The sequence below is a fragment of the Phoca vitulina genome, unplaced genomic scaffold (genome assembly GCF_004348235.1).
Source record: "Phoca vitulina isolate PV1807 unplaced genomic scaffold, GSC_HSeal_1.0 scaffold71, whole genome shotgun sequence".
Taxonomy (NCBI): Eukaryota; Metazoa; Chordata; class Mammalia; order Carnivora; family Phocidae; genus Phoca; species Phoca vitulina.
In genome coordinates this window covers 13,573,569-13,645,657 of record NW_022589774.1, presented here as the reverse complement: position 1 = coordinate 13,645,657, position 72,089 = coordinate 13,573,569, and the positions used below count along the sequence as shown (strand labels likewise).

General features: G+C 37.8%; 1 protein-coding gene and 3 pseudogenes across 2 annotated transcripts; 1 reads left to right on the top strand and 3 right to left on the bottom strand.

Annotated features, from left to right (window-relative positions):
- LOC116624863 overlaps positions 1–4,625 on the bottom strand; it is an 8,256-nt pseudogene extending 3,631 nt beyond the window's left edge.
- Positions 4,626–20,040: 15,415 nt separating this feature from the next.
- Positions 20,041–40,617, top strand: LOC116624900 (complement factor H-related protein 2-like). The gene is made up of 5 exons (XM_032393154.1): positions 20,041–20,241; positions 23,333–23,527; positions 24,570–24,746; positions 39,132–39,314; positions 39,770–40,617. Exons 1-5 carry the CDS (start codon positions 20,184–20,186, stop codon positions 39,964–39,966), a joined length of 810 nt encoding a protein of 269 aa, XP_032249045.1. The 5' UTR covers positions 20,041–20,183; the 3' UTR covers positions 39,967–40,617.
- Positions 34,720–35,370, bottom strand: LOC116624901 (annotated as a pseudogene). The gene has a single exon (XR_004297970.1). The product of XR_004297970.1 is annotated as a protein BUD31 homolog (transcript).
- A 28,813-nt stretch (positions 40,618–69,430) lies between the features above and the next one.
- Positions 69,431–70,694, bottom strand: LOC116624927 (annotated as a pseudogene).
- Between the last annotated feature and the right edge of the window lie 1,395 nt (positions 70,695–72,089).

Sequence of the window (72,089 nt, the reverse complement as noted above, 5' to 3'; positions counted from 1 at the left end):
GGTGGGGCTATGCAGATAGCCTCGGGGAAGCATTTGAAAGGTTTATTATTGTCCCTCCCATATGAAGGCAAATTGATCTTAGTTATCAGAAACTTGTCAGTCTTTTCCATGAATTTCCTTGAAGATGAAGCACTTTTGCAGAAACACTTTGCCAAAGCAAGAACAGTAAAACAGTAATTGTCTTCAAATGACAAAAGACTTAAAATGGCCATGATTAAAGATGTGACAAGAGTTCATTATAATGCAATTGACAGGAGAATTTGGTTATTTTTGTGACAGATTTTAAAATTATGACTGATACCATTATACCAGGACATAGGAGATTTTAAACATTTCATCAAAATATATCCTAAAAAATGTTTAGCATCACTTTTTATTTGATAATACTTCCCATGAAATTTAACATGTACGAAAAGTTACATATTTGTAAAAATCTTAGCTCTTTTAATAGGGAAGACCTGGTTTTCTTAAGTAATCAAAACCTGATAAAGACAAAACACAGTTTTCTAGGCCGATTACATTAAAGGTAAAGAAGAGACCTTTGCTTACAATTTTTTATGAAGAACAGGTCAATAATCTAAGAAAACTTTGTTCTTTTAAGAGAAAAGAAAACCAAATTTTAATTTTACACCAGTGTACTTTTGATATTAAAACTCTCCCCTTTTTTTCTGTTTAAATTACATAAATTCATTCCAATTATAGCTTGACTACACATAAAATTCCTTTCTCAATGTTCTTTTTCCACAAACCTTCTGCAACTTTCTATATCCATTCAGCTTTTATTCCCAGACTCTAGATGTGAGTCTGGCATCCACTCACATGGCTTGTGACTGATACTCATGATCTTGTGGAGGCTGGAGACTGGATTTGGGGCAAGGGGAATCCTACGGCAGTCTGTATTTTATAAGGCCCTCCCACACCCCACGCTTTTGTCAGTCTCTGTGGTCAATATTTTGGTTATCTCCTGGGTAACCAGGATACACTTCAAAGACATGATAAGATTTGCAACTTCAGGGGACAGAGAAAGAATGCAAGTTTTCTCCTAGGAGTTATGGGGCAATAACTATTTAAAATTTTCCTTTGTATTAGGGGTCAGAAGTCATGGAGCATTTCAATCAGCACAACATCCTCTTCTTCATTCTCATCACTTTCCCAGGGATTGCTAGCTCTTGGCGTCCTAATCAGGCTCTGTCACAAGTGCCTGGATCTTAATCTGAGGCATTTTGGACCCTCCTACCTTTGCAGAACTGCGTGCTGAAGCCTCTAACTTATGATCCTGGTCTGCCATCTGCTCTGCCAGCCCTGAAGCTCGCAGAGTAGTGGACACAACCACTTCCTTCTCTAATCTCAGCTCTTCCTCTAACTTTCAAACTTGAGCTTCAGCCTCCAGCCAAAGTGGCCACAGTAGAGGCCAGCTCACTGCAGCTACCGTTCACTTCCCTTGTCTGCGACAGTGAGCTCTGTGTGGTTCCTCCAACAAATGCATGAGACCGGCTGGCATTTTTGGGGCATCTTCATACTCATGCGGTGATCCACAGGCATCTGACATATGGGTCACCCCTCCCCACATAGAGGTTGATGGCCAACTTGAGTTTTCCTCCCATGGGTGTCTCATTCCCAAGGCCCATTTCTTCAGTCTCCTGGCTGACTCACTGATTGCTGGTTGACAAGCTCCTCATCAGCTTCCCTGGGCTCATCTGAAACTGGCCCCTGTACTTGGAGGGCGGGGACAGACTGAAGAGTCAGGCCACTCCAGGTTGGTAGGTGGCAGTTTTAATAAGCAAAGGAACTTACATATGAGACTTGTCTTGCGGGGCAACAAGATGAATAGATCCCCGCACCTGCCTGCCAAATCTTAAAAGTTTATAAAGAGGCCCAAACTGGGTTCAATCATGTATACTGTGTAGGTGTTCTCATCATTATCTCAAGGCTATGCTGCCTTTGGAGAAGCCTCTGGTGATGAAAAAGGCAAGTAGAAACCTACATTCCAAGGACAGGAGAGGGGATGTGGAGCCTCCAAGTGCTGGGGTCCAGCTCACTGGTCAACCAATGGTCACATCTTCTGATGCCCTTCCCCAACAGTAATGGAATTCATATTGTTAGGGTAAAGTGAGGGCTAGGATTGGTGCAATAATAAATCTGGGTATTGATGACATACTAGTCATAGTGGTTTTTAATGAATAGTTTGACAACATCAATGACAGGTTGTCACAGGCCCTGAGGGTTGATGACGTTTGGTTTTATGGAGTTGTAGATAACCTAAAACTTTTCATTCAATTAGTGTAAGAAATGCTATGGCAAGTAGGATAGGGATAATTAATAAAAGAAGGTTAATAATAAACATGCTGTTAGGGAGGAGAATTGAACTCTGGCCATAGAGGTTTGAGTTTTATATGTCTGTTATAATGTCAATTATCATATGTAACAGACATATGATAATTGACATTATGAATCTTTGATTATAACATTTAATCATCATACATTAAACATATTATCTCATTTTATATCATTAATTGTTTGTTGATTGCTGGTTGACAAGAAAATTAATGGATTTGCATAGATTTCTAGGAAATTCCTCAGTATCTAAACTCTAGTGACATGCTATCCAGGAGTTAAACATGTACCTATCACATGGGCCACGGCCATGATCACTCTTACCATCCAAACTTAGGAAGCAAATAAATGTGTATAATAAGCCATGCAAGTTTTAATATCGGTTCAGAATACGGGAACAGTTGGCTTTTTCAACCCTATGTGTCTACTACATATTGTTAGGCCTTCAGTCAATTTAGACTGAAGACCAGAGACAGTGTTCAATTCACTTTTCAAAGCTATATTCCTCCCCAAACTCCATATAAACTGGCCATCTCTAGCCTGAGTTTCTTTCTCTTCTCCCTTTGATGTCTTTCATAAATGAAGCAAGAAGCATCCAACTCACAACCTCATTCTGCCTTTTTCCTCAATAATTTCCCTAAAAGGATTTACAGACTTTTTAGTTTCCAAAGAATGACAGATGAAGGTTTTATCAAATATGATACTATGGAAGACACAGGCTGATGAAGTTCTAGTCCTCTTTCAAATATGACTTTCTTTCAGACAAGTATATGGATAGGAGCTAGCAATATTTCCAGATATGAACATGTGTTCAACAAAATTCAAATGACCTGATGAGCATTGTGCGTTTTGTTTAATTTGGGGGCAGGAAGCAATAGTAGTTTATTTTTAGTCATCTGTGGAATACTTCAAATGATCCTTCCCTGTTTATTCCCCAACATTTTACTGTTTGTTAAAGATTAGATTTTTGTTTCTATCAGCCGACTTCTGTTAGTCATATGTTTTATTACTATATGTAAAATCCTAGTGGCCCAAGCCTCTCTGTCCACAGCTCTACCCTTGGAGACATCCTTTCTTCATTTTGTATGGTCCCTGTCCCTTTCAGTCCAGGCTGGAAGCATTTCTGCTAGTATAACATTATCAAAAGTCTTGTCAGTCTCTAGTGCCTTAATAGGGTACAAGCTTTCAGACAAGATGGGACATTACAGATATTTCCTAGATAACAGCATCTCTATTTCTGGCTTAGGCTGAGATGATTTCATTTGGATCCATGAGTCACTTGCTTAACGTTTTTAGCAAATGGTTGTCTAGCCTCACCCTTGGCTCTGCTTGTGAGTACACTATCTGGACAGGCTGAGAGTTTTCAAATCACAGATCATCACTGTGATTGGTTCCTTCTTGCCCAACAGTTCATTCTTCAATTTATCTCTTCTCTGTTGCATTTTACTATAAGCAGCAAGAAGAAATCAGGCGAATTTTCCATCTTCTTTTTTTTCCTCCACCATTTGGTTGGGAATGTCCTCAGTGAAATATCCAAGTTCATCACCATGGTGATTCATTTTGTGTCAACTTGGCTAGATTATTGTACCTAGGTGTTTTGTCAAATTACCAGTCTAGGTGTTTCTGTGAAAATGTTTTTAAGATATGATTAATATTTAAGTCCAGACTTTAAATAAAGCAAATTACCTTCCAGCATGTAGATGTACTTCATACAATATGGTGAAGGCCTTAAGAGAAAAGATAAAATCCTTCATGGGAGAAGGAACTCTGTCTCCAGACTGCTTTCAACCTCAAGACTCCACCATATGCCCTTCTTGGATTTCCAGTCTGCCACCTGCCCTGCAGATTTCAGACTTGCCAGCCTCACAGTCATGTGAGCTAATTCATGAAAATAATCTCTCTATGTCTGTCTGTCTGTCTCTCTGTATCTCTGTCACTGTGTGTGTGTAGGGACTTAGAAGGAACATGATTGGAAAATTGGTGACAGTGAGGTCAAGGGAAGAGATATGTGGCTGGATCTCTGAGTGAGCTAAAAAAGTGAGGATATTTATGTCCTATGTGAATGCTCAGGACACATCTGAATCACCAGATTCAGATTTAAAAAATCAGGTAGACAGGGTGATCTGTTTTGTGGATACCAGTCAGACTCTTTCCCCAGTCCCTCCTGTCATTTCCCAATGGGTTCATGAACAAAAGGGCCATGGGGACAGGAATGGAGTTATGCAGGGGTCAGAAACATGGACTTCCACTCACCAAGGCCTATCTGACTGCAGGTACTGCTGAGTACCCATTCAGCTAGCAGCAGAGACCGACTTGATTTCCTGGCATGACAGTCTCTGGGGGTGATCAGCCAGCTATCTGCTGGTGGGGTGATTACATTGGACACTTCCATTTGTTCTTACTGGGATAGACCACCTGGGTGTGGATAGGCCTTCACTACACACAATGCTTCTGCCAAAACAACCATCTGTGAACTTATCCACTATCATGGTAATCCACACAGCATTGTTTCTGATTAAGGAACTCAGTTCACAGTAAATGAAATGCAACAGTAGGCCTACACGTTTGGAATTCACTAGTCTATTCATGTTCCTCAGCACCCTGAAGCAGTTGAATTGATAGAACAGTGGCATGGCTTTTTGAAAACTCAGTTTCAGTGAGCTGTGGCAAGATTCTCCAGGCTGTAGATGCTCCAAGTCAGCATCTAATATATGGTGGTGTCTTTGTCTTGACCAGGATTGGCAGGTCCAAGAGTCAAGGGGTGGAAATGGGAATGACACTGTTCATATTACACCTACTGATCCTTTAGCAATTTTTCTTTTTTTCCTGAACCTGTGGCCTTATGGTTTGCTGGTCTGAAGGTCTTAGTTCCAAAGGAAGAAATACTTCCATCAGAACAATAATATCTGAATTAATTAATTAAGAATGATATTTGGTTCTCTGTCTAGTATAAAATCTATTCTGTTGTTTATTTCTGATCAACTTTATTACCACAGCCATAGCTGAATTACCTCCTGAACACTATTTTCAAGAAAAAATGCAGTTAGAAATGCTTTAATGAGGAATTTACCTTCTCTCAGAAACAGAGGTTATGAGTCCTCAATGAATTTTGATTATACTAATTAAATTTTATTTGATCTTTTGTTCAATCAACTAATCCTACCAAAATTAAGTAATATAATCTACTTTGAAATGTATAATTGTTCATTGTAATATTTTATTTAATATTTTATGTTTGAATGAATCACTGGGTGATTTTTTTCATTTTTCTACTTAAAAATCCTATCTATGTAAATGACAGCCATCTATTTTCTATTTAATATACTTAGGTCTCATCTGTCTAATACAGAGAAACTAAAAATTTGTTGTAAACATACTTATTTTACAAAAATTATATTTATTCAATGTTTATGTAATTATCCTAATCATAATTCCTTCATTTATTTTTACATTAATTTTTCAAAGACTTCATCTAAATGATCATTGCAGTTTTTCTTTAAATCTAAAATTATCCCATAAAAAAGCTTTATTTAAAAAAAGCATAAAAATAAGAAAAAATTTCCACTTTGAATATTTTACTGTTTTCATTAAATTAAAAAAAACTATAAAAATACCAAATAATGTGTACAGGTTTCTAAAACAATATCCTTTGAAGAATCTTTTTACCTTCATGCATAATTCAATATCCTTTCCTTTGTCATACCTTAAAAATTAATCAATTAATAAGGATGGCTTACTGTTAATTTTAATAGCACAATTAACAATATTGATATATTTCTGATGTCCTTCACCAAGATTCTGGGTAACTGCTCTTTACATTTTATGCAATTAACTCTGAAAACACCTGTGCTACTTTTAAAAGTTAACTATAGTCCATATTTATGACCGACCCAAGCTGGTTACATAAGCAATGATACCAGAAAAGGAAATATTTTTTTCGAGTTTTTTTTTTTGGATTTCAAAAAGTGACAACTCCATTTTAAATACTATCAGTTATTTGGAAAATGATTAATATTTAAATTCTTTACAAAATTACTTATAGAAAGAGTAAAATTTCATTGTAACTTTTTTTTAAAAGACTTTAAGTTACCTCTACACCCAACATGGGGCTCAAACTCACAACCCTAAGATCAAGAGTTGCATGCTCTACTGACTGAGTCAGCCAGGAGCCTGGAGGACATTTTTATTCACTTGTCATTCTTGGCTAAAGTTCATTGCCCAGCTGATTTCTGCCATTCAGACACTTTGAACTGATCAATTGATCAAGTGTTATCTCCTTTTAATTTCTTCTTATCGTTATACTAAAAACAGTGCTATAGCTTAAAAATATGGTGTTGCTTCTCAATTTTGTGTTGTTATGTAGGAAACAACATAGTGAGATGATTTTTATTAGAGTTTGTAAACACTATGTGACAGAATACAGTTTTCAAATAGTTTCTTCAAGTATCAAATGCATATCAACAAAGCTGCCAGTGTTTTACTTTAATTTCATTTACTATTAATTATTTCATTGCTTCATTAGCAAAAGAGTTGGGAACTTAGGTTTATTGACACAAAGCATTTTCAACAAAATCAATGAAGCACAATTTCACAACTTAGATGATTACAGTTGATTTTTTTCTGACACTTAACATACATATAATCATGTAAAAAGATGGATTAATTTTAGAGTAACCTTAGCTAATTTTTTACATGTTTATATATGTAACTCATATAATCATATATATAACCCATATAAGCCACCACCCGGATCAAGACAGAAAATTTCCAGCACCCCATAAGCAACCCTGTTGTGATACCTTCGAGTTAATATACTACTCATCTCCAAAGGTATAACTAGTGTTCTGAACTTATAGAGCATGATTAATTTTCACTGTTTTCTAACTTCATATGAGTGGAATTATACTCTATTAACATCTTTGCTTCAGACATTTTTCTCTCAAGAAAATATCTGTGATTTCCATCCAAGCTGTTGCATGTGGCAATAGGTCCTCCTTTTTATTGCCAAGTAGTTTCCATTGGATAAATATAGCAAAAAAATATTCATCTATTCTCCTAGTTTCAACATTTTCTGCTATGGGCAATCTAGTCTATAACTCTTGATATATAGACATACTTATTTTTCTTAAAAATCTACCTATGTGTGGAATCAGTTGCCAGAGAATTTCCCAAAGTACCATTTTAATATTCTTGCAGTAATGTATAGATCTTGTTGATCCTAATCCTTAAAAAACATGGAAATGGCAGGGTTTTTTAATTTATTTTTTATCATAGAAGCTACTTTTTATTTGATACAAGATTTCATTTGATATATAATTTATATAGATATTGCATTATTTATGTATTTTTTCTTACTTTAGAAATATTTTACACCCTCAGCATATGTAATAGAAACCTAATATATTCTTTTTTTAAAAAAATTCAAGTTAGTTAACATATAGTGTATTATTAGTTTCAGGGTAGAGTTCAGTGACTCATTAGTTGTACATAACACCTAGTGCTCATCACATCCAATGCCCTCCTTAATGCCCTTCACCCAGTTACCCTATCCCCTCATCCTCCTCCCATCTAGCAACCCTCAGCTTTTTCCCTACATTTAAGAGCCTTTTATGGTTTGCCTCTCTCTCTGTTTATATTTTATTTTCCTTTCCTTCCCCTATTTTCATCTTTTTGTTTCTTAAATTCCCCATATAAGTAAAATCATATAGTATTTGTCTTTCTCTGACTTATTTCGCTTAGCATAATACCTCTAGTTCCATCCATATCACTGCAAATGGCAAGATTTTATTCTTTTTGATGGTACAGTAATATGATACTTAATGTATTTCTCTTTTGAGTTTCACTGGTGAGTAGTGGTACAGAACACATGGTGTATAGGTTTGTGAGGTGATTTTTGTAATTTTTAAATTGGGTTGCTTATTTTTTCTCTTGGTTTATGAAACTGCTTTATGTAGAATACATATGAGCCTTTTATCCAATATATGTATTGCAAATGTCTTCTCCCAATCTATGGCTTTTTTTTTTCCTTTTTGTGATGATTTTTTTTTTTTGAATTGGAAATTGAAATTATTCCTGAAGACTAATTTGAATTCTAGTAAATAAATATTGGTCTATCATGAATGACTGAAAGTATAATACAATTCTTTCTTTTAGAGGCTTTATATTTAGGTCTATGATCCAACTTTAACTGATTTAGTTGGTATAAGGAACAGGCCAATTTTCCATTTTTTTACCATACTAAAATCCAGTTGTTATCCCATCATTTCTAGGGAAAATTTTTTTCTCCATTGAATTGTGTTGGTGCATAAAACAAGTGATCTGTGTGTGGGTATATTTGTGGGCTCCCTTTTTTCCACTGGTCAATTTGTCTCATTATGATACTACTGCACAGTGAAAACAATATCTTTATTATATATCTAGGATTCTGGTATTACAAATATTCCAATTCTTCTTTTTCAATATTTGTCTATTTCCACATTATTTTTGAATTACATGGTTAATTGTTTTTTGGTCGAGTAAGAGGGTTTTACTTGGGTCATGTTCAAAGCACAAATTAGCTGGGTAGAATAGACATCTTAATGGGGTAAAGTCTTCTAATCCATAAACATTTTTCCTTTCTCGGTCTATTAAATTTTTCTCGGTAATGTTTTGCAATTTTCAATGCAGAGAGCTTACAAATATTTTCTTGAATTTATCCCTTAATATTTTAAGTTTTTTAATATTTATAAATGATGGTGTCTTCAAAAAATTCATTTTCCATTTTTTGTTCCTAATATAAAGAAATTTTTTTTTAAAGATTTTACTTATTTGAGAGAGAGAGAGAAGGAGCAGGGGGAGGGGCAGAGGGAGAGGGAGAAGCAGACTCCCCACTGAGCTGGGAGCCTGACGTGGGACTTGATCCCAGGACTCTGGGATCATGACCTGAGCCAAAGGCAGACACTTAACCAACTGAGCCACCCAGGTGCCCCAAGAAACTATTTTTTTGTGTGTATTAGTTCTAATAGCTCTTTTTTGTGGAATCTTTAAAAAATTTTTAAATTACATAATTATGTTTTATTCTTTTCTTACAATTTTCATGCCTTTTTTCTCTTGCCTTAATGAATTCAACATCATCTGAACTGATCAATCTTTTAAATTATGAAATACTCTTAATTATTTTCTGGTAATTCTCTTTTGAATTTTACTTTATGTGAAATTAACATAAGTACTCCATCTTTCACATGCTTCTTTTATGCAAGATACACGTTTTTCAAACTTTTGCTTTCAACTTGTGTCTTTATATTTAAATTGCTATCTTTGGAAACAGCAAATACTTGGGTTTACCATTTTTATCCAATCCTACTTTATCTTCTTTTTCATTGGCCTAGTTAATTTTTACTTAGTAGCAATAACTAATATTGATAGATATATTTATACCATTCACCAGTTTCTTCTATTTGTCCCATCTATTATGTAGTATTCTTTAGAACCCTTTCCTGCATTCTTTTAGATTAATCTCATGCTTTTAGCATTTTATTTTATATCATTGGTTGGTTATTATTATCCATTGTTCCAATAGTTGATCTAGGGCTTATAATATATGTCTTTGGCCAATCACAAACCAACTGTAATTAATTTTTCACCACTTCATCTAAAATGTAAGAACCTTGCAATCATATATTTTCTCTCATATTTTTTCCTATATTGTTTTTCTTACAGCTTGGTTTTAAACTTTCATGTTTTAACAAATTTAAGAATAGGAACATATGTGTTAGCCATTCACATTTTTATCATTTTCAGCGATCTTCACTCTTTTTTAGGATCCACATATCTAGCTAGTATCAATCTTATTTCTCTGGAATAATTTCTTTTCATATTGTCAAATGAATTGACAAACTGTGGTATACCCCTACAATGGAATACTAATTATCCCAGTGAAAAATACCATGCTACAAGTGCATGGATCATTTGCAACAAATTCTCTGAGCTTGGGTTAATCTGAAAATGTATTTATTTCCCTTTTGTCTTTGAAGAATCTTTTTCATGAGTATTGTATTCTCATTTGACAGGGTATGTGCGTGTGTGTGCGTGTATGTATATGTGTGTTTAACACTTTATTTTTATTTTTTGTTTAATACTTTAAAGATATTATTCTACAGTTTTCTGGCCCCATTGTTTTTTTAAATGTTTTAAATTTTTAACAGCTTTATGATGGTTAAATTAACATAGAATAATTACCCACATATATAGTATTAATGTGATATGTTTTGGTATCTGTTTATACTTCTGAAACCTTCACTGCAATTAAGAAAATGAACACCAGTCACCCCAAAATTTTTCCCATGCTTCATTGTAATCTCTTCTTTCACACCTTTCTCATCACCCTTTCTTCTGGGCTACCACTGATCTGGTTTCTATCACTATGGATTATTTTACATTTTCTAGAATTGTGTATAAATGGAATCATATGGTATATACTATTTTTTGGTATGGTATTTTTCACTGGGCATAATTATTCATGCTGTTGTGTGCAATTGTTTATTCCTTTTTAGCACTATGTAGTATTCCATTGTATGGGGATACTACATTTTGTGAATTCATTTGACAATGAATATTTGGGTTTCCAATCTTGTTCTATTTCCTTTTTTAAATTAATTTTTTAATTTAAATTCAATTAATTAACATATAATGTATTATTAGTTTCAGAGGTAGAGTAAGTGATTCATCAGTCTTATATAATACCCAGTTGTCATTACATCACATGCCCTCCTTAATGTCCATCACTCAGTTACCTCATCCCCCCACCACTCTCCCCTCAAGCAACCCTCAGTTTGTTTCCTATGATTAAGAGTCTCTTATGGTTTGTCTCCCTCTCTGATTTCTTGTTTTATTTTTTCCTCTCTTCCCCTATGATCCTCTGTTTTGTTTCTTAAATTCCACATATGAGTGAAATCATATGATAATTATCTTTCTCTGATTGACTTATTTTGCTTAGCATAATACCCTCTAGTTCCATCCACATTGTGGCAAATGGCAAGATTTCCTTTTTTTTTTTTTTTTTTTGATGGCTGAGTAGTATTCCATTGTGTGTATATTCATTCATCTGTCAGTGGACATCTGGGCTCTTTCCATAGTTTGGCTATTGTGGACATCGCTGCTATAAACTTTGGGGTGCATGTGCCCCTTCAGATCACTACATTTGTATCTTTGGGGTAAATACCCAGTAGTGGGCAGTTGCTGGGTTATAGGGTAGCTCTATTTTCAGCTTTTTGAGGAACCTCCATACTATTTTCCAGAGTGGCTGTACCAGCTTGCATTCTCACCAACGGTGTAGGAGGGTTCCCCTTTCTCTGCATCCTTGCCAACATCTGTTATTTCCTGACTTGTTAATTTTGGCCATTCTGACTGGTGTGAGGTGGTATCTCATTGTGGTTTTGATTTGTATTTCCCTGATGCCAAGTGATGTGGAACATTTTTTCATATGTCTGTTGGCCATCTGGATGTCTCCTTTGGAGAAATGTTTGTTCGTGTCTTCTGCCCATTTATTGATTGGATTATTTGCTTTTTGGGTGTTGAGTTTGATAAGTTCTTTCTAGATTTTGAATACTACCCCTTTATCTGATAAGACATTTGCAAATATCTTCTCCCATTCTGTAGCCTGTCTTTTGGTTTTGTTGACTGTTTCCTTTGCTGTGCAAAAGCTTTTTATCTTGATGAAGTCCCAATAGTTCATTTTTGCCTTTGTTTCTCTTGCCTTTGGAGATGTGTCTAGCAAGAAGTTGTTGTGGCTGAGGTCAAAGAGGTTGCTATCTATGTTCTCCTCTAGGATTTTGATGGATTCCTGTCTCACATTTAGGTCTTTCATCAATTTTGAGTCTATTTTTGTGTATGGTGTAAGGAAATGGTCCAGTTTCGTTCTTCTGCATATGGCTGTCTAATTTTCCCAAAACCATTTGTTGAAGAGACTGTCTTTGTTCCATTGGATATTCTTTCCTGCTTCATTGAAGATGAGTTGACCATAGAGTTGAGGGTCCATTTCTGGGTTCTCTATTCTGTTCCATTGATCTGTGTGTCTGTTTTTGTGCTAGCACCATACTGTCTTGATGATTGCAGCTTTGTAATAGAGCATGAAGTCCAGGATTGTGATGCTGCCAGCTTTGGTTTTCTTTTTCAACATTCCTTTGGCTATTTGGGGACTTTTCTGGTTCCATACAAATTCTAGGATTATTTGTTCCAGCCCTGTGAAAAAAGTTGATGGTATTTTGAGAGGGATTGCCTTGAATGTATAGATTCCTCTAGGTAGCATAGACATTTTTTTTTAAAGATTTTATTTATTTATTTGACAGAGAGAGACACAGTGAGAGAGGGAATACAAGCAGGGGGAAACAGGCTTCCCACTGAGCAAGGGCCCTGGGAGTGGGAGAGGGAGATGCAGGCTTCCCACTGAGCAGGGAGCCCGATGCAGGGCTCAATCCCAGGACCCTGGGATCATGATCTGAGCCGAAGGCAGACGCTTAACGACTGAGCCACCCAGGCGCCCCTAGCATAGACATTTTAACAATATTTGTTCTTCCAATCCAAGAGCATGCTTTTCCATTTCTTTGTGTCTTTCTAAGTTTCTTTCATGAGTGTTCTATAGTTTTCTGAGTACATATCCTTTGCCTCTTTGGTTAGGTTTATTCCTAGGTATTTTATGGTTTTTAGTGCAATTGTAAATGGGATTGACTCCTTAATTTCTTCTTCTTCTATCTTATTGTTAGCATATAGAAATGCTACTGATTTCTGTGCATTGATTTTATACCCTGCCATTTTGCTGAATTCCTGTATGAGTTCTAGCAATTTGGGGGTGGAGTCTTTTGGGTTTTCCACATAGAGTATCATGTCATCTGTGAAGGGTCAGAGTTTGACTTCTTCTTTGACAGTTCAGATGCATTTTATTTCTTTTTGTTGTCTGATTGCTGAGGCTAGGACTTCTAGTACTATGTTGAACAACAGTGGTGAGAGTGGACATCCCTACCATGTTCCTGATCTTAGGGGAAAAGCTCTTATTTTTTCCCCATTGAGGATGATTTATTCACTGTGGGATTTTCGTATATGGCTTTTATGGTATTGAGGTGTATTCCTTCTTGGAGAGAATTTTTGCATTCATGTTCATCAGGATGTTCATCAGAAATACTGGCCTGTAATTATTCTTTTTGGTGGGGGTCTTTGGTTTTGGGATCAAGGTAATACTGCCTCATAGAAAGAGTTTGGAAGTTTTCCTTCCATTTGGATTTTTGAAACAGCTTTGGAAGAATAGGTATTAATTCTTCTTGAAATGTTTGGTAGAATTCCCCTGGGAAGCCATCTGGCCCTGAGCTCTTGTTTGTTGGGAGATTTTTTTTTTTTTTTTTAAAGATTTTATTTATTTATCTGACAGAGAGAGACACAGCGAGAGAGAGAACACAAGCAGGGGGAGTGGGAGAGGGAGAAGCAGGCTTTCCACTGAGCAGGGAGCCCGATGCGGGGCTCGATCCCAGGACCCTGGGATCATGACCTGAGCCGAAGGCAGACGCTTAACGACTGAGCCACCCAGGCGCCCCTGTTGGGAGATTTTTGATTACTGCTTCAATTTCCTTGCTGGTTATGGGTCTGTTCAGGTTTTCTATTTCTTCCTGGTTCAGTTTTGCTGGTTTATACATTTCTAGGAATCATCCATTTCTTCCAGATTGCCTAATGTGTTGGCATATAGTTGCTCATAATATGTTCTTATAATTGTTTGTATTTCTTTCATCATTCATGATTTTACTTATTTGGGTCCTTTCTCTTTTCTTTTTGATAAGTCTGGCCAGGGGTTTATCAATCTTATTAATTCTTTCAAAGAACTAGCTCCTAGTTTCGTTGATCTATTCTATTGCTCTTTTAGTTTCTATTTCATTGATTTTTGCTCTAACCTTAATAATTCTCTTCTCCTGCTGGGTTTAGGCTTTATTTGCTGTTCTTTCTCTAGCTCCTTTAGGTGTAAGGTTAGGTTGTGTATTTGAGAACTTTCTTGTTTCATGAGAAAGACTTATATTACTATATACTTGTCTCTTAGTACTGCCTTTGCTGCATCCCAAAGATTTTGAACAGTTGTGTTTTCATTTTCATTTGTTTCCACGAATTTTTAAAATTCTTCTTTAATTTCCTGGTTGACCCATTCATTTTTTTAAAAGATTTTATTTATTCATTTGAGACACAGTGATACAAAGAGAGAGAGAGAGCGTGGGCAGGGGGAGAGGCAGAGGGAGAGAGAGAAGCAGGCTCCCCGCTGAGCCAGGAGCCTGATATGGGGCTCAATCCCAGGACCCTGGGATCACAACCTGAGCTGAAGGCAGATGCTTAACCATTTGAGCCACCCCGGCACCCCGACCCATTCATTCTTTAGTAGGATGCTCTTTGGCCTCCATGTACTTGAGTTCTTTCCAAATTTCCTCTTGTGATTGAGTTCCAGTTTCTTTTTTTTTTTTTTTTGGAAATTTTTTTTTTTTATTTGACAGAGAGAGACACAGCGAGAGAGGGAACACAAGCAGGGGGAGTGGGAGAGGGAGAAGCAGGCTTCCCGCGGAGCAGGGAGCCCGATGCGGGCCTCGATCCCAGGACCCCGGGATCATGACCTGAGCTGAAGGCAGACGCTTAACGACTGAGCCACCCAGGCGCCCTGAGTTCCAGTTTCAAAACATTGTGGTCTGAAAATATGCAGGGAATTATCCTAATCTTTTGGTACTGGTTGAGATGTGATTTGTGACCCAGGATGTGATCTGTTCTGGAGAATGTTCCATGTGCACTCCAGAAGAATGTGTATTCTGTTGCTCTAGGGTGGAACACTCTGAATATACCTGTGAAGTCCATCTGGCCCAGTGTGTCATTCAAAGGCCTTGTTTCCTTGTTGATCTTCTGCTTAGATGATCTGTCCATTACTGTGAGTGGGGTGTTAAGGTTCCCTACTATTATTGTATTATTATTGATGTGTTTCTTTAATTTTGTTATTAATTGGCTTATATAATTGGCTGGTCCCATCTTAGGGGCATAAATATTTACAATTGTTAGATCTTCTTGTTAGATAGACCCTTTGATTATGATATAGTGTCCTTCCTCATCTCTTATTAAGTCTTCGGTTTTAATCTAATTTGTCTGATACAAGTGTTGCCAACCCAGCTTTCTTTTGATATCCATTAGCATGATAAATGGTTTTCCACCCCCTCACTTTCAATCTGGAGGTGTCTTTGGGTCTAAAATGAATCTCTTGCAGATAGCATATGGATGGGTCTTACTTTTTTATCCAATATGATACCCTATGTCTTTTTTTTTTTAAGATTTTATTTATTTATTTGAGAGAGAGAGAGAGCATGGGGGGGGAGGGTCAGAGGGAGAAGCAGACTCCCCTCCGAGCAGGGAGCCTGATGTGGGACTCGATCCTGGGACTCCAGGATCATGACCTGAGCCGAAGGCAGTCGCTTAACCAACTGAGCCACCCAGGTGCCCCTACCCTGTGTCTTTTGATTGGGGCATTTAATCCATTTACATTCAGAGTAACTATTGGAAGATATGAATTTAACAGACCTGTACCCCTGAAACAAATAATACATTATATGTTAATTAAATAAAAAAATAAAAACAAAAACAAAAAACAAGCAAAAAATAAAGTGGGTTTCCTGTAGGTGGGGGGAAAAAAAAAGAATGGTATGAATTTAGTGCCACTGTATTACTTGTAAAGTCACTGTTTCTGTATATTGTCTCTGTTCCTTTATGGTCTATGTTACTTTAGGGCTCTCTCTTCACTTAAAGGATTCCCTTTAATATTTCTTGTAGGGCTAGTTTGGTGACACAAATTCTTTTAGTTTCTGTTTGTCTTGGAAGCTTTTTATCTGTCCTTCTATTTTGAATGACATTCTTGCTGGATCAAGTATTCTTTGCTGCATATTTTTCTCATTTAGTGCTCTGAATATATCATGCCAGTCCTTTCTGGCCTGCCAGGTCCCTGTGGATAGGTCTGCTGCTAGTCTAATATTTCTACCCTTGTAGGTTATGGACCTCCTGTCCGGAGCTGCTTTCAGGATTTTCTCTTTGTCTGAGAGCTGCCAGTTTCACTATTGTATGTTGAGGTGTCAAGCTATTTTTATTGATTTTGAGGGGGTTCTCTGTGCCTCCTGGACTTGAATACCTGTTTCCTTCCCCAGATTAGGGAAGTTCTCTGCTATAATTTGCTCCAATATACCTTCTGCTCCCCCCCTTTCCTCTTCTTCTGGGTTCCCGCTTATTCTATTGTTGTTTCACTTTATCACATTCTCTGAAATTCTCTCCCTGTGAGCCAGTAGCTGTTTATCCCTTTTTTTTCTCAGCTTCTTTATTTTCCATTATTCTGTCTTCTACATCACTAGTTCTCTCTCTTTGCCTCATTTATCCTAGCAGTTAGAGCCTCCATTTTTGATTGCATCTCATTAATAGGCTTTTTTATTTTGACTTGATTAGATTTTGGTTCTTTTGTTTCTCCAAAAAGGGATTCTCTAGTATCTTCTATGCTTTTTTCAAGCCCAGTTAGTATCTTTATAATCGTTATTCTGAACTCTAGTTCTGACATCTTACTTATATCCATACTGGTTAAGTCCCTGGCAGTCAGTAATGCCTCTTGTTTTCTTTTTTGAGGTGAGTTTTTCCATCTTGTCATTCTTGCAGAAAGTGGTTGCTTTTCTATTTGTAGAATTGAAGCTATTTTCTTAGATTTCTGTTTGAGTTCACAGGTGTTCAGAATGATTTGATAGCTTCTAGTTGAATTCCTGGGACCAGATAAAACTAAAGTCTCCTACTCCTCCACCATCTTGGACTATTTCTTGGCCCCATTGTTTTTGATGAGAAGTCTGCTGACAGTATTAGTTCTGTCTCTGTGTTGGCATTATCTATGTATTATATATGTTCTTCTCCATCCTTTTTCCAGTTGCTTTCAAATTTTTCTTTTTAATGTTGGTTTTAGCAGGTTTTTTTTTTAAATTACAGTTTTCTGTGTATTTGTCATTCTTGATGTTAGCTGAGCTTCTTGGTTCTGTGGCTTCATGTCTTTAATAACATTTGGAAGATTGCTATCTATAATTTTTCAAATTGGTCTTCTGCCTTAAACTTTCTCTTTCTTCTTGTTTGATCACATGATACTACCCCACAGGTCATTGAGTCTTTAATTTTCTATTCTTATTTTTAAGATATTTATTTCTGATAATTTTTATTAACCTATCTTTAAGTCCATTTATTTCTTCTTATTCATTTCTCATTCTGTTATTATTTTTCTCCAGTTTTCATGAATATTATAATTTTAATTCTTGGATTCACATTTGGTACTTTCTTAGAAACTTAGAAATACCTCTATTCTGAAACTTGACAACTCTTAAGCAATTATATATATATAACTTTTCTTTAGATTCTTTAACTTGTATTTCATAATCATTGAAAAGTTATGTTTATCTTATTTATTTAGTTATGTTTATCTTATTTATTTTAGTACTATTTGTCTTTAGGTCTGTTTCTTTTGATAGCTCTTTTCCTCTGACTGTGGCTCATATTTTCTTCTTCTTTGCATGTCCAGTAAGTTTTATTCTACACTAAACATCACCAACAGCACATTGTAGAGATTTATAGATTCTGGCATTTGCCTCTGAATAATATAGATTCTTCTTCTAATAAAAGTTCTGTTGTAAATATTTTTCATTTTCCGTATATTATGATGGTTTGATATCCTACAAAACCTTCTGGCTGAGGAGAGACTACTAAATCTTAGAGATAGCAAAGAGCCCAGCCAGAAGCCTGTCTTTGATATGCAAACTAACCAACCAGAGCCATACCTCTTCTATCTGGCCCCTCAATCTTCCCCTCATTCCTATTTCTGCCTCTGTCTCTAGGACTTGTGAGTATAATAAACTTTGTTTTTTCCTAAACCTATCCTCTGTCTCCTCTTATGGCCATATTTAGCTGACTATCTCATAAAAGAATATAAAACAGAAGTTATGTTCCTGGTGGAATACTATAATTCTGTGAGGTCTTCATTTTAAGTTTTTTTTTTTAAGGTTGGTCTATTTCAGTGTTGCCTCAATACAAGGATATAGCCCTTAGTCAGCTCCTGGGACATAGTATTTACTCCTAAGACATATCTGTCTGGGTGGTAAAATGTGAGGAATTTAATAAACTGTGCTGGTCTTGAACTCCAAACTTGTTTTCTTCCACTCTAGGTACTACTTGAATTTTTCAAAGTTTTCAGCCTTGCAGCAATTTCTCCCCACTGGGCTGCTTTGAGTTTGCAGGCTCATATAGATTAGGAAATAATTTAAGAGGACATATGGAGATTATTGGGGATTTCCCTGATGGGGCTCCATACATTTCTCTTCTCACCTGGCAGAGGTTCTCCCAGCTGCATACTCAGATCTCTAAATCGTCCCACAAGTGAGACTCCTGCTTTCTGCCTGAGCTTATCATCCATGCACCAAATGGATGTGGGTGTGTTCTAAATTCATAAAATGGATAAATATGGACCTCACAGTTTAATTCCATTCTTTCAAAGATTGGACACTATCCATTTTCTGCTTGCATTTACTCACTCAAGCAGTTCATTTTTATAATTTATGTTAAGTTTATATCTGTTACTTTAATACAAGCTCTTTTGGTATTCTGGAAGTATTAATTATTATAGTACTAAATTATTTAATATTTTAGAACTATGTAGTTATAGTAAGGAAATAAATAAATTTAAATGCATTAACTCTATGACATTAGTGACTGATTTATTTTCTCCACCTTTATAATAATATTTTCCATATTCATTATCTGCTTGAAAACAATTCTCTTATATTAAGTAATTGTATTTTAGAAGATGACAAATATAGTTGGCTACATATATGTAAATATACATGTATAGCTAAAAAATAAAGAATAAAATTAATAAATCAGTGAAAGGACAGCTGTGAGGACATTTGAGCTATATTCCTACATGAAAAGGGAAATCATTGCATGCATCTGAATATATTGTACCCTAAAAGAAAAGGTGCCTCAAAGCACATTAGTTGAAAAATATTTCAGTGCAAGAATATGCTGAAGCTCTTGTACTTAGTACTGTAACCTAATGTGAATTTAAAAGTAAAGCAATCGGAGGGGGAGATGAACCATGAAAGACTATGGACTCTGGAAAACAAACTGAGGGTTCTAGAGGGGAGGGGGGGGTGAGAGGGTGGGTTAGCCTGGTGATGGGTATTAAAGAGGGCACGTTCTGCATGGAGCACTGAGTGTTATATGCAAACAATGAATCATGGAACACTACATCAAAAACTAATGATCTAATGTATGGTGATTAACATAACATAATAATAAAAAAGAGTAAAGCAGTGTTTCCCTAGGCATAAGAAAATACAGATAATGGAATGGGGTCCAAATATACACATTGGTTTTCATAAACCCTTAAGTAATGAAGTAATGAAGGTAAGTAAAGGACAAGAGAAAAATATAATGACAGGGATTCAGTTATTTGCATATGATTCACCTGGTTGAGAAAGAGCTGTATTGATTTTCAATGGGTGTTTAACTTAGTGTTTTACATCACTTTTGGAGCCAGCCTGTTATTGTCCATAAAGAAAGCTGTACAGTACGTATCAGGGAATGAATTCAAGAAATCATTGTGAAACAATTAACCAATAGGAATTGAGGGATTTTGCAAAGTTCTTTGAACTTTGATATTTACTGAGCAACCACAATTAACGAGCTTCATGGTAGTGCACTTAAATTCAGGGTCACACTTGATAACTGCTAATTAACCAGATTTACAACCCCAAACAGCACAACTGGAATATTTGTATTAATATAGCATTGGAATAACTAACATGCTGTTACTAATCAGTATTATTTTCATCTTGTGGGTTTCCTGTGCTCATGGACAAGGTAAGTTGAAACAGATCTGAACACTTACTTTCTCTCTTAAATGTAACTTCATATCATATCTACTTTCATGTATCTATATTTTTTAATGAATTTACTAGTAAAAATAGTCTGTATTGTGATACCATAATGGAGCATAACTTTATAAAGGAAAATTATCTTGTGTTTATCTAACGGGAAAATAAAATAAATTCTGTTTTCTATTTCCTAAATTTGACAGGACACACAATGCTGATTATGGAGATGTGTGAGTATGCTCACACAACTTTAGGAAATACGTCACAAGAAAAGTGAGATTCTGACCTCAAAATATATGGAGGTTTCTTATTTTTAATGCAAGAAATGGATATCTACATAATCTTGTATATGGTGATGGTTTTATGACTTTGTATGTCAAAACTTCTTAAGTTTAGCAGAAGTAGAATATTTGTCATATTTTTTAATTATTGAGAGTCACTTAAAAATCTGAATTAATCAGTAATGATCAACACTTAATAGTAATTTCTATTAATGCAAGAGGATGCTTTTTGGTTGAGATAAAGTCATTCTAAAATATTTTGGATTTGTAGGGGCACCTAGGAGGCTCAGTTGGTTAAGCGACTGCCTTCGGCTCTGGCCATGATCCCAAGGTCCTGAGATCAAGCCCCTCATTGGGCTCCCTGCTCAGCAGGGGAGTCTGCTTCTCCCCCTTCCTCTGCTCATCCTCTCTCTCTCACTCTCTCTCTTTCAAATAAATAAATAAAATCTTTAAAAAATGTTTTGGATTTGAAATAGTGTAAAGTCTGTGTTGTTATTTATAATATGTGGGTATATAATTTTTTAAGTATACATTTATATACATATCACTTAACTAAAACTACTTAAAACATAAAAATATCTATCTTTATAGTACATAATATGTATTTGTCCTAAGCTAGTAGTTTATTTTTTTTAATTTTTTTTTATTTTTTTAAAGATTTTATTTATTTACTTGACAGAGAGACAGCAAGAGAGGGAACACAAGCAGGGAGAATGGGAGAGGGAGAAGCAGGCCTCCCTGCGAGCAGGGAGCCCAACGCGGGGCTCGATCCCAGCACCGGGGGATCATGACCTTAAGCCGAAGGCAGACACTTAATGACTGAGCCACTCAGGCACCCCGCTAAGCTAGTAGTTTAGTTAAATAAAGTAATTGATGTTTTATTTGGTGAAAACTGCTTTCCCAATTCACTCACACAAAGAAACTTATTAAATCAGACATTTCAAATATATGCAGTTTACCGTATTTCAATTATACCTTAATAAAGCTGTTACGAGGGGCACCTGGGTGGCTTAGTTGGTTGAGCCTCCAACTCTTTGTTTCAGCTGAGGTCATGATCTCAGGGTCCTGGGATCAAGCCCCATGTTTGGCTCTGGGCTCAACAAGGAGTCTGCTTCTCTTCCTCTCCCCCGCCCCCTCCCTCTGCTTTCACTCTCGCTCTTAAATAAATAATAACTAACTAACTAAATAAATAAATAAATAAATCTTTAACAAAGCTAAAGCTGTTACAAGCAATTATGATCAATTTAATATTTCAACAAAATTCGCATCAAAACAATAAATTTTAATTTACATTTCTGAGTCCACTGGTAAATATTGAGTAAATAAATAATTTTCAGAGCATTAGCTGTAGCACATTGCTCACTGATTTGTTTTCACCTTTCGAGTAACATATTTTTTAGATTATGTCTCTGAATTCAGTCCTTGTATATTAAAAATTATATCTCATGACATAAATATAATTGGTAGATTTTTAAACTTTAGAGAGCAGTTTATTTTTGTGTACTAGTTCTAATAGCTTTTTGCTGCATGTGTAAAATCTTTAAGATTTTTATTTATACAATTACATTTTTCTCCTTTCTTAAAGTCTTTATAAATTCTTCATTATGATATCTTTTTAAAGGCTCTTTCTTTTAAAATCAAAAACTCTCATTTCCAAATTATTATAAATGAAATCTCTAAAGTGCTTTAAGATACTTCATTGCACCATTTTTGAAGAGAATATAAATCACAGTGCTTTACTCCTGAATTTACTAAAATTCATTTTGGTAATTTGCTGTACACAGAGTTTTATATGCTCTTTAAGACTATATCCAGGTAATTCCCTTTACTAGCAACAATAATAACAAGACAACAAAACATCCCATCTAGTTTGAAACTATCCTTCCTCAGTGAATTCTTTCTGAAAGCAGCCTTTGAGATGAATGCCCTGTAAGTTTGGGTTGCACCAATGTTTCTCAAAGGAGAAATGAACTCACTTGGTGGAAGCACACTGTTTTGTATACAGAAGACGTCTTTGTGTGTTTATTGGCATGGGTTGAATTGCGTTCCTGCAAAATTCAAATGCTGAAATCCTGACTCCCAGGACCAAAGAGTGTGACTGTATACAGAAATAGGGTCTTTAGAAAGGAAATTAAGTTAAAACAAGGTCATTAGGGTGGATCCTAACCCAATAAACCTGGTGTCCCTGTATGAGGAAGAAATTAGGACAGAGACACATAAAGGGAAGACTCAGGGAGAAGAGGCCATCTACAAGCCAAGGACAGATGCCACAGAAGAAACCATTCCTGCTGACACCTGATCTCTGACTTCTACCTTCTAGAATTACAAGAAAATAAATTTCAGATATTTAAGCCACCCATTCTACAATTATAGTTTCATATGTGTATATGTTCATATATCCTATGTAATGTGTTGTCTAGAGTAGGAGAAGAGGGATGGAAAGGGCCAAGATTTCTGAGGGGAGATCTGTAGAAGACACAGAAAGAAGAGACACAGAAAGTGAATAGAGAACTATAAATAATCTGACCATCCCAAGTGAATTTCTTAGATCTGAGAAGCCTACTGGATAGAACCACTTTTATTCTTTCCTCAGTGTTTACATTTTAATCTTGGAAATACTTCTGAAGAACTTAAACATCACAAATGTCTCAAATACCTTTATACTCTTAGTTATAGATTGTCCCAGTTCTTGAATCACAAACCTAAGTGGAACAATTAAATAGAATAATAAATTCATCAATATGATTATTAAAATAAAATATAATTATTCATGTATGATACTGTTTTTTTCTTAAGGAGGAACTTGTGATTTTCCAGAAATAAGACATGGAAACATATATGATGAAGACAGATATAAACAAAGCTTCCCTGTTGCTATAGGAAAATATTTCTACTATTCCTGTGATCACAGCTTTGTGTCTCCTTCACAATCACTCTGGACTCAAATAATCTGCACAGAGGAAGGATGGTCACCAACACCAAAGTGTATCAGTGAGTAAATACCTGGTCATTATCTGGATGAATTATTCAGTGCATTCAGTGGGGCAGATGGGGATGAGGGGGATGTCAGGGGGGCTCACAGAGTTTAGACAATCACAGAGTTGGGGACTGGAGGATCCAGCAAAGGCAAGATAGTCATTCCTCTTTTGTAAGAAGCTGTTTGTGGAAACAAATCAGAAAAAAAAACCAAGTACAAACTTTTGTGGAATATCTAGATCTTTTCATTTTAAATATTAATGGTCAATACTGTTAACTGCTACTATTTAATTCAAACACACTCATTTGGTAATTGTATGAATGTAGATTGTCTCAAGAAAGTTTATTTGTGGGGCGTCTGGGTGGCTCAGTTGGTTAAGCAACTGCCTTCAGCTCAGGTCATGATCCCAGGGTCCTGGGATCAAGTCCTGCATTGGGCTCCCTGCTCAGCAGGGAGCCTGCTTCTCCCTCTCCCTCTGCCTGCCGCTCCCCCTGCTTGTGCTCTCTTGCTCTCTGTCAAATATATAAATAAAATCTTTAAAAAAAATAAAATGAAAAATCTTAAAAAAGAGTTTATCTGTATGTGTAATATCTGATTCAAAATGTGCTGTTCCTTCAAATATTCAAGAAGCATTTTTAAGCTATTTTCCTTAATTTTGTGTTTTTTACTGATTATATCTTTGTTTTTTAAAATTATATTTGTCTTACCCTCTCAATGAGTACAGAGAAAAAGCAGAGAAGTAAAGAAAACAGTGTCATGAAATAGAAAAGTAACAAAGGCAAAGGAAAGAAAAGTCATCTCTTCCTTCAAAAATCAATTTAGACAATCAAATGAGAAATAAAAACTAATTTTTCTGATATCTAGAGGAATTTTACAAATGTAAAAAGTTTTATATATGCATGCGGTGATTGATGACATTACATATTTTTTCTTTTTAACTTGCATGAACTAATTTTTAAGAATTGAATTTTTTGCGCTTGATTTCTCTTTTGAAGTTTGCAAAATGTACTACTCTTTCCTTGCAAGATTTGTATTTGTCATCTTTTCGGTTTTTAGGGCAGTGCTTTTTCCCTTGGGTGGAAAATGGTCATTCAGCATCTTCAGGACAGACACACCAGGAAGGTGACACCGTACAAATTGTCTGTGATACGGGCTACAGCGTTCTATACAATCAGAGCAGCATCCAATGCACAGAAAGTGGTTGGTCCACTCCTCCTAAATGCAGTCAGCGAGGTAAGTAAAATACTGTCCTTTGAGATCCTGTATTCTTTTCTATTTTATAAAGACTTAGCAGCAGGAAAGATATGCAGCATTGCTGTTGTTGTGATTGTCCCCCTTTTAGGTTTAGGGTTCCAATTGTGTCTAAGTAGATATGAAAGTCTCTGGATAATCACTAGAAAATCATTTTGTCCCCTTACATGAGTTAAATGTAGGCAATATTAGAAAACACTAGTCAAGAACACAATGAAAATCTTTGAAAGATCCTTGCATGTTTTAGTAACACAAATTTAATGTTTGTAATGAAATTAGACAAAATCAGTTGACACAGCATGAGGATAAATTAAATTTTACATAGTGTAATTGTTAAAATACTGCATGTGCAAGATCTTATTGCTAGGAAACAGGTACTTGGCACTTATCTTTTTTGCCAAGTGCTAAATTGATCTCATTTAAAGACTAGCACAAATGTATTGATAATTTCCACATTGTTAGAACTTTGTATTTCTGAAATTCAGATTTCTAGGGTATAATTTAGAACATGGAAAACTCCTTCATAAAAAACCACATCAAAAACAGGAATATATTGGAACTGAAGTTGAGTTGGAGTTTCTCATACTTTTAATGGAAACAAAGCAGTTGCTGGATGTGAATAAGGGTCTAGGGAATAATAAGATTCCTAAAGCATAGTCAAAGCCTCTAAGGGAACAGTGTCTATTCTAGCCCTCCATATTTTCCCACTCATTATTAATTCATCTAATCAATATTGTGAACTTGTGTATGCCAAGCAGTACCACAACTGTTAGAGATTAGTGCTCTACAGAGTCAGTGTATCTTTATTCATAGACTATAATGTCAAGTAGAAAACTGACAGTAAAAATAATTTTACAAAGAAGAAAATAGAAAATTAAAGATGATGAATCATGCACATTATAAAAGATAATAATAATAAAGTGACTGGAAGGAGTTCATATTTCACATGAGATAGTTTTTGAATCTTCTCCAACCTTAAGGATGGCACCTGGAGAAGAGTTAGATCAATCATCTGAAGGCATCAAAAGGCTTGGACTCAATGAAAGAAAACAAGGAGGCCAGTGTGGCTGGCTCATGATGAGGCAGAGCGTTGAATTAATTTAGAAGTTATAAACCATAGGACATATTTTGGACCTTAGTCTATGTGCAATTAGAAACCTCTGGGAGATTTTCAGCAGGCAAATGACACAAAATGAATTTAAAACAAGATCATTATGAATGCTATTTTGAAAATGAATCTGAAATGACCAAGAAGAGAAGAAGGGAGGAGTGCCAGTAAAAACATTACCATCATCTAGATGTGGCATGTTCTGGGGTACAATAAAATGGAGAAAAGAAGCATTTTTCTGGAGTTGCAGTTTATGTTATTTGCAATGTAGAAAAGGAGAGAATTGAACTGTCTGATACAGGCTGAATATTACAGTATGCCAAGCATACTTTTAAATAAACGGAAAACAAAAAAAATCAAGAAGAATCTTAATGCCTTAAAGTTATGTAATGTTATTTGTCAATTACATCTCAATAAAGCTGGGGGAAAAAGAAGCAAGTCTCTTGTAGACAGCATATACATCATTCCAAACATTTTTAGACCTCTTTCTCCAAAACTTTTGCTTTTTAATTGGAGAGTTTAATTCATTTAAAGTAATTACTGATAACAAAGTTCTTACCACTGCCATTTTAATTTATTTTCTGTATGTCTCATATCTTTTTGTCCTCAGTTTCCCATTAATGCCTTTTTTTAATGTTTAATGGATTTTTTTGTAGTGAACCAATCTGATTCCCTTCTCATTTGCTTTTCTTTCTATTCTTTAGTGATTTATTTTAGTGGTTTCTCCAGGGATTACAAATCACATCTTAAATTTACGATTACCTAGTTTGAATTAGTACCAGCCAAGCTGAAGTAGCATCTAAAAATCTGCTCCTATACATCTTCATTCCTTCCCCTTTATATGTTATTGTCACAAAGTATATCTTTGTCATTGTGTTCCCATTAATATAGATTTATAATTATTGTTTCATGCATTTGTCTTTTAAATCATATAAGAAAAATAATTTAAAAACATAAACACAATAATAATGGCTTTTATATTTCCCTTTATTACCTATAGTTACCTAATGGTACCTATAGTGACCTTTACCATTGTCCTCTATGTCTTCATTTAGCTTCAAGTTACTGTCTGATGTCCTTATACTTCAGCCTTCAGCATTTCTTATAGGTCATGTCTACTTATAACAAATTCCCTCACTTTTTGTTTATTGGAGGATGTCTTCATTTCTCCTTCAATTTTGAAGGATATTATGGCCCAATATAAAATTGTTGCTTGATAGTTTTTTTTCCCTTTTAAATATTTCTTATCACTGCCTCCTGGCCTCCATGGTTTCTAAGGAGAAATTGACTCTTGATGTTAATTAGGACTTCTTATATGCAATGCGTGGCTTCTTCTTTGCTACTTTCAAGATTATCTCTTTATCTTTGGATTTGATACTTTGATTCTAATGTATCTCAGTATAGACCTCTGCATCTGAGTTTTTTTCTCCTTGGAGTTTGTTGAGATTCTTGGATATGAAGATAATACCTTTTATCAAATTTAGGAAGGTTTCACCAATTAATTTGAATAGTGGTTCATTTTTCTTCATTTCATTCTGCTCATTTTTCTTCATTCTTTTTTCTTACTGCTTCTCTTTTGACCTACCTTCAAGTCCATTGATTCTCTTTTTTGTTATATTTTCTTTTCTTCTTAGAGACTTCACCTTCAGTCATACTTTAAGGGTAATTCTGCTGGCAACAAATTCAGTTTTCCTTTGTCTGAGACTATCTTATTTTCCTATATTCCTAAAGGATATAGAATTTGAGGTTGATAATTCTTTTGTTCCACCACTTTTAAAATATTGGGCCACTTGTCCTGGCTTCCTTAGTTTTGGATGAGTAGTTCACTCTCATTTGAATCATTGTTTGCCTATTGGTTCTGCATTATTTTTCTCTAGCTACATTTAGGATTTTTTTTTCTTTTCCTTTAATTTTCAGCAATTTGATAATGATGTGTCTTGACATGGAGTAGAGCTTACAGTTTCCTGAAGAGGTATATTTATATGTTACATGCATTTGGAGAAATTCTTGACCACAATTCTTTAAATATTTTTTTTAGCTCTATACCCTTTCCCCTTTATGGAATGCCAGTCTTATTTATTTTCCCACAAGTCTCTGCAGTCTGTTAATTTTGTACGTTTACATTTTACTTTTAGATTACATCATTTCTATTCATCTATCTTCAACATCAATGATTCATTCTTCCATCATCTCTAATTTATTACTGAGCTCCTTCCAATGAGGGTTTTTTAAATGTTATCTTATTGTATTTTTCAATGTATAATTCTTATTTGGTTCTTTAAATTAGGTATCAAAGAGTTCCACAATCTGAGTGATCTCAAAGTTAGCATCTGTTCATTTTCTTTTCTCTTTTGAGATTTTCCTGAATCTTGGTGTGATGAGTAATTTCCAATTGTATCCTGGACCATTGGGGTATAATGTAGTAAGAATTGGGATTTTATTTAAACCTTCTATTTGATCAGGCCTCCACTGATACAACTCTTGCAGGTAAAGGAAGCAATGCCTTATTAGTGCTGGATGGTAAAGGCCTATCACTTGTCTTCGCTGACATCTCCCTGGACTGGGGTTGGGGCGCCACCTTATTACCAAGCAAGGTGCATTTCCAACTATGCACTTGCCTTCCACTGATACCATGGGAGAGAAGAGGTAATTTATTGCTGCAACTGTGGACATAAGTATAGCATAAGCAGTGAGCCTCTGCTCACATCATGGGAAGAGCAAGGAGCACCTTGTTTGATAGGGCAGGTTGAAAATCTAATCTACCCACTTAACCTTTCCTGATAGGCAGACTGCAGTGTCTCTATGGTGTTTTTCTAGGATAAGTTAGATATTATTTGAAAAAAAAAAAGCATCTGTCTTTGTAGGCTGTTTTTCTTGGCCTTTGCCTAGAAAGAGACCGTTCTCTTTCTCTATTCTTTTGGGGGCTTTTTTTTTTTGGTGTAAATTTCATGGCTCTAGGTTGAAAGTTTCTCTCATCGCATGTCTGGGATATGCAAGAAGTAAAAAGAAACCCAAGCAATTCACAGCTGTGTTGCTCCTTTTGTTTCTATATCATTAGCAAATCTGACTTCTCTACATTGTTCAGAGTTTCCTTATGTTTTTTTTATATAATATGTCAGACTTTTGTGTTATACTTAGCAGAGGGAGTTAGAAATGCTTCTAGATTCCATCTTTCTGAAACAGGAAGTTAGTATACCCTTTTTACCTTCTATAAATTTGTTTCTTTAATTTTTGCAAGGAGTTGATTTTTAAAAACAAAAAAAATTAAATGACTAGTGTCCCAAGAGACATTGTAGTAGGTTGTATAAGAGTACAGGAACTTTAGGGGTGCCTGGGTGGCTCAGTTGGTTAAGTGGCTGCCTTTGGCTCAGGTCATGATCTCCAGGTCCTGGGATTGAGCCCCAAGTTGGGCTCCCAGCTCAGCATGGAGTCTGCTTCTCCCTCTGCCTCTGCCACTCCCCCTGCTTGTGCTCTCTGTCAAATAAATAAATAAAATATTTTTAAAAAAGAAAAGGTACGGGAACTTTATATGATGGCTAACTATGCAACTGCCCATCATTAGTCATTGCAAACATCATTTTTATACCGGAATATGGCAAAGCAGAAATATTTATTTCTAGTGTATGTGTGATTTAATGTGGCATGAATGGAAGAGCTACAAGATATTGCAATCCTCACTTTATATGATTAGAACTTCACCAATAAATTATTTCTTTCCTCAGAATCACACAAGTCCTGAAATTACATATTGTGCTGCTTCTCAGATATACAGGATATTTTGTATATAATTCCTAATAATTTCACATAACATAACAATACATTAAAAGAAGCAAGTCAAAGTAGGGTTCTATCATAATACTTTTAAAAGGTGGCACAGTTTGATTACTCTGACAAGATCAGTTGTCAGGAGTGGATGGTGTATAGAAAGGAAACTGTTACTTGCGTCCATGTTTACCAGATTCTCATTGGAGAGAGCTCGCCTGAAGCATGAGACTCACAGACAAGGCAACTAACTAGAGGGCGAGAAGCAAGAGCTTTAGTAGGCAGAAAGAGAGACTCTGGCACGGGAGGGGTTTAGCGAGTTAAGCCGGGGCAGTGATGTTGTCTAGGGGTCTTTACGGGTTTTACCTGGGCAAGGGGCAGAGTTTGTGGCCCCCTCCTCCAACAGTTTTCCCATTGGTCAGTTTAAGACCTTTTCTATATAAGACTATGGCGCTATGGACTTGGTGGGCATAGTGCTATGTCCTAGCTTCCTGTTATCTGGGGCCATTGTTTAGCCTTACACGGTCTATTGTCAACTTTTTTTTTATCTTCTTTAGGTCCCTTGGTGGATTCTTTGTTCAGTGGCTGTGTGTCCAGTTTTAGGCATGGAAAGCTTGACCCACAGATGTTTGTGCAAACTTGCTTCAGCCCAGGTCCCTGACTACCAACAATTCCTCAAGGCCTATCAAAATAAAGGGAGGGGAGAAAACTAGCTTTATTTTAATTGTGCAAAACCAAGTTGTAAAACTGAAAAATTTCAGTTAACATATATGACTTTTATTTTAGGCCCACTGAAGATGTCTATTTGTAATCCTGACTGAAATTTGCTATTCAACTGGTATGATGATCTTTCCTATTATGATGTGTGTTTTTTCCACACCACCAAACAATTATCTGACACCAGGAGGGTGTCCTACAATTCAACTCAATTCTGACACTATTTACCTGGAAATTGCATAATCCCACAGATTAAGGGCTCAGTCCTACTAGACTGCTTCTATCCCCTTCACAAGACAATTGCAAAAATTCAGTGTGTCATCTAACCAAATAGCTATAGATCAGAGGTTCCTAGGACCTTCTCCTCAGGTTCAATTAATTTAGTAGAGCAGCTCACAGAACTAAAAAAACAAAACAAAACAAACAAACAAAAACATTTTATTTACTAGATTACTAGTTTATTATAAAGGATATTACTCAGGAATAGCCAGATGAAAGAGATGCGCAGGGCAAGATATATGGTAAGGGGCATGGAGCTTCCTTTGCCTTCTCTGAGTTCACTACCCTCCCAGCAGCTCCATGTGCTTACCTCCCAGGAAGCTCTCAGAACCCTGTCCTTTTGGGTTATTATGGAGGCTTCATTACATAGGCATGGTTGATTAAATCATTGGGCATCAGCAATTGATTCAACCTCCAGTCCCTCTCCCCTCTCTGGAGGTCATGATGGTGGGACTGCAAGTTCCAACTCTCTAAAGATAGGGCTGGTTCCTCTCTGGCAAGAAGACCCTATCCTTGGAGTTTTCTAGAAGTCACCTCATTAACATAACTAAAGACACCTTTATCACACTCATCACTTAGGAAATTCCAAGCATTTTAGGAGCTCTGTGCTAGATGTGGGGACAAGGACTAAATATATATTTATTATAAATCATAATATCACCACTGTTAACTTTGTTGCAAGTAAATTGGGATTGTAGCATATTGGCAGCATAGTATCTCAACAGCTCTGCTTTGTTTGCTTAAAGAAATTCCCTTCTTTTTGTGTTTGCAAGAATTTTGTTTATTGTATTTTCTTTTTTGACCAAGAATTTATGTTAAAATATATTGGATTATCACTATATCTGCATCTGTTAAGATGTTTAATCACTAATAACATTCTCTCTCCAGGCTTACAAGTTTGTACGCTGCTAGTTTAGAAGGTAGGTCATAAGATACAATGCTTTCACCAGGACCAAATCAATATTTCCCTTTACTGGAAGTTGATGGTAACTCTGTTGTTATCTTGGGCCTCTCATGTCATTGAACTAACAGGCATAGGAGTGGGTTGTGTACACAGGCTGGGATATTGAACTGAATTGCCAAAGGGTTATTGTTTACTACTACCTGATGAGAGCAGGGAAATTATATTTGAATGCAGAAAATTCTCTGAGGCTCCTCCTTTTGCACTTCTCTGTGTATCAATAAAGGTTAATAGAAGACATCAACAAACTACTAAATATAAGGTTGCTGTGGATTCTGACAATTTGGAGAAGTGTGGTTAACCCCATCAGGTAGAGGACCTGGACTAGTTTAGATGCTGGCTGAAGAGGAAGGAAACATATAGTGAATGGGGTGTAGAAAAACATTTATAATATCAACCACAGCCTAATGATCAATAACTTACATGAGGACTATGACAATATACTTCTGTTTTGATTCTTATAGATATATTTGCATATTTTTAGCTGTTTTCTCTTGCTTGACCTTATGCTTTTGTGAAAAGAAATGATTTAGCTTTTAAGATACAGAATACCTCTGTGGGCTTGTGACTAAAATAAGGTAATAACATCACCAAATATCAATAGGATGAGTTGGAAGTTCTGACTCCCATTTATAGGAAGAGAACAAAGACATCTTCATTATAGGAAGGCAAATTTGATCTTGCTATGTGGAGCTATCATTACTGTTATTGTGATGGACAGTGGTGGATTACGCTGATTATTTCATTGATGTCATCAAGCACCACATCCAAATTTCTTAAGATTTAAAGCATATAAACTACATTTCCTATTATTCTTTGTTTGTTGGTTTTCACTGAGTTTCACCCATAGAAGGAGTAGTCGGAAATCAGAAACAAGGAAGATCATTTTGGCTTTACCAGTGTGGCAGTTCCCAACAGTAGTTAGAAACAGATGTATTCAAGTGGAGATTGGGTGATCCAGAGGGAATACTACTTTTGGAAGTCCTGCTAGTTTGTTCCTGTTCTTCCCTAGACCCAGAACTAACTGCAAAACTCCTTCCAACAACAGAGCAACATGTGTAAGTTCTAGGTGCCATCTTGAAAGCAATAGAATCTTTTGCTTTTTGATATTATACTTATTGCTCTTTATGTCCTCCAGCTTCTTCATTCTCCCATTTGGTCTGGCAGACCTTTCTGTACCTTTGCAACTAATTACCTATATTTAATTTTCACTGGGAGAAATAGCTAGATTGGTTTCTGGCTGAATGTGACTGAATGTGACTAACTCAATAAGTGATAACAGAAAGAACATATTCATTATATGCAAAGTTTAAGATGTGGGGAGAGTAAATGGACCCAAATGGAAGTAAAGTCTCCATATTTTACTTGAAGTGGTAATGTGTGAATACCAGAAAGGAATGCTAAGCTATATATGTACATCTTAATACCTAGAGCTACCACTAATAGACTTATACAAGAAGTATACTCAGCAATATAGATGTATCAAAATAAAATTATTTTAAAATGTTGAAGAGACCTACAGGGAAGGCAAGAAAAGGAAACAGGAATTAAAAACGGAGAACACACACACACACACGCACACACACGCACACACATACAGCCCCCAAATAATAAAATGACTGACATAGCCTTTAACACAGCAATAATTACTTTAAATGTAAATGGTCTAAATACTTCAGTTAAAAGACTGAGAATGGCAGGGTGAACACAGAAACAAGACTCAACTATGTACTGTCTACAAGAAACTCACTTCTAATATGAAAACATATTTACACTCAAAGTGAAAGATTAGAAAAAAAATCACTTGATCTATTTTGTTGTCAATGCTCTCCATTGCATTTTCAATTTCATCAAGTGCAGAATTTGTCTGGTTCTTTCTTGTGATTTCTATATCTTTGCTAAATTTCTCATTTTGTTTGTGTATTGTTTTCCTGATTTTATTGAATTGTCTTTCCGTGTTTTCTTGTGCCTCACTAAGCATTTTTAAGACAGCTGCTTTGAGTTCTTTATCAGGTAAATTGCAGATCTCCAATCTTTAGGGTTGAAGATTACTGTGTCCCTTTGGTGGTGTCATGTTTCCTTGATTTTTTTATGTTCCTTGAAGTTTTAAGGTGTTGCCTTTACATTTGAAGTAGCATTCACCTTTTGTCACCTTTAGTGATTGATTTCAGCTGAGGAATACCTTCTGTCAGCCATCTTAGGGATTCTGATGATTTCTCAGATCTTTTTGTGGTTGTGCCTACTTCACACTTCTTGCTTCTCCCTGTGACAGAAATATTAAGCTTGTATACCTTCTCAACCCTGCAAAGCCAGGCCAGTTGCTACAGCCTTTATTAAAATAATTTTCTTGTGGTTTATAATTCATTTAAAGTTTATATAATTTATAATATTTATGTTATTAAACCCAAAGGGAAATATCCAGAAAAACTCTCATTTTTAATGGATCTATGCCAAAAAAAAAAAAAAAAAGTCTATCAAACTTCTAGTGAAGGATGGAGAGAAATTTAAGGTATAGAAACTTAAATCTTATAAAAAATATTGTTTTATCTCCTTTTCCTCAATCTTACATGTAAATTTATTAAAATTAGCAGTTTTTTAAAATGACGGCTTAATTATTGATTTTAAATCCTGCTTGAAATAGACTTGGAATCCCATTTGCTGAATGGCTACTCAAATTATCATTACATTGGGTATACATTTATTTTCTAATTGATGTTTCTGGTGTGACTCCACCCATAGTGGAAAATGTTATTCTACCAAATAAGATGCCTGGGTGGTATCCTTCTGGTAAGACAGTACATTATGAACTCATCAAACCTTTAGATTTGTTTGGTGAAGGAGAAGTGATATGATTTTGTTTTTGTTTTGTGAGAGACAGAGCATGAAAGGGGGCAGAAGGAGAGAGCAGACTCCCTGCTGAGCAGGGAGCCCCATGTGGGCCTCAATCTCACAACCCTGAGATCATGACCTGAGCCGAAATCAAGAGTCAAATGTTTACCCAACTGAGCCACTCAGGTGACCCCAAAGTGATATGTTTAAATGGAACTGGACAGAACCACCTCAGTGTGAAGGAAGATTATCTCATTTCCCCCCAAGTTTTATTTATTTTTAAAGACAAAGTATGTTGCTATAAATATGTCATGAAATAGTACTTATGGAATTTTTTTTAAAGGTTTAAAGTTTTATTTCTACAAATCACAACTGATAAACACCAAAGCCTTTACCTGTAGAGACCATGCTCCAACTCAGGCTACGCTCCCAGGAAAGAGGGTGGCGCAAGAGGCAGAACCTGGGAAGTCCCAAGTTCAGGGTCAGGAGGGGTCAGGGCCTGAGGTCCTCAGCCTGAGCAGCCCCAGCTGCTGCAGTGTGTACAGGCGATGATCCGGCCCACTTCCTGCTTGCTTTTGGAGACCCGGAAAATGCAGTTCCTCCCCAAAATTGGTGTCTGTGTCTGAATGCAGCACAGGCAGCATAAATTCTCATACCCCTGCTTTTTCCATTTTGCGATCAGGTTTTTATCTGATTTTATCATAGCCTTCTTTAATACAATATTCATATTGTTCTCTGCTTATGGCTTTCTGCTTCTAAAAGAGGTCAGAAATATAGTGGGTTTTCTGCTGGTGGATCCTGAAGATAGACCACAGAGATTCCACTTTCTTCTTTACCTCATGAGGTTCTGTTTCAGCTTCTCTCATCTTTTGATCTAATTCATCCAGGGTTGGCTCCATCAACTCCCAACCATCTGGGGGAGCTTTCTGGCTTCTTTTGACTTTAGGCATTTTTCCCACAAGATAATTTGCAAAGATCATCTGCTTCCCAAGAGTATAACAGAAAGACCTCTGGTTTCTTCAGTTACAGGCTTGGGTTCTTGTCCAGCTCTACCAATTATTACTCTGTGACTTTGGGGAGGCCATATTCCCTTTCTGGTCCTCAGTCTCATCTGAACCACTGTCACCATCAGCTGCCATTTCTCTTTTATGGAATATTTTTTAAAATACAAATAAAATGATGGTACTTAAAATTCAATTTTTGGGGGGCAGACTGAACTAAGTAATGTAGTGTATTTGTTTCATGAAAGATTTGGCCAGATTAAAAGAACAGTTGGAATCATGGAAAATTCCCTGTCATAAGCATTAGACACTGAGTTATTTCCTGAGGAACAAATGTATTAAAGCTACCACAAATACATTTGACAACCCAAGAAATTCCACTTTGAAACATGGAATAGGCAGCTGGGGTGTGATCATAGAAGGTGATATAAATTTGGGTTTCTTCAGCATGTGGATTATATTTCAAGGTAGCTTACTTACTACCTGAGTTTATCCCAGGGACTAGTGAATACAGGAAAAAAAAAAAGTCTGAGTATTTGGTCATAGAACTCTCTAGTATTTAGAGTTCAGGAAATAAAGGGAATCAACAAAAGTGTTATTATATTAACCCTTTGTAGTATTTCAAATAAACTTTTGCCTGGCATATATATTTTCCAGTCTTTTACTTTGAACCCACCTATGTTTTCATGTTTGAAGAGAGTTTCTTATAGATGCCATATAGCTGGGTCTTGTTTATGTCATCCTGACATTTTTAGTCTTTTTTTTTTTTTTAAAGATTTTATTTATTTATTTGACAGAGAGAGAGAGACAAGCGAGAGAGGGAACACAAGCAGGGGGAGTGGGAGAGGGAGAAGCAGGCTTCCCACCGAGCAGGGAGCCCGACGCGGAGCTCGATCCCAGGACCCTCGGATCACGACCTGAGCTGAAGGCATATGCTTAATCGACTGAGCCACCCAGGTGCCCCATTTTTAGTCTTTTAACTGAAGTATTTAAACCATTTACAATTAAAGTAATTATTGATAGATTAGGGACTGTATCAGCCATTTATTATTTGTTTTATGTGTGTTTCCTCTGTTTCTCTTTCCTGTTTTCTTGCCTTCCCTGTGGATTTTTTGAACATTTAAAAATCATTTTATTTTGATATATCTATATTGTTTTTGAGCATATCTCTTTGTGTAGTTTTATTAGTGTTTCTGTAGGTATGAAAATGCACGTATATAGCTTATTACTCCCCCCAGAATTGACATTTTACCACATCAAGTGAAATGTGGGAACCTTGCTTCCATTTAGGTCCTTTTACTCTCCCCACATTTTTAACATAAAGCTCTTGGGTATTTCCTCCACATATATTAATTAGCATGTGATATAGTTTTGCTCAGACATCAAATCATATCAAATGATTTAATTTTGTACAAACGTCAAACATAATTTAGCCAACTAACTAGGAAAAGGAGAGTCTGTTATATTACCCTATTTTTATTAGTTCCATTTTTTTCTTCATTCCTGAAGTCTTAATTCTTCTGTTATCTTTTCCTTTCTACTTAGAGAATTCCTTTATAAATTCTTTAAGGACAGGTCTGCTAGAGACAAATTCTGTTTCCTTTGCCTCAGAATGTCTTCCTTTCGCCCTTAAATCCTACAAGATAGTGTCACTGCATATAGAATTTGGGGTTGACAGTTCTTTCTGACCCCATGGTCACAGATGAGCACCCCACTGATATTTGAGTCCTTTCTCCCCCATTGGTTTGCATAATTTCTATCTAGCTTTTGATACTTTTTTCCTTTTCTTAATAGTTTTCAGCAGTTTGATTATGATGTATCTTGGCATGAATTTCTTTGGGTTTAACCTGTTGGGAGATTTCTCAGCTTTTTTAGCATACATATTTATGTCTTATGACCAATTTGGGAAATTTTCAGCCACTTTTTTGAAATATTTTTTTCATTTCCAATCCCTTCCTCTTTCTTTTTCCGAGTGTCTACTCTGTTATCTTCCCACAGGTCCCTGAAGCTCTGTCCCTTTTTTTTTTTGTTTGCTTGTTTTCAGTCTATTTTCAAAGTGAGTGATTTGTATTGCTCTATATTCAAGTTTATGTATCCTTCTGGCATCTGCAATCTATTATTGAGCCCATCCAGTGAGTTCAAAAGGAAATGGTTACAGTTTTCAGTTCTATACTTCCACTGAATTTTTAAAAGTCACTGTCAAATGTTTCCAATATCTGTGTCATCTCAGTGTGGTCTTCTGTTGATTTTCTTTTCTTTTTTGAGATTTTCCTCGTCCCTGCTATGATTTTCAATTATATTCCAGACAGTTTGAGTATTATGTTTTAAAGCTCTGCATTTGGGGCACCTGGGTGGCTCAGTCGTTAAGCGCCTGCCTTTGGTTCAGGTCATGATCCCAGGGTCCTCAGATCGAGCCCTGCGTAAGGCTCCCTGCTTGGCGGGAAGCCTGCTTCTCCCTCTCCCACTTCCCCCGCTTGTGTTCCCTCTCTCACTGTGTCTCTCTCTGTCAAATAAATAAATAAAATCCTAAAATAAATAAACAAAACTCTGCATTTTTTGGAAATGTTTTATTTATTAGGCCATCATTACTACCATGCAAGGTACAAGTCCAGAATTCCCACTTGGCTACCACCAACATCACGGGAAAAGGGAGTGGTGTCTTGTTCTCTAGGAGTGTGGGTAGAAGTCTAGGCTCCTCACCTGGCCTCTGCTGATCAAGGTGGAGAAAGGCGTGGTCTTAGGTTTCTTCTATGGTGTTTCTCTGGAGTAGTTCAGGTGTTGTAAGAAATGCCTCTGTCTTGCTAGGCCTGGACAATCTCTTTTTATGTTGGAAGCAGAAATGTTTTGACCAGGTCTTGTCCAGAACAGGAAGCTAGCAGTTGCCTTTCACTTTATACAAACATGTAATTCTTTGAATTTAGGAAAGGGGGGGGATATTTATTTTGTAATAAAAATGAAAATCAATAAAAAATGACTAGAGATCCTACCACTTGCATCGACATGGATGGAACTGGAGGGGATTATGCTAAGTGAAATAAGTCAGTCAGGGAAAGACAGTTATCATATGGTTTCACTCATATGTGGAACATAAGGAATAGCGTGGGGGACCACAGGGGAGGGGAGGGAAAACAGAATGGGGAGAAATCAGAGAGGGAGACAAACCATGAGAGACTCTGGACTCCTGGAACCAAACTGTGGGTCTCAGAAGGGAGGGGGTTGGGGGATTGGGGTAACTGGGGGATGGGTATTAAGGAGGGCACGTGTGGTAATGAGCACCGGGTGTTGTTCACAACTAATGAATCGTTGAACACTACATCAAAAACTGAAGATGTGCTCTATGTTGGCTAACTGAACATAATGAAAAAAAAATGACTAGAGATCCAGTAGATACTACAATAAGTTGTATATAAAAACGACATTTCTGTATCTAAGCTATCCATCTGTTCAGCATATATTCTCTAAGCAAAGCATTTTTTAATACTGAAATAATGCAAAGCAGACATATTTGTTAATGCCTTATGTGTGCTTTCATGTGGGGTGAAAGGAAAGGCTCAAAAATGTAACTCTCATTTTATGTGATTGAAATTTCTTCAATGAATCATTTATGTTAGCAGAAATCACATGTCTTAATATGAAGGACTGTGCTATATCTTTATTGCTTGCCTGTGTTTTCCTTTGGTCTTTCAATAAATCAAGTAATGTTTTTTTAGACCCTAAAGGAAAATGTGGTCCCCCTCCACCTATTGACAACGGAGACATTACCTCATTCCCATTACCAGCTTATGCTCCAGGATCATCAGTTGAGTACCGATGCCAGCACTTCTATGCACTTCAGGGAAACAGGACTATAATATGTAGGAATGGACAGTGGTCGAAACCACCAAAATGCTTGGGTAAATATTTTCATATTCTCATAGGTCCTGGGAAAATTTGTGTACTGAATATGATGTTTTCCTATTTATAGAATTTTCATGGATTAACAAACAACAATTCTGTTGAATTCTTGACTACCAAATATTAATATATGAGGAAATCAAGTTGGAAAAATTCTTGTTCAAGCAATAACAGCAACAAAAGATTCTTTAATAAAAGTTCTTCATGTGATAGCTGACATTTTGCATTTTGATTATAATATCTAATTATTATACATTAAACCCAGTACCTCATTTTTACATCCTTTGTTTAAAATGATTTAAATCTACATGATGGATTTTCAGTGAGTTGGTTTGGAACAAGGTTTGAGAATGAAGTGCTAGGCCAATGTAGAATAATCTACTTGAAAGTCTGAAATTCTGTGGCAAATATTTGTATGCTACTTAATGTTTTATGTTCATTTTTGTACTTTCAGATGCATGTGTGGTATCAGAAGAAATCATGGAAAAGCATAACATACAATTACGATGGATACATGTGAAAAAATTTTATTCTAAAACAGGGGATAATATTGAATTTATATGTAAAGCTGGATATCATAGAAAGTCACCAGGTCATGCATTTCGAGTAACCTGTTGGGAAGGGAAACTGATGTATCCCACTTGTGTATAAAGCAATGGTTAAGATGCAGTCCTAAAATTAAAATATGTACATTTATCCCAAGTTTTCATTATGAATCCAATTCTTCTCAGTTATTTTTTCAACTATTATTTAACTCATTTTTATTCATAAATCAGAATTTGTGTTAAATAGAATGTGGATGATATAACCTGAGAGACAAATGAATCACTTCTTAAAAAGCACCATATTAAAACTTGGTGAACCAAAATGCTATGTGTCCTATTCATAAAATATCTGTGTCAAGAAATTAGTTGCGATCACTTCCATGCCTGCTTCTTTCCATCCTCCTAACTTTCTCAAAGGTTTCTTCATAACTCCTGAGGCTTCCTGAGGCCCTCCATTTCAGAGGAAATGTGGGAAAAAAAATGCTTGCATCCATCTTCAAAATCATATCACTTCACAAACACATAGAAACCTAATTGTGTCATACCTGTGTTATTAATAAGATATATGAAATTGTCATTTACTTTTATTTATCTCTCAATAGATATATATGCCAAAAAATGATGAAATGCATGATCTCCTATAAGATGTCTATCTAGCAAACATAATAATTCAAACAAATCATAAAGAGGAATTCAAATCTAATTAGGTGCATAACTATTATTACATTAAAAGTGATTTCAAAAGTCCAATATCAAGTATAGACACATACACACACACACACACACACACACACACACACACTATGCTTTGAACACTGAATAAATGTTTATAGAATAAAAGCTGGCAGAAAGCACAAAAATTTATAATAACTATAATTGAATTTAGAGATAATAGAGGGAAGAGTGGCTGTTTAGCTCCTTTATACTTACCTGTATTCTCCAATTTTTCTATCTTTAATATATATCGCCTTTGAACCATAGGATACGTTATTTTAAAATAAAGATATGTAAAAAGTAAGACAATACATATCAAGAACTATAAAGACCTCTGGTGATTATCTCCAGATCTAAAAACATTTTCATGATTTTGCTGGTATGGAGGGCTTTGGAAACATTCAATGACAAGAGTCTGAAATATGATTTTTACGTTCATACATTTCAAACAGCATAATTAAAATCAGTTGACTATAAACATTTTAAATTTCTACAAAAACACAACTTTAAGATGAAAATCAAGATATACATAATTAAGATAAAAATATTTTAAGGTGATATCTTGTAACTTTGCATTGCATCAAATCAAGTGGCATTCTTGCTTAGAATGAGAAACCTGGCTGTCACCAATGGAGTCAATTTATCTAAATGTGAATCATTGGTGACAGCCAGTTTTCTCACATATAAAGGAACACTGTTAGAATTGGCAAGTTATCTTTGCTGTTAATGTTAATGCTTGTGTATATACTATTCTCCAAAACCTTTCACCTAATGTTTGTGGAATGTATTTATGATACTTGTATATAATCAGTTATTTCAAAATAGTGATTTTTAAGATCAATCGTCTCGTTTTTTTGCACTTATTGTCATTCTTGTGTAAGGATGAGTGTTAATTTATCAACTCTGTTTAAACCTTCACCTAAAAAGATTTGATAAATCTTTATTTTTGCCCTTTATTTCCAATTTTTGGAGTAAGGACTTGATGTATCAGTGACCTTCTGCGATCGCTTTAAAGACTTTTAAAACATGGTATCAGCCTGGATTCATGAATTTTTATTTATTCAGTTTGTCACAATCAATTATAATCATTATTCTTTGAAGCACAAATGATCCCACATTTGGCTAGTGAGTGCCTTGCAACTGGCTCTTGATTGCTTTGTTATATCCCCATTAGTCTTTGAGTATTTCTCTTCTTTTTAGCACAACATGACATTCCAGGCTCACTGTCTATTTCCACTGTGCAACACCCATAATCACATATCTTTCCAAAAAGTTCTGATTCTTTTTATTGGAGAACAGTGCTTAGAATCCAAGTTGTACTATTCATGGTAGTTGGGAGTGTTCAATACTGTTGAAGTGTCTTTATTTCCAGGGTCTTTCAGTTGTCAGAAATTTGAAATAGAAATGAAATTTCAAATTCATTAGTTCCTATTGGATTTTCCAATAGGATTTTCCAATTCAAGTTTAATAATATAGGGTTAAAAAAACCCTTTTTAACACATTTTCCCCTTTTCTCTTTACTTATATATTCTTATATTTCAATATCCATGAAAACAATATCAAAAGTGTCATGCAAACATTACTATCACCAGTTAAACTATCAAATGAAGGTTAAAATGTCTTGTGTTTATTTTGTCCCAGGATGCTTGACTCTACGTACTTTCTTAAAAAGCAACTTGAAATGATTCTTATCTCTGATTGGCTCTCTTACCAAATTAAGAGTTTTACAATTATTTGCATTAGTTTTTTTTTTCAATTTTTTTAATTTTAGATTTTGCTCCTTCTTACTTTTCTAATCTAACTTTATTTTTTTAAAGATTTTATTTATTTATTTGACAGAGAGAGACACAGCGAGAGAGGGAACATGAGCAGGGGGAGTGGGAGAGGGAGAAGCAGGCTTCCTGCTGAGCAGGGAGCCCGATGCGGGGCTGGATTCCAGAACCCTGGGATCATGACCTGAGCCGAAGGCAGACACTTAACGACTGAGCCACCCAGGTGCCTCTCTAATCTAACTTTAAACAATGGAAAACATCTACGTGTTTTATAAGGCAGAGTGATATGAGAAGGGTCTTTATGCAGAGTAGTCTTCCTTCTCTCATATCTGTTCCCTCATTGAATAAGGTTATAATTTTATTAGTTTCTGACATCCTACCCAGTGTCAGAAAAGAAAGACTAATCTTTCTTTTCTTTTCTTTTTCTTTCCTTTCTTTTTCTTTCTTCTTTCTTTCTTCTTTTTCTCTTTCTTTCTTTCTTTCTTTCTCTTTCTTTCTTTCTTCCTTCCTTTCTTTCTTTCTTTCTTTTTCTTTCTTTCTTTCTTTCTTTCTTTCTTTCTTTCTTTCTTTCTTTCTTTCTTTCTTTCTTTCTTCCTTCCTTCCTTCCTTCCTTCCTTCCTTCCTTCCTTCCTTCCTTTCTTTCTTCCTTTCTTCCTTTCTTCTTTCTTTGTTCTTTGGAGAAGGAGAGAGAGCACACAAATAGATGTCAAGGGGCAGAGAGAGAGAGAGAGAGAAAATCTTAAGCAGGCTCCATGCTCAGCGTGGGGCCCAACACGGGGCTCCATCTCACAACATTTAGATCATGACCTGAGCTGAACTCAAGAATCGGTCACTTAACTGACTAAGCCACCCAGGTGCCCTATTAATCTCTTTTTTATAGAGATTATTTTACACATTTATCTGTCCCTTGTTATTTTCATTTTAGAATGTATCTCACTCAGACCATTCTGATATTTTTACTATTACAGATAACAAATAATATGATGAATACACTTTGTGGACATATTGTCAGGATACGCTGCTCAAAGTGCAATTAATGGATCATGAGATAATTTCTTAGGTATTTCATATTATTTTTCACAGGGATGTTGTATGGTATCCTGTAATGTTCTAGAGAGCCTACTTTTTCTTGGCCTTGTCAACTGAGAATATTGTCAACCTTTTGACTATCTTTCCTGTTTAGTAGATTATAAATGGACCTCTGTATAACTTTAATGTGCATTTTATTATTTTGAGTGTGTTTATTTGCATTTAAGATATTTAAGGGACATTTGTTTTGGTTTTTTTTCTCAATTTTCTGATTAAGAGACTAGTCCCTTTTGCTATTATTTTTCCTTTGTTTAGAAATAATGAGATTATCACTTCATTTTACATTTCTGTGATATAAATTAGACATATTTCCAAGTTATTATTAGACATTTGAGTCCACGTTAATTTTTTGAGGCAGAAATTTTTGAATTTTATGCACATATAATTATCAATCATTTTTTATTTATTCAAATTCTGAATCCTTTTAATATTCTATTCTTAGCAAATGCACCCAGGCTTTCAGACATTAGCCATTCTCTGAATGTATAGTGATATTTAATGTATTTCTCTTTTGAGTTTCACTGATGAATGGTGATAACTGAACACTTTGTGCATAGGTTTGTTAGGTGATTTTTTGCAATTTTTAAGTTGGGTTATTTTTTTCTCTTGGTTTATGAAACTGCTTTATGTGGAATACATATTAGTCTTTTATCTATATGTAGTGCAAATGTCTTCTCTCAATCTATGGCTTGTGTGTGTGTGTGTGTGTGTGTGTGTGTGTGTGTGTGTGTGTATGTGATGTTTTTTGATGGATTTGAAAGTAAGTTATTACTGAAATATAATTTGAAATCTGTTAAGTAAATATTGGTTTTATCATGAATGACTGAAGGTATAACACTACCTTTTCTCTTAGATGATTTATATTTAGGCCCACAATCCAGTTTCAGTTAATCTACTTGGTATGAGAAAGAGGCTGGGTTTCCATTTTGTTGGTCATACCAAAATCCAATAGTTATTTCACCATATTTAAGAAAAAATTTTCTCTCCTCATTGAATTACATTAGTGCATAAAACAAGTTATCTGGGTGTTGATGTGTATTTCTGGACTCCCTTTCTTCCATTGATCAATTTGTCTACCATTATGATACTACCACATGATAAATAGAGTATCCTTAATATAGATCTAGAAATCTGGTATTACAAATCTTCCAATTTGTTCTTTTTCAGGACAGCCTTGGCCATTTCCAAATGCATTTGAATCATGTTGTCAATTATTTTTGGTCAAAAAAAGAGACTTTTATGTGGGTCATGTTCAAAGAATAAATTAACTCGGGAGAATTGACATCTTACTTGTATTGTCTTCCATCCATGAACATCATAGAGTTCTTCCTTTACATGTCTTTTTAATTTTTTTCTCAGTAATATTTTGCAAATCTTAGTGTAGTGATCTTAAAAATATTTTGTAAGATTTATGCTTCAATATTTTGTTTTTCAATATTAATAAAGGATTTTTTTAATATTTCATTTTCCAGTTTTGTGCTCCTAGTATAAACACATTATTTGCTGTTTTGGTTCTAATATCTCTTTTTTTGTGGCATATGTAAAAATTTTTTAGAATTACATAATTATGTTTTACTCTTTCCTTACAATTTTTTTGCATGTGTTTTTCATTGCCTTACTGAATTTGAAATCACCTGAAACCACATCCATACCTTCAGATGGAGAGAGCCCACCCCTTGCAAATTTTCTGAGACAGCAGCTGCAAAGCTGACAGTGAATCCCCACTTGGACTTGCTGCCTGATGGGGACCCAGGGTTTCTTCCAGAACATTCTCCACTGCAAGGCAGTCCAGTTCCTGCCATCGTCTCCCTGTTCCAGTTCCCTGGTTATCCTGACCTGTGTGGCTCGTGCTTGTGCAATTTGCACCCTTCAGTCAGCCAGAGGCATCTGAGGGCCTCCAGGCCTGTGGAACACTGGTCCCCAACCACCCATATTGCCTCCAGTGTGAAGGGAGCCCACCCCAACCATCTTTCTGAGGTGGCTACTTTATAGTACCAAGAGTCAGTTCAGTCTCCATTTGGACTGGCTGCCTGATAGGGTTGGGGCTTATCAGTGCCCCAGACTCCAGGTGCCTTTTAGTGGAGGATACTCTCACCAATTTGGCCATGGAGTCCAGGTTCTTCAGCTTTGCCTTCAGGGAGAATGTGCATATTTCTCTGAGCTAGGGCTTGGAGTTATACAAATGTCAAAGACCCCCAAGAGCCTATTGTTGAGACTTGGTGTCTCCTGACACTTAAGTTCCCAGTCCCTGGCTTTCCTGACCTCTGGGGCCCAAGCATGTGTACTATGCATCCTATCAACAAGGCTTGGGCACCTGGGTCTCTCCAGGCCTGTGGAGTTTGCACCATTCCCCAACCACCTGCTCCTGTCCAGGGCAAAGGAAGACCACCCACAAAAGTCTTTGTGAGGTGGCAGCTTTAAACTGATGACAGTCAGTCCCCATTTGGACAGGCTGCCTAATGGGGTCCCAGAATTCTCCAGCAATCAAAGCTCCCAGGTGTCTCTTATTGAAGGCTACCTCGGCCCACCTACCCAGCCTGTCTTGTCAAAGCCGTCCATTATCTACACCTCTGCTTTTAGGAGGAATATATGCATATGTGTAGGTTAGGGGCTTGGGATTAGGCAAATGCCGTGGACCTCCAAGAGCCCACTCTTGAGACACTTGACCAGTTCCAGATCCCTGATCTCTGGAGCCTGCCTATGAATAGTATGCACCCCATCACCAGAACTTTAGGCAGCTGGGTTCCTCCATGCCTGTGGAGCTCCTGATGGTCCCAACTACCTGCAGCACACAGGACAGAAAGATGCAACCGTCCACCCCTGAAGAAACCTGAAATATCCCTTGCAGCCTAAGGCTGGGCAATGGAATGTGACTGCCCATGCCTGGGCTACATAGGTCAGGGTACCCAGGGACCTGGAACAAGGCAATGTTGGGTGAGGCTGGGTCACAGGAGAGGGCTATTAGGGGTAAAAGGAGGTAGCCTATTATGCAAAGCCTGCCCACCCATATGGAATATTCCCTCTGAAGGCAGAGCTGGAGGTTTTTCAACAGCCCTGCCAAGGAAGGGTCCAGCTGTCAGACAGGGTATCCTCCATTTGGAGACAAGTGGGAGTCCTGTTCCTAGGGAAGCCTAGGATTCCAGTAGGCTGTAAATCCTGTGGCCCATTTGCAGCTGTCAGTTTATAGCAATATTCAGGTGGTTGGGATCTGGTCGGAGTCTCACAGGTGGAGAGCCTAGTCCACCCAATGTGGCTTCCTGGTATGTACTGCGCATGCGTGGGCCTCCCAGGTCAGGGTAACCAGAGACCTGGAACAGGGTGCCAGCTCATGGAAGTGGGCTTCTCGTTATACAAGGCATCTGCCTAATCCCAAACCCTATCCTACACAAACGTGCATATTCCCTTTGAAGACAGAGCTGGAGTAATTGGGACTCCCTTGCCAGGGCTGAATCCAGGAGGCTGGCCAGCGTATTCTCCAATATGAGACAGCTGGGAGCCTTGATTGCTGTGAAAGCCCCAGGTAATAGCAGTCGGTAAGTATGTGGGGCCTGATTATCATCCATTTTTGTGGGTGTCTCAGAGCCGTTTTCACAGGGTGGACTCCCTCCACACTTTAGGCTATGCAACTGGTTGAGGATGGGCCCTAACACCACAGGCCTGGGGGGGCCCAAGGGCACCTGCCTAAGGGCTTTCAAAGTATGTACTGTGCACATGTAGGCTGTGCAGGTCAGAATAGCCAGGGACGTGGAACAGCTCAAGTGTTAGGAGACTCCCAGTCAGAGGAAGGGGGTAGTAGGGGCGCCTGGCATCTGCCTAATTCCAAGGCTTAACCTACACAAATTCGCATATTCCTCCCCCCCACCCCCCCCACCCCAAGGCAGAGTTGGAGATTTTTCAGCTGCCTTGCCAAGAAAGGGGCAGTCCAGCAGAACAGGGTATCCTTCTGTTTGAGACACCCGGGAACCCTGAATCTGACCAGTACTAGGAGTCTGACCAGAGTTTCACAGGCTTGGACGGCCAGGCTGCCCCGGGCTTGCTTTGGGGGTGTATACTGCACAAGTATGGGCCTCTCAGGTCAGGATAGCCAGGGACCTGGAGCAGGGCAAATGCCTGGATGGGCCAGGTCATGGGAGCGGGCTTTTGGGGTTACAGGGCCTCTGCCTAATATCAAACCCTAGCCTACACAAATGCACATATTTCTGCAGGACTGCCCTGCAGGGCTGGATGGGGTGGGCTAGCCTGGGTATACTCAAGCCTGGGTATACTAAGAGACACCTAGGAGCCTTGATAGCTGCAGAAGCTCAGGACCTCAGCAGGAATGAAGTCTTACATAGGGGCTAAGTGACGCCCATCTCAGTGGGTGTCTCAGTGACTTGGGGATGGTTGGCTCTCTCCTCCTTTGAGGCTACTTAGATGGTTGAGCATGGACCACAGAGTATGTACTTCGTATGCAAGTGCCCAGCAGGTCCGGGGAGCCAGGGATTTGGAAAAGAGTAAGTGTCCTGTGAGGCCAGGTCACAAAAGCAGGCTATTGGAAGTATCTGGCATCTGCCTTAACCTATACAAATGCTCATATTTTTCCTAAAGGCAGGTCTGGAGAAACCTGGACTGCCTTCCCAGGGTGGGCTGGGTGGAATAGTCGGGGTATTGCCCGATAAGAGACGCCTGGGAGATTTGATTACTAGAGAAGTCCAGGACTCCATGAGGCAGCAGACCAATTGAGGACTGACAGTTTAAGATGGAGCTTCAAGTATTTTTTTGGGGGGGGCTCTCTCTACCCTGTAGACTATAGGTGTTTGGGGACCGGCTTAAGTCCCACAAGTATGGGGGCCCCAACAGCTGATAGGGTGCTGACTGTGCATGTGCGGGCCTCACAGTTCAGGGTAGCCAGGGGACCTGGAACAGGGCTAGTTGGGCAAGACCAGGCCACCGGAAGGAGCTCTCGGGGGGACTTGGTATATGTAAGTTTTCAAGGAGTAACATATATAAACATGTATATTCCCACAGAAGGCAGGGCTGGAGGAATCTGGACTGCCTTGCTTGGGCAAGGTTGGGTCAGATGGCTGGAGTTCCCTCTAGCACGGACACCTGGGGACCTGGATTACTGGAGGAACCCGAGGCCCTAATAAGTAGTCAGACCTAACAGGGACTGACTGTCATCAGTTTAAGCTGAAGCCTCAGAAAGATGTTCAGGTGATGGGCTCTGTCCATCTTGGAGGCTACAGGGGCTTGGAGATCTGCTTGAGCTCCACAGGCCTGGAGAGCCCTCACTGACAAGGACTGTAACAGGCTGACAGGGTGTGGACAGCACACGCAGGCTGCAAAGTTCAGAGTAGCCAGGGAATGGGTAAGGCCAGGTCACAGCAGGGGCTTTGGAGGTATCCTGGCATCTGACTAATCCCTAGGCTTAACCTACAGAAATGTGCATATTCTCTCAAATGTCAGTCCAAATATGAAGTGTGCATGCCCAGGCTTTGCTAGTCAGGATAACCAGCTGTCCTGGCACTGGGCAATGCCGGGTAAGGCTGGGTCACAGGAGGCGGATCTTTGGGTTACAAGGCATCTGCCTAATTTTAAGCCCTAACCTACACACATGAGTGTATTTTCACTGAAAGCAGAACTAGAGTAATCTGAACTGCCTTTCCAGGGCTGGATCAGGAAGGCTGGCCTGCGTAGCTTCCAATAAGAGACATCTGGGAAACTTGGTTGCTGCCAAAGCCTGGGATAATAGCACACAGTAAGTCTACATGGGGACTGTCTATTGCCTACCTCAGTGGCTGCTTCAGAATAATTTTTTGGGGGGTGACTCCCTCCACCATTGAGGCTGTGCAGGTTGTTGGAGATGGGCTATCGATCCACAGGCTTGGAGGACCAGACTGCCCAAGGACAGCTTTTGAAGTATGTTCTGCCCATGCATGGGATGAGTGGGTCAGGGTAGCCAGGCACCTGGAACAGGGTGGGTGTCAGGCGAGTCCAGGTCACAAGAGCAGGCTATTGGGGAAACCTGGCATCTGCCTAATTCCAAACATTAACCTCCACAGATGTGCTTTACCCTGCCCCCCCCCCCCTCCGGAGGCAGAGCTGGAGGAATCTGGACTGCCTTGCCAGGGAGGGGCCAGGAAGGCTTGCCAGTATTTCGGGAGGTGTGGGTGGGCTCAGGTGGTTAGTGTTTCGCTGGAGCTTCCTAGGGGTGGAATGCCCCTGTCACCCATGCTGGATGACGAGTTGCAGACAGCGCATGTGTGAGCCATGTGGCTCAGGGTATCCAGTGACCTGGCATAAGACAATGTCACAGGAGGATGATACTGGGGATACAGGGCAATGTCCTAATATGCATGGCCTACCAACCTATTGCAGAATATTCTCCCTGAAGGCAGAGCTGGAGTGTTTCAGTTGTTTTGCCAGGTAGGACAGGATATCCTTCATTTGTAGAAACATGGGGGTCCTGGCTCCTAGACATAATAGACACCTGGGTGCCTCCCCTGCTGGGGAAGGCTGGACCCAATCAGGCAGCCAGTGCAAATGGGGACTGACAGTCACCAGTTTAAAGCTTTAGCCTCCAAAAGATTTTTGGGGGTTGGCACTCTCTATCCTAGAGGGTAAGCAGATGGTTGGGAAGAGCCTGAGCTCCACAGACCTGAAGGACCCCTGCAGCCAAAGACTGGCCGACAAGGTGTGAGCTGTGCATACATGGGAGGCACAGGTCAGGATATCAAGGGCCTGGAACAGGTTAATGTCTCCTGAGGCCAGGTGGTGGGGGGCCGACTGGGGGTCCCAAGCATCTGCCTAGCTCCAAAACCTAACCTATACAAATGCCCATATTCCCCTTGAAGGCAGACCTGGAAGACTCTGGCTTGCCCTTGCTACAGCTGGGTCCTACAGGCTGGCTGAGGTATACTCCAATAAGAAACATGTGGGTACCTTGATTGCTGCAAAAGCCTGGGACCCCCAGGAAGTACATACGGGGACTGACTATCACCCATTTCAGTGGTTCCCTCAGAGTGACTTTTGGGGCGTGGGCTCCCTCCACCTTTGAGGCAATGCATTCCATTGGGGATGGGCCTTAGCTCCATAGGCCTGGAGGGCTGCAGCTGGCCAAGATGGCTGACAGAGTGAAGACAGCTCATTCCCGGTGTGTAGTTAAGCGTAGCCAGAGACTCGAAATAGGGCAATGGCAGCTGCTAGTTCCGAACCCTAACCTACACAAATGCACATATTCCCCCTGTAGACTGTTTTGTTTTGGGAAGCAAATAACGTTCAGGGACTGAATGTCTTTTTTTTTTTTTTTTTTAAGATTTTTAATTTTTATTTTTAAATAATGGGGCTCTAACCTACAACCCTGAGGTGATTTCTAATGGTGCCCACATTAATTAATATGAAAGGCCTAACGCCCAGTACAAATCTAAGTTCACAAAAATATCAATCCAGTCTGTGATTCTACATCACTTACCATCTTCATCACACTCATTTATCTTTTGGGAGTATTTTTTGCTTGACACACATTCTTTTAATTTTTTTTAATTTTTTAAATTTTTTAAAATATTTTTTTATTAACATATAATGCATTATTTGTTTCAGGAGTACAGGTATGTGATTCATCAATCTTACACAATTCACAGTGCTCACTGTAGTACATACCCTCCCCAATAACCATCACCCAGCTACTCCATCCCTCCCACCCCCCTCCACTCCAGCAACCCTCAGTTTGTTTCCTGAGCTTAAGAGTCTCTTATGGTTTGTCTCCCTCTCTGGTTTTGTCTTGTTTCATTTTTCCCTCCCTTCCCCTATGATCCTCTGTCTTGTTTCTCAAATTCCTCATATCAGTGAGATCATATGATACTTGTCTTTCTCTGATTGACTTATTTCACTTAGCATTATACCCTCTTGTTCCATCCATGTCATTGCAAATGGTAAGATTTTATATTTTTTTGATGGCTGCATAATATTCCATTGTGTGTGTGTGTCTGTGTGTGTGTGTGTATACACACATATACCATATCTTCTTTATCCGTTCGTCTGTTGATGGACATCTAGGCTCTTTCCATAGTTTGGCTATTGTGGACATTGCTGCTATAAACATTGGGGTGCACGTACCCCTTCGGATCCCTACATTTGTATCTTCGGGGTAAGTACCCAGTAGTACAATTGCTAGGTCATAGGATAGCTCTTTTTTCAACTTTTTAAGGAACCTCCATACTGCTTCCAGAGTGGCTGCATCAGCTTGCATTCCCACCAACAGTGTAGGAGGGTTCCCCTTTCTCCGCATCCCCACCAACATCTGTCATTTCCTGACTTGTTAATTTTAGCCATTCTGACTGGTGTGAGGTGATATCTCATTGAGGTCCTGATTTGGATTTCCCTGATGCCAAGCAATGTTGAGCATTTTTTCATGTGTCTGTTGGCCATTTGGATGTCTTTGGAGAAATGTCTGTTCATGTCTTCTGCCCATTTCCTAATTGGATTATTTGTTCTCTGGGTGTTGAGTTTGATAAGTTCTTTACAGATTTTGGATACTGGCCCTTTATCTGATATGTCATTTGCAGATATCTTCTCCCATTCTGTCGGTTGTCTTTTGGTTTTGTTGACTGTTTCTTTTGCTGTGCAAGAGCTTTTTATCTTGATGAAGTCCCAATAGTTCATTTTTGCCCTTGCTTCCCTTGCCTTTGGCGATGTTTCTAGGAAGAAGTTGCTGCGGCTGAGGTTGAAGAGGTTGCTGCCTGTGTTCTCCTTTAGGATTTTGATGGACTCCTGTCTCACATTTAGGTCTTTCATCCATTTTGAGTCTATCTTTGTGTGTGGTGTAAGGAAATGGTCCAGTTTCATTCTTCTGCATGTGGCTGTCCAATTTTCCCAACACCATTTGTTGAAGAGACTGTCTTTTTTCCATTGGACATTCTTTCCTGCTTTGTTGAAGATTAGTTGACCATAGAGTTGAAGGTACATTCTGTTCCATTGATCTATGTGTCTGTTTTTGTGCCAGTACCATACTGTCTTGATTACAGCTTTGTAATAGAGCTTGAAGTCCGGAATTGTGATGCCACCAGCTTTGCTTTTCTTTTTCAACATTCCTCTGGCTATTTGGAGTCTTTTCTGGTTCCATACAAATTCTAGGATTATTTGTTCCAGCCCTGTGAAAAAAGTTGATGGTATTTTGATAGGGATTGCATTAAATGTGTAGATTGCTCTAGGTAGCATAGACATCTTCACAATATTTGTTCTTCCAATCCATGAGCATGGAACATTTTTCCATTTTTTTGTGTCTTCCTCAATTTCTTTCACAAGTATTCTATAGTTTTCTGAGTACAGATTCTTTGTCTCTTTGGTTAGATTTATTCCTAGGTATCTTATGGTTTTGAGTGCAATTGTAAATGGGATCAACTCCTTAATTTCTCTTTCTTCTGTCTTGTTGTTGGTGTATAGAAATGCAACCTGATTTCTGTGCATTGATTTTATATCCTGCCACTTTACTGAATTCTTGTATGAGTTCTAGCAGTTTTGGGGTGGAGTCTTTTGTGTTTTCCACATAAAGTATCATATCATCTGCAAAGAGTGAGAGTTTCACTCCTTCTTTGCCGATTTGGATGCCTTTTGTTTCTTTTTGTCTGATTGCTGAGGCTAGGACTTCTAATACTATGTTGAATGGCAGTGGTGATAGTGGACATCCCTGCCGTGTTCCTGACCTTAGGAGGAAAGCTCTCAGTTTTTCCCCATTGAGAATGATATTTGCTGTGGGTCTTTCATAGATGGCTTTTATGATATTGAGGTGTGTACCCTCTATCCATACACTGTGAAGAGTTTTAATCAAGAAAGGATGCTGGTACTTTGTCAAATGCTTTTTCTGCATCTATTGAGAGGATCATATGATTCTTGTTCTTTCTTTTATTAATGTATTGTATCACATTGATTGATTTGCAGATGTTGAACCAAACTTGCAGCCCAGGAACAAATCCCACTTGGTCATGGTGAATAATCCTTTTAATGTACTGTTGGGTCCTATTGGTGAGAATTCTGCATCCATGTTCATCAAGGATATTGGTCTGTAGTTTTCTTTTTTGATGGTGTTTTTGTCTGGTTTTGGGATCAAGGTAATGCTGGCCTCATAAAATGAGTTTGGAAGTTTTCCTTCCATTTCTATTCTTTGAAACAGTTTCAGAAGAATAGGTATTAATTCTTCTTTAAATGTTTGGTAGAATTCCCCTAGGAAGCCATCTGGCCCTGGGCTCTTGTTTGTTGGGAGATTTTTGATGACTGCTTCAATTTCCTTAGTGGTTATGGGTCTGTTCAGGTTTTCTGTTTCTTCCTGGTTCAATTTTGGTAGTTTATATGTCTCTAGGAATGCACCCAATTCTTCTAGATTATCTAATTTGCTGGAATATAGTTGCTCATAATATGTTCTTATAATTGTTTGCATTTCTTTGGTGTTGGTTGTGATTGCTCCTCTTTCATTCATGATTTTATTTATTTGAGTCTTTTTTCTTTTTGATAAGTCTGGCCAGGGGTTTTTCAATCTTATTAATTCTTTCAAAGAACCAGCTCCTAGTTTCATTGATCAGTTCTCCTATTCTTTTGGTTTCTATTTCATGGGTTTCTGCTCTAATATTTATTATTTCTCTTCTCCTGCTGGGTTTAAGCTTTATTTGCTGTTCTTTCTCCAGCTCCTTTAGGTGTAGGGTTAGGTTGTGTATTTGAGACCTTTCTTATTTCTTGAGAAAAGCTTGTATTGCTATATACTTTCCTCTTAGGACCGCCTTTGCTGCATCCCAAAGGTTTTGAACAGTTGTGTTTTCATTTTCATTTGTTTCCATGAATTTTTTATTTTTTTTTAATATTTATTTATTTGAGAGAGAGAATGAGAGAGAGCACGGGAGGGAAGAGGGTCAGAGGGAGAAGCAGACGCCCCGCTGAGCATGGAGCCCGATATGGGACTCGATCCCAGGACTCCAGGATCACAACCCGAGCCGAAGGCAGTCGCTTAACCAACTGAGCCACCCAGGTGCCCTCCATGAATTTTTTAATTCTTCATTAATTTCCTGGTTGACCCTTTCATTCTTTAGTAGGATGCTCTTTAGCCTCCATGTATTTGAGTTCTTTCCAACTTTCCTCTTGTGGTTGAGTTCTAGTCTCAAAGCATTGTGGTCTGAAAATATGCAGGGAATGATCCCAGTCTTTTGGTACCAGTTGAAACCTGATTTGTGACCCAGGATGTGATCTATTCTGGAGAATGTTCCATGTGCACTCCAGAAGAATGTGTATTCTGTTGCTTTGGGATGGAATGTTCTGAATATATCTGTGAAGTCCATCTGGACCAGTGTGTCATTTAAGGCCTTTGTTTCCTTGTTGATCTTTTGCTTAGATGATCTGTCCATTTCAGTGAGGGGGATGTTAAAATCCCCCACTATTATTGTATTATTGGGGATGTTTCTTTGCTTTTGTTATTAATTGGCTTATATAATTGGCTGCTCCCATGTTAGGGGCATAGATATTTACAAGTGTTAGATCTTGTTGTTGGATAGACCCTTTAAGTAGGATATGGTGTCATTCCTCATCTCTTATTATAGTCTTTGGTTTAAAATCTAATTTGTCTGATGTAAGGATTGCCACCCCAGCTTTCTTTTGATGTCCATTAGCATGGTAAATGGTTTTGCACCCCCTCACTTTCAATCTGGAGGTGTCTTTGTAACTAAAATGAGTCCTTGCAGACAGCACATCAATGGGTCTTACTCTTTTATCTGATCTGATACCCTGTGTCTTTTGATTGGGGCATTTAGCCCATTTACATTCAGGGTAACTATTGAAAGATATTAATTTAGTGCCATTGTATTGCCTGTAAGGTGACTGTTACTGTATATTGTCTGCGTTCCTTTCTGGTCTCTGTTACTTTTAGGCTCTCTCTTTGCTTAGAGGACCCCTTTCAATATTTCTGGTAGGGCTGGTTTGGTGTTTGCAAACTCTTTTAGTTTTTGTTTGTCCTGGAAGCTTTTTCTCTCTCCTATTTTCAGTGACAGCCTAGTTGGATATAGTATTATTGGCTGCATATTTTTCTCATTTAGTGCTCTGAATATATCATGCCAGTCCTTTCTGGCCTGCCAGGTCTCTGTGGATAGGTCTGCTGCCAATCTAATATTTCTACCATTGTAGGTTACAGACCTCTTGCCCCGAGCTGCTTTCAGGATTTTCTCTTTGTCTCTGAGACTTGTAAGTTTTACTATTAGATGTCAGGTGTTGACCTATTTTTATTGATTTTTGAGGGGGGTTCTCTGTGCTTCCTGGATTTTGATGCCTGTTTCCTTCTCCAAATTAGGGAAGTTCTCTGCTATGATTTGCTCCAATATACCTTCTGCCCCCTCTCTCTTTCTTCTTCTTCTGGGATCCCAATTATTCTAATATTGTTTTGTCTTATGGTATCACTTATCTCTCGAATTCTCCCCTCGTGATCCAGCAGTTGTTTATCTCTCTTTTACTCAGCTTCTTTATTCTCCATCATTTGGTCTTCTCTATCACTAATTCTCTGTTCTGCCTCATTTATCCTAGCAGTTAGAGCCTCCATTTTTTATTGTACCTCATTAATAGCCTTTTTTTGATCTCTACTTGGTTAGATTTTAGTTCTTGTATTTCCCCAGAAAGGGATTCTCTAGTATCTTCTATGCTTTTCTCAAGCCCAGCTAGTATCTTTATAATCATCATTCTGAACTCTAGTTCTGACATCTTACTAATGACCATATTGATTAGGTCCCTGGAGGTTGGTACTGCCTCTTGTTGTTTTTTTTGAGGTGAGTTTTTCCATCTTGTCATTTTGTCTAGAGAAGAATAGATGAATGAGAAAACAAAATGCTAAAACGGTAACAATGACCCCAGAAAAATATACACTAAAGAGGTCAGAAGAGACCCAAAACTTTCAGAAAGTGGTCACTTTTCTGTTTGTAGAATTGCTGCTATTCTTTTCTTTGATCTCCTGTTGAGTTTGTAGGTGTTCTGAATGGTTTGATATCTAGCTGAATTCCTGGGACCAGATGAAATTTAGTTCTCCTACTCCTCTGCCATTTTGCTCCTCCTCTGAGAAAATTAGCCAGTTGATTTGTTATGGGCTTGAAAGGTCATATAAACAAGTCCGTGGTTACAGGATATGAAGTAGAATCAGGAAACTAAAGATTTATATAGGAAGTCAATCATGGAAGCACTTCTACGTCCAACTTCTTACAACTCTTTGGTGGCTAGAAGGCAGTCTTCCAGAAGTTCAAGCAGCCAGTGTTGTTGCCAGGCCTCCAGAGTGAGCAGGCACTTGGCTGAGGCTTTTCCGGGTCAGGCGTTATCTCAGGAATGAGGCCTTCTCAGCACAATGGCAGACTGCAGCTCTCCGGCAGAGCTCCCCTCTAACCCCTGAAGGGAGAGCCAAGAGAATGTTCCTAAGCCACCGTCATAACTGCCTCTCAGCTGCAGAACCCAGACATTCTTTTAGACATGGTTTAATGACCAGTTTAAGCAACCATATTCCTAATATTATCAATATAAACATAACTCTTTACCATGGTACCATATCTAGTTGACTACAAAATGTTCTTAAACCACTCAGCTTAACTTCTTTGACAAATACGTTTCTAAGTAGAGATCATTTTTATAATGCTCCAGGGAGCACAAGCCTGCATAGCACTATCAATTGCCATAACATCAGGATTCAAGCCTGTCATTATTTTAGGGATGCACGTTTTTGTTCTCTTTTAAATTCCTGCAAAGTTATTTTGACTTTATTAGTCTCATCTTCCAAATGTGCCATTACTTGTCTTTTTCTAATATATGTTTTGCATTTACTAGATTACTTTTAGGAGGTTCAGTTTGAAAGATTTCCCTGGTTATTTTAATAGTTCCTTTCTCTTCTACTGACCATGATAACCTCTTTTTCCTTCTATTTTTATATTTATTGCCTGTTCTTGTTGTACACATTCTCATCATGTTTTATGTTCCTTATTTTTCCCTTGACTCCAGTAAGTTAGGGTGAGGTTTGGCTTAGAGCACACTATCCTGGTCCAGTTTCCCATGTTACATATAACTGGTTAAGGAATTATCAAAGCCATAGCCATAGACTTGTACCATAGGTATAGCTAAGGTCTAGTAGTAATAAAGGTATTTTGGTTTCATTCCAACAAATATCCTTAGGAACATGTTTTCCTTCTATCATAAGGGGGCTTTCTATGTTCTAGAGGGTCCACTCTCCCTGTTGATACTGGGGAACCATAAAAGTGTGGTGACCCAATGTCATGTTCCCTCCTTTAAGTGACAATGGTCTAATTCCACAGTTGCCCAGGAATCACAGCCATTAAGATGTGGCATCTACTTACTTCTGGTTGGGTTGTCTGTTATCTCTGGCAACTGCATAAGTATTGCATAAGATTATGGCTGCACTAAGTGTATTCCACATATCAAACAATCCATTTATTTTTATTTATTATATTTTTTCCAACATAGTATACAGTGTTATATTATTATCAGGTGTACAATTTAGTGATTCAACAATTCTGTACATTACTTAGTGTTCATCATAAATGTACTCTTAATTCCCTTCACCTATTTTACCCATCTTCCCCACCCACCTCTCCTCTCTATAGTTAAGAGTCTGGTTTTGATTTGTCTCTTTTTTTCCTTGTTTGTTTTGTTTTTTAAATTCCTCATATGAGTGAAATCATATGGCATTTGTCTTTCTCTGATTGACTTATTTCACTTAGCATTATACTCTCTAGTTCCATTCACATTGTTGCAAATGGCAAGATTTCATTCTTTTTGATGGCTGAGTAATATTCCTACACACACACACACACACACACACACACACACACACACACACACACCTTTATCCATTCATCTATCAAAGGACACTTGGGTTGCTTCCATAATTTGGCTGTTGTATATAATGTTGCAATAAACATACAGGTGCATGTATCTTTTGAGAATTAGTGTTTTCATATTCTTTGAGTAAATACCTAGTAGTGGAATTACTGGATCACATGGTTCTATTTTTAATTTTTTGAGGAAGCTCCATACTGTTTTCCACAGTGGCTATACCAGTTTGCATTCCCACCAGCAGTGCACGAGGGTTCCTTTTCTCCACATCCTTGTCAACACTTGTTGTTTCTTGTGTTTTTGATTTTAGCTCACTGTGATTTTGATTTACATTTCCCTGATGATGAGTGATGATGAGCATCTTCTCATGTGTCTGTTGGCCATATGGATGTCTTTGGGGAAATGTATGTTTATGTCTGCTGCCCATTTTTAATCTAATTGGGTTTTTTTTTTTTTTTTGGTATTGAGTTGTATAAGTTATATATTTTTGATATTAACCTTTTATTTGATATATAATTTGCAAATATCTTCTCCCATTCAGTTGATGGTTTTCATTTTGTTGATGGTGTCCTTCACAAAAGCTTTTTATTTTGGTGTAGTCTCAATAGTTTGCCAGAGTCCAGCTCCAGCCGGGGTGGGTCTCTCGTAGGAAAGGACGGCATCAGCGAATGAGGAGACACAGACACAGGATCAGGTTGCAAGCATCTCCTCCTGACAGCCTCGGAGGAACTTTATTTATATGTTAGGATATTTTTGTTTTTCCAAATCTTAGATCATTTTCTGGATTACAGCCATAGCCTTCTTTCATTTTTCCTTTGTAATGATTAACATGACCTTTATTGATTTCTGCTTATTGGCTTTCACTAAAACTAAAAAACAGTACGCAAAGAGAAAGGTGCTAGACAGAGTGTGACCGTCTTGTTATTTTGTTCTATAGAAACTAATTCTTCGTGGAATTAGTTTCATTATGATTGCTTAGACAGGCGTAACTAAGGTGAATAGTCACTTTATCATGAAACCCCAGAAATATTCCCATAATTCTAAAGATTGCCATAAACAAAATGAAAGAGAATAGCAGGAGCCAGCTGTGGAGTCTCCTGTTTTCAGGATCGTCCCCCACACTTGGACTTTGTCAAACAGCATAAGTAGCTTAGCTCGCGCCAATAGTTTATTTTTGATTTTATTATTAACATAGGTTTCCATATACTTGGGGTAGAAATCTGTGGTGTGAGCTAGAAGCCTTACATGTACCATGAAGGATAACGATATGTGTTATATGCCAAGTTTCCTATGTGTCCTCTATATACTTTACAAGGTGTCCATGTTCTTTCAAAGTATGGATATGGAATCCATGGATCTACTCATTTTCTAATAGGTGAATATTGATTAAACAGTGTAAATTGGAAGTTCAGTAAATAACCATTTTTTTGCCTCTTTATATTTAAAGATATAATTGCTTATTCTGTGTATTCAGCTCCTCTTTTATGAGATATTAAATCATGAAGTAAATCAGGAATTAAATTGGAGTTATTTCAACAGTCTCTGCCAAATGTCCAATGCTTCACTCTATTCAGTAAGATATGATATGGTTGTCTTACTATATATGCTGGATTATAATATCAACAGCTAGTTAGTAGGTCAGGCCAATCTTTATCCTCTAAGTCAGTGTCTGTTGAGGGTGTTGTTCAGGATCCTCACTGATTCTTATGAAGATTGAATTGGAGGTTTCCACTTCTTCAGCTTCCCTAAGTATTTGGTTTCTTCATCGGTTGAAGATTTTCCAGGGATTAGATGGTGCTGATAGTGGAGAGTAGGGTGGAGCAGTTGGGCTTAGGTGTTGCTGGTGGTGGTGGTGGTGCTGAACCCTCAGTTGTAAGAAGGTGACCAGGATGGTGATCCATGGAGGGAGTAGAGGATGTCACAGACAGTGACACTGTATTGGACCAGAAAGTAGCAATCTAACTTGGAACAGTGGCACAACTGTTAATACTAGAGCTGTCAAAGAGGTATCCATAGCTGCAATGAGTATTGTACCCAATAGTGAGCAATAGGCAAAACAGTATGGCCAGAGGCAGCATGCTGCACTAACCCACTTCATAATTTTTATAGGATTAAAGATACCTACTGGATTCATGCCTGTAAAATAAAGATAGTATCCTATAAATTTTTAATTCTTTTCTTTTTATTCTTGCCACTCAAGGAAATCTACAGTTATAATGGCCATTACTGCTAATCTTTCCTCAAGCATGATAACCTTACATCATGCTTAGCTAAAAATTTGGTATCTGGTGTTGATATGATAAAAGATGATGTTTTTCATGCCTGAAATTTTTATAGAGGCATCATGTTATTTTCTTTAATTTGAGGTAATATGACTTTTCCTTCAGACACCCAGTAGGTTTTATTAGTGGCAGGTATGCTATAATTTCCCCAGGATTTTTAATATATATGTATATATATTTATTAAGACTTTTCCTTTTAATTTAGATTCTGGGTTGTTGTTAAGCTAATGCTTATCTCTAGGTGTCTGCCATATGAATTCAATAGGAGTCCTTCTATCCTTTCATTAGTTAGGGTTTAGAGATCTTACGGCCTCCCAGATAGTTTTATTCCAAGCTTTCATATCTAGATTGTAAGAAACCTAAGCATTTGCTTGAGCAAGCCATTACACCTTTCAGTGAATCCAGAGGCAGTTGGGTTATAGGTTAATTGGAAGTTCCATATTATTCCTTGTTCCTTAGTACATTCTTGTATTTGCTTTCCTGTGAAGTGTGTACCCTGAACTGATTTTATGATGGTTGGGATATTCTAGCCAGCATCTAGGTTTCTAATTCTCTGATAGTTGATTTTTAAAAATCCTGTTTCCTGCAAGGACAGGGTACTCCTATTTTTGACCATGTGCTTACAGTGCTACATGCATATAGTTTATTCTCAGATATAGGCAAGTGTCCTACATAATCAATTTGTATAATTTGGGAGGGCTTTGACTTTATCTGGACTATTCATTCATGACCTACAAGCTTTATGCTTTTTACAATTCCCACATTTAATTTGAATTTGGAGGGTTTTGGTAGGTTTTTTCTCTAACCATTTTCTGCAGCTATGTGTGCAGCATGACCTGCTTGGTGATGAGCCCATGCAATGATCCTATCAAGTGGCATGTCTGTGGGTTCAAGTTATATGTTGCATTGCCCTTCTTGTATATGTGTGGTTACATTTTGTGTTGGTTCCCTCCTTAGCAATGAATCATTCTCCCTTTAAAGTTAAATTTTAGGAATCTTTGCCCCTTTAGTTTTCCTAGTGAGTTTGTCTACCTGGTTACTTCAGCATTGTCCTTTTGATGTGCAGAGACATGTGTGATGAATATGGAGATGTCAGCCAGTGCCATATTCTGCCATATGTCCTTCCCCTGTATGTTCTTATGTCCCATTTTCTAGTCATTTCCCTAACATGTTCCTGACCAAAGAACTGTTCCATTAGCTACTGCTCATTAGTCTGAGAAAAGATATACCTCATTCTGATTTTCATTAACAGATTATTTAATCAGTTATTTTATGACTATTTATTCAGCGTATTGTGCTGATTTTTCTAAGCCTGATTCTGTCCGGGTCAGATCATCATTAGTCTTCAAGGCCACGGACTGCCAGCATAATTCAGATGGTGTCATGGAGGTGATCTATTTATAAACCATGTATTGTTGAGTTCCGGAGGCCAGGGTGCTCCTGATTGCCCAACTGCTTGAGCTTGGATGGGCTCACCTCTTGAAAATTCTGGCACCATCACTGGCTTTGCTGAGATTACCTCAGTTTATGCTGAGGGTTGACCCTCCATCCATATGTCCTGCTCAGAAGTATACCATTTCCACATTAAGAGTTTATGGTCAGGAGTAGTTACCCTGTTTGTCAGGGGTCTGCTTTACCCATTCCAGGATAGGTTGTTGAAATTTAAGTTAACTGGTGTATTTTCTGTTAGTGGCTCTGTATTTTGTAGGGCCTCATAGAGTGCCTAAGTGGACATTTCAATTGGGTATATGTTCTTGGCCATGGGAACTTCTTAGTCCAAAATGCAGTTGGGTAAAATTTTGGGTCCTGCAGGGTTTTAGTCCACAGCGACTATGTTATAAACTCTTGTGGGTATAGGCACTCTATATTTAGAGTCCTCATGAACCGGTGCCAAATATTAAGAAGTCCTGATAGCATTTTTCAAATAAGTAAAGGCTGCCTCTTGAGTCTGTCCATCTAATATCCCTACTCTTCCTAGTTATTTCTTAATTGTGTTTTAATAGGATCCTCATATGTGGTATATGCTGTTTCCAATATCTAAACAGTACTATAAGTTGCTGAGCTCTGCTTTTGTGGTAGGAATTGCTTTGCAATCTGTCTTGTTTATGATTGGATCTGGTATTTTTCTCCCTTCAGAGGACCAACTTAAGCCTAGAAATTTTACTGTAGTGTGGAGCTCTTAGTCATTATTTGGGTCAGTTGTCCATCCTCTGAGTGTAAGGAACTTATTTAACTCTATTGTGACCTTTGTCTATTCTTCCAAGTTATCACCATAAATATGTCATCAATATAGGAAATGCTAATTTGTGTATATGTGGTATTTTTCATGAAAGTCCTGGATGTCTTGTGTTCGATGGTTGTGGGCTATTACTGAGCTGTTAAGGTATCCTTTAGTAACCCAGTAAACTAATATTTTCTCCCTTCCTATGTGAATGTAGTCATGAGTTGGCTCTCCTCATCAATTGGAATAGCAAAGAATATGTCAGATAAATCTATCACCAGGTAATCAGTTCCAGATCCAGTGGTGATATTATTTATGTTAGCGCCTGTATTCAGGAGTGCTCCCTCAATCTGGGGAGAGTGTTTGTTTAAATTCCCATAATGTACTGTAAATCTCTGTGACCTGTCTGGCTTTTTAACATGCCAGATTGGGTTAGTATATGGTGAAATAGTAGGTGCAATAGTTTAGGACTTGATGTTTTCCTTGATTTTTTTTTGTAAGTCCTATTACATCCACTCCAAGAATGTTTTCTTAATTGGGATCTATAAGGTATTAAGCCTTAATGGGTGGTCTATCATCAATTCTTAGTAATCTATGTGCTCATGGGGGTGAATTTTCCTCCTAATCCTTCAATTAGTCCCTTTTAATTGTTAAAGTTTTCTAAATTTGTAGGATATCCTTGTATCATTGTTACTTGTGCTCCAGCACCTAACAACATGGTATATATAGTACTTTTACTTACAAAAGGATTTTTTGTTGTTATGGCCAATATAATATACAGGTGATTGTCTGCAGCTTGGGCCAAGACACAGAGACTGCTGAGTCTCTCTGGGGGCCTCATGGGATTTGTTCTTCATTGGCTTCTTTATTAATGGAATTAGGTTTTATAAAGGGGTTAGTATTTACAGTAAATGGGTTAGTGAGTCTATATGTGGGTTTATTTTCTGAAGTCTATTTACTCTAAAAGGTTTTTTGTTTCCATTTCTTTGCTGCTGTACATATATATATATTTTGTTTTTGTTTTAAAGATTTTATTCATTTGACAGAGAGAGAGAGACAGCGAGAGAGGGAACACAAGCAGGGGGAGTGGGAGAGGGAGAAGAAGACTTCCTGCGGAGCAGGGAGCCCTATGTGAGGCTCAATCCCAGGACCCTGGGATCGTGACCTGAGCCGAAGGCAGACACTTAATGACTGAGCCACCCAGGTGCCCCTGTATACAGTTTTTGAAGTTTCTGTTGTGTTTCTATTTTTATAGTTGTTTTAAAGGGTGGTGGTCTAAATGGTTTATTTAGGTTGCCAAAAGGGCCTTGTAGATTTAGGTCAATGTGTTCTATTTTGATTTGGTTTATTTAATTAGGTACAAATCTTTTTGTCTATATACATGAGTGTTAAAGCCATAACCATCTTGATTTAATTCCTCAGCTGTTCTTATCAAGTCAATCAGTTCTCTTGTGTTTCTGGCACCTGCAAATGCTGTAAATAATGCTGTTCTCATGTGTCGGGGCACAGCTTTTAGACCTTTTAAATTTTTCTGTTGCTTTCATATGTATTAATGAAGGTATCTGTCCTCTAACACAAATTGTATTTAATAGTCCTAATGTCATTATTATATTAGTAACTTCCCCTGTTGTTTTCCATGAAGACTTTTTAAAAAAAAATATTTTATTTATTTATTTGAGAGCAGAGGGAGAGGGAAAAGCAGACTCCCCACTGAGCAGGGAGTTCGATGCAGGGCTCGATCTCAGGACCCTAAGATCATGACCTGAGCTGAAGGCATGTGCTTAACCAACTGAGCCACCCAGGTGCCCTTCCATGAATAGTTTTTTATTGTTTTTGATTTTAATTCCAGTAAAGCTAACATAGAGTATATAATAGTTTCAGGTGTACAAGATAGTGATTCAACAATTCTATACATTACTCAGTGCTTCATGTTAAGTGTACTCTTAATTCCCTTCACCTATTTCACCCACCGCCTCCACCTCCCCTTTGATATACTTTTTTTTAAATGAGTACCCTCAGTTGAAGTTTTTTCTTCAACAAGAACATTTTTTTTAAATTGAAGCATACTTCAGAATACATATGGTTCTAAAAGATATGAAAAAAACATTCCATCAAAAAAAAAAAAAATAGAATACACCTTTTCTTCAAGTACACACAGAAGAATCCCCTGGCTAAGTCATATAAAAAAAGACACATATTACAAATTTAGAAAGACTGAAATCATGCCAAGTATATTTTCCAACCACAATGATACAAAACTAAAGACCAACAATAAAACAAAGCTGGAAAACCTACAATGTAAATATTAAATATTTAATATGTAAATATTAACACACTACTGCACAAGCAATGGGCCGAATAAGAAATCAAACAGCAAATCAACTCAAAATTTGTCTCAAAACAAAAGAAAAAGAAAACACAATATTCCAAAACCTATAGGAAGCAGCAAAAGCAGATGTTAGAGTGAAATTTATGCTATAAATACTTGTATTCAGAAAAAAAATTCAAATAATTTAGCATTAGAGGAATTAGAAAAAGTGAAACTTAGCTGAAACTTAGTAGAGAAAGAAAATAACAAAGAAAAATAAGAAATAGAGACCAGAATAAACAATAGCATAACATTGAAAGTAATCACCAGTTTAAAAAAAAAAAATTAAACAAAATTGGCAATGCTTAAACTGCATTAACTAAGGAAAAAAAAAAGACCCAAAAACCAAAATGAAAAATGGAGGAGAAAACAATGTGACAGATAACCACAAAAATACATAGTGTGATAACAGATTACTATAAATAATTACATACTGACAAATCAGATAACAGAAAAAAACCCAGGTAATTCATAAAAATGCACAAGTTACCAAGATTGAATCATGAATCTTGAATCCAAGAAATAGGAAATCTTCTTAGACCAATAACAAGAAAGTTGAATTAGGAATCAAAAATCTCCCAGCACAGAAAAGCCTAAGACCACACGGTTTCATTGATGATTTCTACCAAACATCTAAAAAATAAATAATTAATGATAATCTTTATCAAAATCTTACACATAATGGAATAGAGGGAGCACATGCAAAATCATTCCATGAGGCCAGTAGTACCCTGATACCAAAGCAGGATAAAAAAAATACAAGAACAAAAAAGCCTAATTTGTCTGATATAAGTATTGCTACTCAAACATTCTTTTGACATTCATTTGCATGATAAATGTTTCTTCACTCCCTCACTTTCAATCTGCAGGTATATGTAGGTCTAAAATGAGTTTCTTGTAGACAACATATAGATAGGTCTTGGTTTTTTTTTTTTGCCCATTCTGACACCCCATGTCTTTTGATTGGAACAATTAGTCCATTTACATTCAAAGTAATTATTGATGGATTGTACTCATTGCCATTTTATTACTTGTTTTGTCGTTGTTTCTAGAGATTTTTCCCTGTTCCTTTCTTGTCTTTGTCATTTTTTGTCTCTCCTTAATATTTCTTGCAGGGCTGGTTTAGTGGTCATGAATCTTTTAAGTTTTTGTTTGTCTGGGAAACTCTTTATTTCTCCTTCTATTCTGAATAATAGCCTTGCAGGATAGAGTATTCTTGCCTGCAGATTTTTCCCATTCAGCACTTTGAATATATCATGCCACCCTCTTCTGGCTTGCCTAGTTTCTGTTGAGAAATCTCCAGCTATCCTTAATGGGTTAAGGCTAAATTAAGGATTTCTTTTGTCTTGCTGCTTTTAAGATTTTTTTCTTTATCACTGTATTTTACAAATTTAATTATAACATGTCTTGATGTTGGCCTGCTTTTTTGGTTTTGATGTGAGTTCTCTGTGCTTCCTGGATCTGGATATCTGTTTCCTACCCCAGATTAGGGAAGTTTCCTGCTATTATTTCTTGAAATAAATTTCCTGACCCCTTTTCTCTCTCTTCTTCTGGGACTCCTATAATACAAACGTTATTAGGTTTGGTGGAGTCACTGAGTTCCCTAAGTCTATTCTTTCTTTTGTTCAGCTTCATTATTTTATCTTCTAGGTCACTAATTCATTCCTGTGCTTTTGCTAGCCTACTATTCATTAAATTAAGCCTGTGTCCAATCTCATTTATTGTACTCTTCATCTCTGATTCTTTTATCTCTGTTGTAAGGGTCTCGCTGATATCTTCTTTTCTCAAGCCCAGTGAATATTCTTAAGATCATTGCTTTAAATTCTCCATCAGTCATGTTACTTATATATGTTTTGCTTGGATCTCTGGTTGTGGCCTTATCTGGTTCGTTGGGATAAATTCCTCTGACTTCACATTTTGTCTGTCTCTGCCTTCTTCTCTATGTTAGAAAAGCCAGTTATGTCTCCTTCTCCTAAAAGTAATGGCTTTATGAAGAAGAGGTCATGTAGTGTCCAGGGCCTAGCACTTTAGAGAGTGTCTCTGGGGTGTGCTGTGTGCACTCTGCTGTTGTGTTTTAGCTGCTCTGCCCTTCAGGCCAGTTATCTGCAGAGGCTCTCCTTGCCTACCTACTGTGGGAAGTGTTTAATTCCTGGCCTGAGTGTGGCAAGTTTTAACTAGGTATGCTCTGGTCTGCTTGTGAAATGATACCTGACACCAACCCCACCAGAACTGAGGCCCTGCACAACTCTCTGGTCAGGAGACATGGTATAGACAGGGATTTGTGCTGGTCTCCTGGGGGTGGGGTCCACTGCATTGGGACTGAGGCATGCTTGACTGAGAAGGGCGGTCATGCTAGCATACAGTGGGGACGGGGTGTGGGGGAGGCTTGATGTAAGCAAGTTAAGCAGCCAGTGTCAGCTCTGTGCTGCCTCCTGCTATTGGCTCTGTGTTTATGTTGATGGGCAGGGAAGGAAAATGGCACTCACCAGCTCCCCTGTTCCCAGAGAGGTGTCTCTGTGAATGTTGCCTTGTAGGGATGCCGTCTGAGATGAGCAAATAATCTCCCCACTGTGTGCCCCAGGCGCTCTTCAGATTGCTGTTTCCACACTGTCCCCCAGGTTGTTTGCCTGCCTTCTCCCAAGGAGCAGGGCAGTGCCCTCTGGGTTCTATTCCAGCCAAGCCAGCTGATCTTTGAAACTCCAGGCTTTAAGCCCTGCTGGGTGCAAGAACTCACAAAACTCAGCCCCTCTCATTTTCCAAGCCAATGGCTTTGGGGAAGCCTTCTCCTTGTGCATTCCCCTGTGTATTCCTTTCTCCCTCACCCTCCTCTATGACCATGGCTCCCTCCTCTCTGCAGCACCTGAAATGTGGTTCTCCCTTAAACCATGTCTCTATACTTCCTACCTACTTTGATGTGGCCTCTTCTCCCCCTTTAGTTGTGGAGTTTGTTCTATCAGTCTTCAGATTGATTTCTGGGGTATTTAGGATGATTGATAGTTATCTAGATGTGTTCCTGGCATGAGATGAGCCTAGGGTCCTCCTTCTCCACCTCCATCTTGGGTTCTATCTTCCATGAAGATGTTTTAAGCGATAATATATTAGGTATAGGCCATCTTAATCTCCAGGTTGCTGCTACTCAAACAAAGATCTTTGTAAAATATTATTTTCTCCAAATGCTATAAGGTATTGATTCAATTTAGCATCAATGGTGATGGGTCCAAGTTCTGCAATCTCCACCCCTGGGAAGACCATGTTTTGATTTTCTTTGGGCCATAAATCTAATAGCCACTGGGTTTCTGTGTCCATTTAAATTTGTTGGAGTCTATTCTAATTTTTATCATTTCTTTTTCTTTCTTTTTTTTTTATGTAGAAAAGCAATTTATTCCATTATAAGCACTTACACAGTTAGTCATGGAGAGTAACAGGCCTGCTGGTGAAACAGGTCACCCAAAATAGAGATGGTACCAAACTAGTGGTCAAGGACTAACTCCTTAAAAAAAAAAAAAAAAAAAAAAGCAACTCTTATCCAGGATTAATTTAATTTTAAAAACAAATACAAGCTATCAATTCACTCTTCTCAACTCAACTGGACAGTCTACCTGTGGTATAACTGTCAGGTAAAAACATACATCTTTACAACTTGGTGGTCCCAAGTGTTTTAAAAAACCATTTCACAGAAAGGAAAGAAATATGAAAACAGCTCAAGAAATACACTAACAAGCAAAAATATATGGGGGAAAGAGGAACACATAGTTTTGACTTAACTGAAGAAACTGAGAGGAGACTGGTCTACACAGGAAAATGTGCATCCTGGAAAGTCAGGTGTGAAAATTTTAGAATAAGAATTTATATGAATTGAATCTCCCCCATTTCCTGAATAAAAACGACATCTTGTGGTATTTATACTTCATGGCTCAGACACCTACCTCACTTGGCTCTACTCCTTCCTTACTTTAGCCTTTACTTAACGGAGTCTGAAAAACTTGGGGATATAGCCTAAGAAGAAAAATAACCACACATAACATTCCCCTTTCTGTGGCTACTTTAGACCTTTGTTACTAGAAAATTCCTAAAGAAAATTTAAATATAAGTCTGTGGCTTTACTGAATCAAGTCCCCCAGTTAATATTTAGAAAACACCCTCTGTTTGGGCTAGTAACATTGTTGATGGGATGGTACCTATCATAGAGGGATAGCCAAACAAAGTCTGTGTCTCAAAACCAGTGTTAAATCAATCTCAGGGTTGAGAGGGAGAAAAACGGGAGTCTAAAATCACAAGAAGTGCAGACATATCTAGGACCCTGGTCCTTCTGGATCCATGCTTCCTTCAGGATCTTCACCATTATAAATGTTCTCTGCCATTTGCCACACTTGCATGATATTGTCTTCTGATACAGAACAAATCACCCAAGGTTCATTGGGATTCCAGGAGAAATCAGGTATCTTGGCAGTGTGACCACCATGAATAAACAACAGTTCCAGTGGCCCATCTTCTGCATCTTCCGGGGATTGTTCCTCTCCAATTTTACTTAAATCCCAGACATTGTCTGCAATCAGTACCACTGGAAGCCAAAATAGTCTCATTGTGAGGCAACTACTGAACCTGGAATATTTCATCCTTACGTGATTCAAAGGAATGCAACTTAAGTTTCAGACTTCTCAGATCCCACAAGGCAACAGTCTTGTCGGCTGATCCTGTGGCCAGAATGAACTCACTATAAGGATTGAAATATATGCAGTTCACTTCAGCAGTGTGAGCATCAACTGAGTGGCTTGGTTTGGAAGTATTGTTTGAATGAGTATCCCAGATCATAAGTTTCTGATCATCAGCAACTGACCCAAACAGAGACTCATGGAGCAGATGCCAGGAAACATCTTCTACTACCGCTGTATGTCCTGTAAAGATGGTCTTCGCATCCACCACTTCTCCTTCCTTTGGAACAGCACTGATGTCCCAGAGGCAGATGGTATGGTCATCTGAAGCACTAAGTAAGTGCCCACTGAGATTTGGGTTCCAAGAAAGTCCATAGCCTTCCTTCTAATGTCCACACAGATGCAAGTCTGGGTTGCACTCTCCAGAAGGATCTGGTTTGGAAGGATGTTTTGTATAGTCAAAAACAAGAACATCACTGGATGGAGTCTTTGTTGCAATGATGCAAGCGTTCTGGGGCATATAACGTGCCCGGTTTACTTCTTCATGGTTGATCCTGATTTCTATTTCAATTTTTCCACTAACTGAGCCAAAACCTCCAAATTCTCCTTTCTCACTGTCGTAGTGTGAAACATCAAACTGAGCATCATCATTAGGGAGCTGCACACTGGCTATCACAAGATGGTTTTGTTCATCTAACGTGTATATTCCCAGGACAAGTCGGTGAATGCTGAAGTCTTTCTCTTCCGGTCTGGTTACATCTGGAAGCCACTGTGCAGTTAGGCTAGGCCACTCCAGAGCATGGGTCATCACCAAAACATAAAGAAAAGGGGTGTTCTTTTTCCATATTTTGTACTCTTCGATGATCACACGTTCTGCGTCATCAAAGGCTTCCTTGTTGGCCATGGCGGGCAGGCAAGCCGGGGGGATCCCGGGGTCAAGCGTTGCGGGAGGGGCAGGGAGGCTACCGGCACTCGCTTTGCATGCACGGCCTCTATTTTTCCTGCTGCCTAATTTTTATCATTTCTTGTCTGGTATAAGCTTGCTCTTCAGTGAATCTGATTGGTTATATATTCTCATTTGTTGTAATTTTGTCTGTTTTTTATGGGCCTAGTTTCTAGTTATAGTTACCAGGGTCAAAGTGTTAAAATAATCCTTGTCCTGGGGTGTGGATTGGTACCCTTAGAAACAAGGGGGTCTGGGTTTCTTCCTACTCTGGAGATGACTTTTTGTGCAGGCACTTTTCCTTTCTGCCTGTCAGCATCCGTGTTACTTCATGCTCCTAATAAGGGTATATAGTTATATAGAATATAACTCACTGGGTTGGGTGATCAGGCTAACATCTGGAGATTCCTTAATTTTAAGTTTTGTCTGGACTAAGTCTTCAGTAGGTCTCCAGAGATCCTCAGAAATGAATATATAATCAATTCTACCCCTAAACCACCTCTTAGGTAATTTTGGTAAGGTTAGTTAATGAGTCATATTAATTACCATCCTTCTGTTGTTCACAACTGTGTTTTAAATGTTTTATTGTAAAACCTTGATGTTGCGGTGCAGATAGTTTATGTGTGGGCCATGCAGGTCAGGGTAGCCAGGCACTTATTACAGGGAACATTCCAGTAGAAGCCTGGTGATGGGAGCAGTACAAGTCATCTGTCTACTTCCAAGCCCTAATCTACACAAATGTGCATATTCACACTGAGGAAGCACTGGAGAAAACTGGACTGCCTTGCCAGGCAGATTGGCTGCTGTAGCCTCTAGTAAGAGACATCTGGGAGCTTTCATTGCTGAACTCCAGACTTCATCAGAAAGCCAGCCAAATGTAGACTGATGTCACTAGTTTAAAGCTGATGCCTCAGAAATATTGTCAGAGGTTGACTTTCACTGCCCAAGAGGTGATACAGATGGTTGGGGCCAGCTGATGTTCCCCAGGCCTTGGGGGCTCTGGCTTCCCAAGGCTGGCTGACAGGTACATACTATGCATGCATGGCCTGTGTAGGTCATGGTAGCTAGGGACCTGGAAGAGGCCAAATGTCAGGAGGGTCCAGGTGTCAAGAGCAGGCTCTTGGGGATCTATGACATATGCTTAAATCTAAGCCCTAATCTACACAAACATGCATATTCTTCCTAAAGGCAAATCTGGAGGAATCTGAACTGCCTTGCCAGGGCACTGCTGAGCAGGCTGGTCAGGGTACCTTTCATTAAGAGAAACCTGACAGCATTGATTACTGGTTTTGGGGAGGAAAATTTTTTTCTCTACCCTTCAATATTCTTCTAACTGGTCTTTCTCTACCCTTCAAT

Coding starts and splice junctions, on each gene's coding strand:
- LOC116624900 (XM_032393154.1), top strand. CDS start 20,184: ATGCTGTTACTAATCAGTATTATTTTCATCTTGTGGGTTTCCTGTGCT. Junction 23,528..24,569: donor ACCAACACCAAAGTGTATCA/GTGAGTAAATAC, acceptor TTCGGTTTTTAG/GGCAGTGCTTTTTCCCTTGG. Junction 39,315..39,769: donor GAAACCACCAAAATGCTTGG/GTAAATATTTTC, acceptor TTGTACTTTCAG/ATGCATGTGTGGTATCAGAA.